Below are 72,089 nucleotides of genomic sequence, written 5' to 3'. Positions count from 1 at the left end.
TGTAAACACTGCGATAGGATTAATCAATCTGATTGATTTCATTCCGATTGAAACAAAAAGTGTCCATGTAAACGTGACTATTGACAGAGTTTGTGATGAATGATGAGGTTGTTTCTTCATGCAAAATAGATTTGAGGATTGAAATTAAATTTAGCTACTTTATTTTAGAGGTTTAGTGAAAGCAGGTCGTTTTTGACCCTTAGGACAAGGGGAGTATAAGGAATTCTAAGACCACACAAGGGTTAAAATATTCTATACCAGCAGCGACTCGTCCGGCAACCGCTCCAGCACCACACTTCCTCGGCGCCACGATCCTCCCGCAGCGGCGAGGGCTCTCCGACAGCGCGTCCTTCCTCCTTCCCGGGTTTCGGCATCAACGTAACAAATGTCAAGGACGGGCAAGGAGGAGGTGGGAACTGACTGAACTGAAACATAAACTTTAATAACTTAAACTGAACATAAAACATAAACGTAAGGCAAACATAAAACACGCGTGCATGTCTCTCTCAGCGTCTCCAGCTGCTCCTTTATCCCTCTCTCCCACTGATTAGCCAACTCAGTGCCAGACGTGCGTCCTGACAGCCTGGCCCCTCCCTCCTGCTTGTCACTGTTCCACTTTAGCACTATCCTATTCTAGTGCACTTGTACAGTGGTGATGTTGTTATGGCAGGAGGTATTACAGCTACTTTAGGTCTGTTATGTAATGTGAAGTATGAGCAGTGAGAGTTGATCTCAGATGTTAAGTGCCAAAAGACGAGGGCTCACCCACCTAAACTGTTCTTGACTCACTAGCAGCTCCTTCCATGGCAGAACGAGTGTGAAGTGAAAGCTGGGCGGATTTTTACTCCCATATGTGCTGCTATGTTTGTATTAAATCTGACTACATTTAATGTTAATCAGCTTTTACTGTTTCCGAGATTAAAAGTCACTTTTATCACTTTTATTAATGTGAATAGAAGCAGCATCAGCTAATTTATTATACAACTAGCAACTGCTTATGTCACATGTTTGTTTAAACCTACGTTCACACAAGCAAGCATTGCTTGACCTTTGTCCCTTGTGGGCATGACCTGAACAGCCACTTTTTCATTGCCTCTGATGAGAAATGACAGTAGCTATATATAGCTTCTAAATCTAACTAGCCTAACGCACAAGTTAAATAACGCACTAATCAACTAATGTGTACGTGCTCGGTGTAGTACTAGCTTCACTCAGATTAGCAAAGCAAACTAACTGTTTTAGCTACGTCCACTCACCAGGGTAACCAACGATCTCTGTTACTTCCTTCCGAGCTTTAATTTTCTTCGTAATGTCTCTATACATGTTTAATGAAAGGTCGTATATAACAGTATAAGATGAAACCATGGTTGTACGTTTTTCTTCCATTTTTGCAGGAACTAATTGCAATTAGGAAATTAGAAATTAAATTTAAGTCGTGAGCAGGGAATGGAAGAAACGTCGGACCATACGTGCCATCGGATTGGTCTGAGGAATCGTCTGGATTTGTCGCAGTACAGCTTCATAACTAATTTGAATAGAATTGAAAAAAAAATCAGTTCAAATGTTTCTTATTCCTGAAATCGTGGCTCTGCGTTACGCACAAATGTAGAAAATAAAACTGCCGCTTTGTCTCTTGTTAGTGTGAGTGTAGGGTGGAAAAAGTCCAGATCTATGGCTAAGGTGAAAATGTAGTCACAGAATAATCACAGAAAAATCTTTACCAGAAGGAATATGTTGGGGTGACGCAAAAGATTAATGTCGACTTGTTGGCCAGCGTTCAGCTACACTCCGATCATAGGTGTGTATTAATGTGCTCGTTCTAATACGTCAACATTTCCATAGTAACGACTTGTTCCAAGGTGGACTTTATAACCGAAGTCCAATAATAAACAGAATAAAAACATGTTGTGTAATTGTTGATATGGTGAATTTCTCTGTAAGGAGACGTTTATTTAACATTCAGGGAAGAAGTCTCCAGTGTCAGCGTAACTTTTGCGATACAGTCTTCAGAACGTAACAATTGTAATGGAAAAATGATATGACAGATTTTTTTCCCCCCATTTCTGTGATTGCAGTCATTGTGCGGTTGCTCGGTTACGGTCTCCACGATGGATGGGAAAACGTGCAATATGAAGATCACGGAGGTCATCAAACCGGGAATGAAGAAGATCGTAGCGGGACAGGGGCTGCCCTTCCCCAAGAACCCTGAGCAAAGAGGAGATCTCATAGTGGAGTTTGACGTGAACTTTCCAGACAGTCTGCCGTGCAACGCCAAGGACGTGCTGAAGCGCCATTTGCCCGCTTGATGAAGGGAACGCAGCAGGACTGCGGCGGCGTTAAACGGCGCGCCACACTGACGCTCGCCATCTCTCCCTATCCAACACTCGGACAAATCGCCGCTACGCCCCATAAACAATGTGCAATTTCGGGCATCCGGGAAGCTTAGACAGCTTTCTTAAAAGTTATTATAGTATTTCTTTTATTTGTTAATCATTTGTCAATTCTTTTAAAAAAATCTTTAAATTGAAAAAAGTATTTTAAAAATAGTTCTTATAGATATATATAGCTTTAGATCCTGTTTTACTGGTATCCTTATAAAAGATGTCTACTTTTTAAAGAGACAATTTTAAGAAGAAAAAGCTCTAAGACCTAATATTTGAATAACTGAATAATTGGATTATATTTATAAAATAAATTCCTGCTAAGGGGGCCATGTTTTTTTTAAATATTATTTTTTATATATTTTATTTTTATATTCATTATTATGTTATTTATATTTTTTAACAGTTAAAGGGATTCGTGGCTTGAATTATTTTGGGAACTTTTGCACAAAGGCACTGCATCAGTTGTGCTGTGAGAGAGTCAGTGCTAATGTGTTCATTTTGGAGACTAATTTATATTTAGTTTCCATTTTAGTCTCTTGACAAGAATAATAGTTTTTAGTCATTTTAGTTTCTTGGTTATTGTTGGTTTTAGTCTGGATTTTTTTTAGTAATTTCAGTCAAGTAAAAGTGAACAGTGTTGCTTGCTGTCATTTTGTTTCGAGATGGAAAAAAGGAAGTGAACATGTTTTGTCTTGTTTTTTAGCCACACACTGAGCAGTGGAGAGGGTATACAGGGCGATCTTTAGTTGTGTTACTTCCACCCTGAGAGCGCTGAGATCTACAGATGTTGAGCGTGCTGCTGTAATAGACATGTCACCTGTCCACTAGGGGACGCCACATGTTTAAAGTGCAGCATGGAACAGGTGTGTACCGATACCGAAGCTTCAGCTCACAATTATCACATAACCTGTATCATTCAATTCAATTCAATTCAATTTTATTTGTATAGCGGTTTTAACAATGGACATCGTCACAAAGCAGCTTTACAGAAATAAATGGATTCACAAAAAATATATTGTAAATATGTCAATTTATTCCTAATGAGCAAGCCAGAGGCGATGGTGGTGAGGAAAAACTCCCTGAGACAATATGAGGAGGAAACCTTGAGAGGAACCAGACTGAAACGGGAACCCATCCTCATCTGGGTGCAACGTATAGTGCGATTATAAATAAATCACCTCTATGACTGTGTACTGTATGGACAAATAGTGCAATTGTGCAACCAGTAAATTCATCACAGTTTTTGCAAGAAGTCCGGTTGGTTAAAATCTATCCACTGTCCACTGATCATGGTTTACAACATTATCATGTCTCATGAGATCATGGTTTTAAACAATTACATTACAGGTGTGTTATCGATCTTTGATTTAACGCTTATCTTGTGAACGGAATCATGGGATTGCTTTCTCTGAGACAAATTTACCCAAAATACAAACCTTTAGAGGAGAAATGGCGATATACTGATATCGCGATATATTAGTATAACGATGAGCATCGGGGGTGTCGTCATGCGTCAGTGCTTGTTTCTGTAACCGATGAGACACTGAAGTCTATTTTTATGCCAATCGAACAGTTTTTACTCATTTTCCTGGTTATATATATTTACATTTTTGTGATTTTTTTTTTTAAATGTTAAACTTACAGTTTGGATACAGGGGCGGGTTTAGTGATTTGGGGGCCCCATTCAATTGCACAAATTTACCTCGATTATCCTTGAGCTTCCTTCATCTGCTGTGATAACAGCGATATGAATCAATTCAGGGTTTTAACATCGATATTTAACTATATATTTCACTTTATGTCATTTAGCATTAATACTTAAATATATATATATTTTGCATTTTTAGGGGGCCCTTGGCTTCTGGGGGCCCAAGGCGGTTGCATACCTTTGCCTAGTGCTCAGTCCGCCCCTGTTTGGATCCTATGGCTTCACTGTTTTGTTTTTAATCTCTTCATTAATATCGAGTATCATGAGGATGATGATATATTTTGCAGTATCGCCCACCCCTATGACTACACTGGCTGTGCTGGAGATCCTGATAATGATCAGAGTAGAATGATGAGGCATGTTGAATCATTGCTGTAATTCTACTGGGTGACACAGCGTTGTTTGTTCAGATGGAGGGAATGGAAAACTCCACTTCAAACCAAAAAAAAAATCCACGTCAAATCTCTGTTTTATCTCTTGTAATTTCATACAGTGCAGTTTAAATCCCTCGTGTTGTGTTTAAGACATTAATAACTACTGACTCAGATTCATCAATCGAAAGACATTTTTAGTCCTTATTTGTTTCTATTAAAAATATCACAGTTTAAATTATTTTAAATTTACTACGGTTACTAATAATAATATATTATAATCTATATTACACATATTTATTTATTTATTTATTTTATTTAATCTTGTACTTTTAAAGTGCATATCTATCATGCTTTGTGTTCGAGACACATTACTAACTGACATGCTTAATTAGTTAATCCATTAAATAATGTTTACTTTTTTGTCTACTAATTTAGTATTTTTTCCTTTTTATTATTATTATTTTTTCCTTTTTTACTATTTATTAAATTGTCATTTATCTTTGTTTGGTTGTTTTATTAGCATTAATATGCATTTCATTTACCCAAATGCATTTGCATATATTCAGTATTAATTAATTAGTTATTTATTAGAAGTAAATTAAAAACACATTAACACATTGTATTAATGCATTAATCTCTCTCTCTCTCTCTCTCTCTCTCTCTATGTGTCTATATATATTATACACTGCTCAAAAAAATTAAAGGAACACTTTTTAATCAGAGTATAGCATCAAGTCAATTAAACTCCTGGGATATTGATCTGGTCAGTTAAGTAGCAGAGGGGGTTGTTAATCAGTTTCAGCTGCTTTGGTGTTAATGAAATTAACAGGTGCACTAGATGGGCAACAATGAGACGACCCCCATTTCCATCAAACGATGTGGCATCCTTTCGTTCCTAACACATTACCCAGTCCATATCAGTATAAATATCCAGCATGATATTTTCCCCATTGAGATCTGATGTGTTTTCAAAGTGTTCCTTTAATTTTTTTGAGCAGTGTATGTATATGTATGTATACACCGATCAGCCATAACATTATGACCACTGACAGGTGAAGTGAATAATATTGATTATCTCATTACAATAGCACCTGCCAAGGGTTGAGATATATTAGGCAGCAAGTGACCAGTCGGGTTCTCAAAGTTGATGTGTTGGAAACAGGAAAAATGGGCAAGCGTAAGGATTAGAGAGACTTTGACAATGGCCAAATTGCATTGTTTACTGGGGAAGAGATGGCATCAGGATGCACTATGGGAAGAACGCTAGCTGGCGGAGGCAGTGTGATGCTCTGGGCAATGTTCTGCTGGGAAACGTTTGGTCCAGGCATTCATGTGGATGCTATTTTGACACATACCACCTACCTAAACATTGCTGCAGACCAGGTACACCCCTTCATGGCAACAGTATTCCCTAATGGAAGTGACCTCTTTCAGCGGGATAATGCGCCCTGCCACACTGCAAAAATTGTTCAGGAATGGTTTCAGGAACATGACAAAGAGTTCAAGGTGTTGACTTGGCCTCCAAATTCCCCAGATCTCAATCCAGTTGAACATCTGTGGGGTGTGCTGGCCATCAAGTCCGATCCATGGAGGCCCCACCTCGCAACTTACAGGACTTAAAGGATCTGCTGTTAATGTCTTTGTGCCAGAAACCACAGCACACCTTCAGGGATCTAGTGGAGTCCATGCCTTGAGGGGTCAGGGCTGTTTTGGCAGCAAAAGGGGGACCAACACAATATTAGGCAGGTGGTCATAATGTTATGGCTGATCAGTGTGTGTGTGTGTGTTATTTTTTTATTTATGATTGATTTGTTTGTTTGGTGTAAATCTAAATGTTAAATGTAAGTTAGTTAGTTAGTTATTGTACGTGTTTGTTTGTTTGTATGATGTCGTTCACCTGACTCAGGTAAATGAGTTTCTGTGTGACGTAGGCGCGCCTCTGTGCGTGGCTGTGTGTGCACATGCGCACTCTGCGCTGTTGAAGCCTTGGCGTTGTTTGCGCGCTGCCGGTCAGAGTTTATGGAAAAACGAGGAAATGCGCTGTTTGTTTATTTGTCACTTTAGCGGTGAGATTTTTTCAGGATGAAGATAATCCACATAAAAATAAAAGCGTAAGCGCACAGACTTGGAGGAATACACAGCATCAGTGACTGGCACCATCAGCAAGACGATGCGATAGATGATGCGACTTCCTTCAAGACCATCACCACGCGTGCCAACCACAAACCCTGGATGACTGCTGAAGTGCGCTCACTACTTGACACTTAAAAGAGTAAGTTAAGACTAAAGAGATGAGTGTCGACTTCAGGAGGACCTGCGTAGACCACTCACCACTGCACAACTGTGGAGAGAGCCAAAAGCTCCAAGTTTCTTGGTGTGCACATGACGGAGGACCTCTGTGAAAACTGTGATGAATTTACTGGTTGCACAATTGCACTATTTGTCCATACAGTACACAGTTATAGAGGTGATTTATTTATAATCGCACTATCCGTTAGCACCCAGATGAGGATGGGTTCCCGTTTGAGTCTGGTCCCTCTCAAGGTTTCTTCCTCATATTGTCTCAGGAAGTTTTTCCTCATTTGAATGTGTTTATTTCTGTAAAGCTGCTTTGTGACAATGTCCATTGTTAAAAGTGCTATACAAATAAAATAAAATTGAATTGAATTATATATTATACTAGATATTAGTATATTCTGTTTTTATTGTGTGTGTGTGTGTATAGTTCATTGTTGGTTCATGTTGCGCTGTGGGACGAGGAACAAAGGAAAAACATTTCAGTACATTACATGTGTTTATTATATACACACTAACACCATAATTAACACAAGCATACCCACACAATAACACGCAATAGAACCCATTAACACATCAACACACACAGCTTTAAAGTTGGGGTGTCTGTCGAAGAAATTGCAGATGGGGGAGAAGATCCGGCCAAGCATTCTGCGAGCGTTCCTGAAGAACCGCCCCGAGGCCCTCGATTCTGTGTGTGAAGCTGGAAACATGAGAAGGAGGAGAGTTACAGCAAAATGACAAAAACTGCTCTTTTAGCTCATTATCAGGACACACGGTGCAGGAATGGATAAAAGCGAAAACTCTTAAACACGATCATCACGCTATTTAAAAATCATTAGCTAACGTCATAAATAAACAGGATCATTATTAGCATTTATTCTTATTTAAAGTACAGAATACAGAGTACTAATGAAGGTCAAATTATGTGTTATACACTAAAAAGACACGTAGCATAAATGTGGTGAAAAATCGCGGGTTCATTTCATTTGACTGTGCTGACTTACATTCGTGAAGATTTGTGGAGCTGGCTGGGGTCGGCTGGTCATCGCCTGTCAGAGGAGCTCTCCTCTGCTTCTTCTTGCACTTTTTGGGAAGGTGAGAATTGTGAAGATAAAAAGATACATGAGGAAGCAGAAATCGACGTCTAAGACGACTAATAACCTTAAAGAACATGATTAATACTGTAAATCGAGTGACTGATGTTAAATAAACCATTCAATCGTCAATAACTACAAATAAAATCCACACTAAACTGAACTCAGAACCACAGGAGAACATTTAGGGGAAAAAGTCCTGCATACCTTCTTGCTCACGCGCCCGTTCCTCAGATGTTCCAGAGTCTCTTCCACGTCAGCATGAGGAGATGAGCTGGAGGGAGCTGCTGATAGCTGAGGAGACTTAGAGGAAGTCCCAGCATCCTCGATTTCACGTGCGAGCACTGTAGCAAACGGACAACCGGTCGATTTGTCCACGAAGCTGCTTTCCTGTGCTTCGTTTCCTGCACTCGGCCTGGCGTTTAGCACATTCTTCAGTAAAGCCTTGATGGACTCCTCTGCAAACATGTAAACGCACTCGGAAGGTAACTGGATGGAGCGTAACACGTTGTTCTCTCTCCCTGGAACAGAATCTGATGAACACTGGCCAACATCTGCCCTATCCACGTTCCTCAGGGGGAGTTTTGGAATTACATCCTTTGTAGCACATGCTCGGTCTGGAAATGGGCGTCATCGTTCTTCACTGTAGGAGGAGCTATCAGCTCACTCCTTAACAAATCAGTGACCTCAGTAATGACGCTGTTGGTGCACAGGTCCAGGTCCACCTGCTCCTCCACCCTTTCCTCGTGTGTGGGAGAGCTCAGAGCTTTAGATGCCTTTGAGAAAAACGCCTGAAGGAGACTTCGCACTTTTCTCAAGATGTTCTGTGGCTTTTTGGGAGATTCTGCTTCTCTGACGTCAAAGAGGCAGGAAAAGGCATCGAGAGCATCAGAGCTCTTAGTCTCGTCTTTCACAGACTCATCGCATTCGTATAAAACGCTGACGAGCGAATCTGCAGTACTAACGGCACTCTGCTCATCTTCTGACGAGCATCTCGCGGAATCTGCTGTCGACAGCCTTCTGAGCAGCATTTCACTCACCATCTGAGTGGCTTTATTGAGGAACTCCTTAGACCTCAGAGGGACAGAACTGCTCACCTCAGACCTCAGACGACCGGATTTACGCGGCTGCAAGAACACAAACCGTCTGAACCAAGGTACTTTAGAAGAACGGGACTTGGCTGGCAGCTCGTCACGCAGTAATAAATCTGCGTTCTTCTCAATCAGCTCCTCAGCGCAGCTGTCAATAACAGCCTGCAGGTTTGGAGCTTCGCTGACAGACACGAGGCTCTGAGCATCAGTCACTGCTGCTGCTGCTGCGTTCTCCAGGCTCGAGCACGACGGTCTCTTTTTCTCTCCGAGTCCAGTAAGACTTCGGTGCTTTGTGATAACATCTGAGGAGGTCTCTGAGTAGGGAGCTGGATGAGCATCAGCATCACTCACCTGAGCTTCACCTACCTGAGCTTCCGATCCGTTTTCCATGTCTGTTATTCCGATCTCGAGAGCCATTCCGCTGATCACCGTATTTACGATTTCAGCAGTGACTCGATCCAGATCTACTGACGCCGTCGGTGACGACTCTGTGCTGGAACCCGAATCTTTCCCGCTGAATAAACCTGTGGAAATTTTTGAAGATAACCACTTCTCTAGGATCTGACTCGCAACCAGAATGGCTTTATCGAGGTAACGTTCAGCAGCAGCAGACTCCTGGACGTTCTCCGACCTGCCGTCGAGCTCGGCAGCAGTTTTAGGACAGACGTCCAAGAACGACTTGTTTTTTTCGGAAATCGCTTGCTTCCTCCCAGAGGTGAACTCAAACACCTGCTTGAAGATGTTCCCGTAGATCTTTCGAGCACCAGAGAGGAAGTTCTTCCTCTCATCTTCTGGTCCAGACTGGTCAGCAGCATTGCAACTGACGCCTGATGAACTTTTACACAGTGACTGTCTAAGTATAAAAACTAATTCCCACAGAATTTTTGAGGCTGTTCTCTTGACCTCCTCCATCAGGGAATTCATTTCTGTCTCACTGCGGACAGGGACGGAGGTTTGGGACGACATTGCGGCAGTGATTTTTTCCTCTGTTTTCAGAAGAACCTTTCTTACCGCTTGTGTGGCTTTGCTCAGAAACTGATCACTGAAAAGCCTCTCAGCACAATCAGGAGCCATCACTTTAGTCGTCACAGGGACCGAATCAGGGGTCGAGGATTTTAGAGTTAACTCAAAAGGGGACCTGCTGGTGGAGACAACTTCTTCCGAGCCCTTCATTATTCCCTGGACCTCCTGGTGGGACTTTAGCGACGTTCCTGAAGTTTTCTCTCCTCCGGGGCTGTTGAAATCACCAGAGTAACACAGAGCCAAGATCTTATCACAGATCTCATTCGTGCATGCGATACTGAGATCTGACTGTGAGATCTGATCTTCTGCAGGTGATGAAGCTCTCGCCGAGCAGATCGTCCTCCGTCCTGATGCCACTCTCCGGATCGCCTCCAGCATCGCAGCTGTTGTCTGAGTGATGACTCTCTGAACGAGCTGACAGATGAAATCAGACGTCTCCATAGGCGATCTTTATACAGGAAACAGAGAAGATTAACGGGAATTCATATTCTTTTTACGTCAATGCAATGAATTTAAATAAATGAATGCGAGTGAAAAACGACAATCAGCGTTAAATTTCTTTTCTCTTTCTGAATATAGTTTGCTCTGCCATCGCTCCATTCCACAGCCAACTGATCATAAAACACAGAAAACCCATCTGATAGCACTGTAAGTCGTTCCACCACAGTGCTGCTGAATCCTGGATTCTGATTGGTCAGACGGTGTTGATTAAACAGTGCAGTAAAGTTCATCATTGTGAATATTAAGAGTGAAATCTGAGCAGCAGGTTGGTAAAGTTTACCTTTGAGCTGAGGTGTCTGAGTCAGACCACTTCCTCCATTTAGACTCGGGCATTTTCTTCAGCTTGTCGTTTGCCTGGAGAATCTAATCGATCCCGAAGCTTTCCACGAGAGGCGTCAGTAAACGCCTAATGGCGGAAGACGCCGCTGACATCACGATTTTCGTGCACAGAGCCGCAAACTCCAACTTTGTGACCTTTTGAAATAAAGACAAAGAAAATCAGCTTCTTGAATATGAAATATGATCAGTGACATTACAGCGTCTTACACTAAATGAAACTACTTCATTATTGATTATTCTAACACTCTTACCTTCTTCGTCATGTCCCTGGTCACAGCCTTCCATTCCCTTTAAACACACGCACACACAGTAAATCAGAATTTATTCAAGTGTAAATTAACTGAATAAAATGTTACTGCGAGTCAGAAATCAGTAAAAATGAACATACTCCTCGCTCGGATGAAGAACGACGTCCATAATGTCCCTGAAACACTTCAGTCTCTGGTCAGATGTGGAGTCCTGAATGCACGCTCCAGCTGTTCCAGCTGTTCTTCTCTGGCTACTTCTCTTCTTCTTACTCATCTGTAGAGAGCACATGGAGTTGAAATCCTAGTAGAGTTTTTAGTAACTACATCAGCGAGCATAAATATTAGCACCCATCCTGTTTCAGTCCCAGAATCAAATGAATGCTTGTTCATGTTCAAACTGATTAACTGATTCACATGAACTCGACTCACCTTTGAATCACGTGGGTATGAATTCAGTGTTTTCTCTCGGATTGCTTTCTCTATAAAAACACAAACAGGACGTTAATTAAAGCAAAGTCCTCCAGCAAAGTGATCAGAATAAAGCCATGTTTAAACTCAGGCCTGGATTCATCTCAGCTCATCTTTCACACCAACAAGTCTGGCTTTTTAATCACCACAATTATTATTCATTCATTATTAACAACAAACAGCAACAACAAATAAGAATAATAATAATAATAATAATAATAATGATAAGAGTTAGAGGAGCTTACCTGGCATGTAATCTGTAAAATACAGTAACTGAACTAAAGCACCTGAAACTTTTTGTCCCTTCTCCTCCTGTGACGCCAAAGCCTCCTCTTGTGACGTCACAGTCCCCCATCTCTTACAGCTTTACGTTCTAAATCCGTGATGATGATGATGATGATGATGATGTTTTTTTCTCTCCTCTTCATTGAATTAAACAGAATAAACTTAAAGACTTGTTTGGATGTGTTTATTTTTCTCTCTCTAGCTGCAGCAGATGAAGCACATCATCATCATCATCATCATAGGATCATTTCATGCTTCTGTGTCAAGTGCTAATTAATTTCGCTTTAGCTAAAGCTGCATTTACTATTTATTTTAACTCGGCCATATCGGAGGCGGGTCCAGTGTGAATCATTTGGCGCGGGAACCAATAACCTTACTGCTCTGTTGCACCATCAGCCAATCACGTAGCAGCTCCACTTTGTTCTGTGAAGCTCAGTGCTGCTGAAGCGCGAGACGGTTTATTGCTGCCAAGACGCTGTTAACACCAAACTTTATATTAGCTTTCTAATCTTAAAATACAATAAACTCCAATAAAACGGGAGCAAAATCAAATAATTAGCGCGTAAATATTATTTCAGTGTTTTTGTGATATTGTGTAAATAGAACAGAATTTGTTCGTGTCCGCCATTTTGTCTCTCACACTGACCTGATTTAACAACGTAGCAGCTTAGCATGATTAGCATTTTAATATTATTTCATTATTATCATTTTTAGATATAAAAACTGGGCAGGTAAATATCAATAATAAATTATTATTAATAATAAAAAATAATAATAATAATACTAAAATGAGAGTGTCTGTAGTTTAGATTAAACTGTCATGTAATATTTTTTATTATTATTGTTTGCTTTTTTTATCCTTCTATCTCAGTTTGTCTTTTATTTAAATTGTAAACTGTAAAAGTAAAAAAATATTTTGGTTATTGTAATTGTGTCTGGTGCTTATGGTTTTTTAGAAAGCCTGTATGTGCAGCCTCGTTAACATAAACACACACTGACCACTTTATTAGGAACACCTGTACACCTGCTCATTTATGCAGTTATCCAGTCAGCCAATCATGTGGCAGCAGCGGAATCATCAAATCATGCAGACACAGGTCAAGAGCTTCAGGTAATGTTCACATCAAACATCAGAATGTGGAGAATGTGTGATCTCTGTGACTTTAACCGTGGCATGATTGTTGGTGACGGGCTGGTTTGAGTATTTCTATAACTGCTGATCTCCTGGGATTTTCAAACACAACAGTCTGTAGAGTTTACACAGAACGGTGCGAAAAACAAAAACCACTGATTGAGCGACAGTTTTGTAGGTAGAAACTCCTTGTCGATGAGAGAGATCAACGGAGACTGGCCAGACGGGTTTCAGCTGACAGAAAGGCTACAGTCAAAGTCAAGTCAAAGTCAAAGTCAGCTTTATTGTCAATTCTGCCACATGTTCAGCACATACAGAGAATTGAAATTATGTTACTCTCAGACCCTAGGTGCATACAGATAACACACACACAAAAAAAAGGATGTAAAAATACAAATGGAAATGCAAATGGATACATATAAATAGAGTATAAATGTAGACCTACAAGGCACAACACATAGAGTGCAAACAGTGCAAATGTAAAGTGAGTAGTGCAAAGAGCTTATCAGACTGTTAAAGTGACAAAGTAAACTGTCAGAAAAAGGTAGTTTACAGTCCAATGCTGTATGAGGTAGAGCATAGACTAATGCTGCACAGGTGACTGGTGCAGGTCCTGGGGAATGGGGTGGGGGGGGGGTGGGGGGGGGTTCGTGGTGTCAGAGGGTCAAAGTTTGGGAGAGAGTTGAGCTTCCTGACACCCTGGTGGATGAAGCTGTCCTTCAGTCTACTGGTCCTGGCCTGAAGACTCCGCAGTCTTCTCGCTGATGGCAGCAGTCTGAAGAAGCTGTGTGTCGGGTGGGTGGGATCACCCGCAATGCAAAGGGCTTTTCGGGTGAGACGGGTGCTGTAGATGTCTTGGAGGGAGGGGAGAGAGACACCAACAATCTTCTCAGCTGCTCTCACTATGCGTTGGAGGGTGTAGGATCTGAAGTGAACAGGCAAGGAAAGCAAAGAAGCCATAAAGCTAGGAATCCTGCTTCCAGACCCAAGTTAAGTACCACTTGTTTACTGATTGCTGGATTTCAACTGCCCTGTCAACAATCAGCAACTGATAGGACATCCCTGACCAGAGGACGAACCCTCTTAGCCAAGAGGAACCTCTGTCAAACTTGTTGATCTAGATCGCTGGCCAAGACCAGATGGCTCACCCAACACGATGCTAAAACTGATAACTACAGAAAAAGGGGGGGGGGGACTCACCCAAGGACCCCTTTGTTCTCCCCAGGAACACAAAGTTCACCACCCTTCACACATTCCACAGAACCCAGCTTTAACAGACTGCATAAGGCTACTTTACATCTCCTATAAGGACAATGACTTTTAAGATGATGCACCATAGTTTGGAAACTTGTTGCCTCTTTTAATGTCATTCCGTATGTGTGTCATGCTTATAGCCACCAGGTCATTATGATGCTTTTTGATCGTTTAACACGGACCATAGTGTTCGTGTGTGTATCAATAACACCAGGTATGTCATGTTTGGTATGTGTGTGATCACTATTGAATTTCCTAAGGGTTGGTATAATGTAAAGTTGAGTACGATGTATTACATGCATGTTACCAAATTCCTTAACAAAGTTCTAACTTAACCTTATGCAAAGTTTGCAAAGCACATAACTCAGAGACCAGAATGTTAATTAGTGTCAGAGGAGGAGAATACAGTTTACACCCTGCCCCAAGATCCTGCTGATTGGAGCAAACACTTTGGGGTCAGCCCAACTGGAAAGGGTTAAAACCCCCTGACACAAAGGAAACTCTGAGTCTCATCCTATCCATCTTTGAGAGAATCCAACACATCTTTGGAGTCTCATCCACAACACCTCTGCAAGAGTCTCATCCTATCCATCCTTGAGAGAGTCCAAAAACATCTTTGGAGTCTCATCCAACACACCTCTGCAAGAGTCTCATCCAATCCATCTTCCAAGAGTCTTATCCACTACATCTCTGCAAGAGTCTCCATCCACATCTGAAGGAAGTCTCATCAACCAAGAGCTTTAGAAGTTCATCACAAGGAGATCACGCTTGCTCCGAGACTCTGCACCCAGACTGGTTCCTGCAAAGCCTCCAACTCTTGCCTTCGCACCGCTCTGAACCATTCTTCAAAGTTTTGCAACCCGCCTATGAGACTCTGCCGGGTTCGCGCCTCACTCTGTTTATCTTCCTCATTGGTCTTTCGAGACGCTACATAAGGCCAACCAGACCGCCGACCAATCAACATCGCCGGAAACCCCTTCCAAACAACAACGCAACGAGGGAATCCCTGGCAACACAAACGCAAGTATAGTACCTCCAGATTCTCGCTGAACTGGTGCATTTAATACAAGTTTAAAGCCCTTCTAAACGAAGCGAATATTAAATTAACTGATAAGTTGATGGTTCGTTCAGGTCATGGTCTGAGAAACTGCTAGTAACTTGGAATTTCATTCACTCTCTTTTCAAAGCCATTTTCACCCCTGTTTACACGTGTGTGTGTGTGTGTTTGTGTTAGATTAGTTTCTGTGTTGTTAGAATAGTAATAAAGTCTCGTCTGATTTTATAAAGGCCAGTGTCTTGTGTCTCTGTGCTTCAAATTTATTGCCTTAAACTGCCGATCTTGTTACTGTGCTCTCAATATAGTGTTTCACTATATTTAGGATATTATTGCCAGTGGCCATGGAGGTAATATCCCATATACAATTAATAAATACACTCATTTCAACTTATCGCTGGACGAATAGTTGATCAGCTATTAAAATATTAAGTTTACAAATTTCCCCTTTTGAGCTGATCTGCTATTCTCCTACATATTTTGGTGGAGAATACAACAGCTTAACCTAAACAGCTAATTTCCTTACATATTGGTGGAGAATACATCAGCTTAATCTAATTGAGCTAAATTTTCCCTACATAATGGTGGAGAATGCGGGCAGTTTAATCTAAATTGTAAGCACTGACCAAGTCACAGGCGTGTATGTTTTCTGTTGTTGTGGATAATAGATCAGAGACAGAAAAGACGAGTCTGATGTGTTAATGTGTGATGTATGCATTCAGCCAGCTTGCTGTGTGAATAGATGGAAGGTGATAACTCAGTTTGCTCCCCTAGTGTTAACCTGCAGTAAATGTTAAATTAATGCACCCCTGTTAGGATGAAGAAATCTCCTCTCAGTGCAGTGAGGATAGAATTAAGCGTGTTCCTTAATTTCTTCCTAAAAGGCCTCATGTTGTAGCTAGACTGATCCACTGCGTGTTCCAGTGTTATTCAGGTAGCTATCTGACTCCCTGTTCCGAGCGAGGAATATCAGTCACAGTAAACTGCAGTAATTAAAGTGCCCCTGTCAGGACGAAGAAATCTCCTCACAGTACGGTAAAGATAAGAGTTGAGCGTGTTCCTCAATCTCATCTTAAAAGGCCTTGTGTTATAGCTAAGTTGATGCATTGCGTGTTCCAGTGCCATTCAGATAGCTATTTTACTCCCAGGGTTAGCAACTAGAGTAGCGAATTTCTGCTTGTCCTTTTGTGTCTGCTCGCAGAGTTAGTTTTGAACGCTATGTCTCTCAGTGTAACACTATGTCAGTGTCAGAGTGCATCTTGAATGTTAAGTTTTGTTAAGTAAAGTTAGAATAAATTTGTGTAATCAGCAGCGAAGAAACCCTGTTGTATGTGTGTGTCCAGAGAAGCTGGCATGGAAATTTAAGATCCGCCGAGATCGCAATTATTGGATTATTGTAATCGTATTAGTTGCAGTGAACCTGCCTCTTTAAGTTTTATCTCACTTTAACAAACTGAGTTTTAAGTGCCACGCCTTAAAGCGGGCTACAAGTGGTATTTATTTGCAATGCGCTGGAATGCGCTGACCTTTCATATAAAAGTGCTTAAACTGTGTGCCTCAAGCAGTGCGGTAGCGACCTACTGTTTGTGTTGGTTGTCATAGCAACAGTCGAGCCCTAGGAGAATGCTCAGTCTGACGACGCCATCTTGTAAACAAACTCTCAGGTGTAGCTAAGCTAACCCGAAGCAGTAGTGTTTACATTGAAGTCTGTGCTAAAACCATTAGCCTCAAAGGTTAGCGGTTAGCGATTAGCATGTTGTGGCTTGCAGCACTTGAATACAGCTAGTGTTTTGTTATTAAGGGATTAACCCTCATTCTTATTTCTCTCTTTTCGGTTCAATTTACTCTTCTCCTTTATTGCTATTTTCCCCTCAGTCCACTTAGAAGGAAAATACCTACCTACAACTACTTATTGTGTTAAATTTAAATTTAATCAAACTATTAAATTTTACTGAAAACACTGGAGTGTAGACACTTCCCCTTCAAGTTAAAGTCACACAATAATTATTTCACTTTTAAGGCATTTGACACTCTTGTGTCCTTGTTTTACAAGTATCACTTAGATAGGAGACACTACTATCTCTTACTACGAGTTTCAAAGTGAATGAGAGACAACTCTCTTTCACTTTAAGCTCATTTCAAGTATATAATTGTACATCAGCTATAAGCGATTCAGTACTCATAGTTAAGCACAATAGCAGCAGGGTCCATTCGTGGACTTGATCCACTTGTCAACTGAGCCAGTCTCCTTCAATTAATCAGGTTACTCAGGTCATTCCTGTCCTTTCCTGTCTTCTTCTATCTCATCCGTCCCATTTTCTAGACCAAGCCGTGGGAACCATCAACAAACTCTAAAAAAGGAAGAGAGTCCCATGAAACTCATCCCTTATTTATCCTAAATCTGTTCCTTTGATTTAGTCTCTCTTATTGAACAAGAAAAGGTTCCTCTTCCATTGAGAAATTTTGTTGTTTCTTTTCTTTCTCCTTTACTTGTTTATTCTGACTTGTGTTGCAGGAAGAAAGACTCCACCCTGCTAGTCATTCTCCCTCAGTCAGACCAAAAGTCATCAACACACTCCACTAGAGGTGCACAATCACAGTCACTGAAACAACACTTAGCTGTCCACTACACCTAGGCCCCAATACAGGGTAAAGATCTGTGTCAGTCTCGCCAACGCCAGGTTCCCCCCAACAGTGCGTCAACATGCCTCAGATCACAGATCCCATCGCCCACTGGGAAGACTTAGAGGCACGGCTGAGCAGTGCGATGAACCACCTCACACCCAAAGCTTTCGAATTGTTATTATTACTTCTAATAATTGTAATTCTCAGAAGACTCCTGACACACGATCCAAGACAGAGCTACAGCCACCAGGAGCTAGCTAAAATCACCGGCTCCCTAAGCCACATCCTTGTAGACCAACTGAAACTAAGTGACAAGTCCATCACCCACTTACAACAGGAGATGACACATACCCAAAGACGCATAGACAAGCTGGAAGAGAAAGCCCAATACCAACTGAAAAGGTCAGAAGAAAAGGAGCAAGAGGCAAAGAAGGAAATTGCAAAGCTCCAAGAAACCCTGGCAACTACCCAGAATGAAAAGGAGGAAGCGAAGGCTGCCCAGAAGGACCTAGCAGACAAACTCCAATACGCCAAGCAGCTACTGGAGAAAGCCAAGTCTGAGGTCGAAGATAAGAATGCCAAAATCAAGGCCCTGGAAGGCCACCTGGAGAAGTCTAGAGACAAAGTTGAAAGTCTGACCCTGCAGCTTGACCACACCATAGAAGAAGCTGACACAATCAAAGAGGAGCTCAAGCATGCCTACGAGCTACAACCAGAGCCAAGAACGGTGAGACAACTCATCGCATCGCCACTACCCAGCAGAGCAGAGTCCCCCATTTATGGGGTGACACAAGAAACAAGAAGTGAGGGGGCACAACCCAGAGCCTCACCGGCCCTCACAGAAGAATTCATCCCTGCCAACAGAAGAATGGGACCCATCCATGCAGACACCAAAGCGGTACATGGCCTGACCCTAAAAGACCTTGACCGTCTGGCCAGAAACATTAACAAGTTCACCCCAAATGCTGCTGGAGGCTACGACGTACAGGCCTACCTGCAAGATATTGACTTCCACCTGGAAACGAGGCCTCAGGCGACCAACCGAGACAGGCTCTTTCTACTGAGGACAACATCTAGTTCAGAGGTGCGAAGCTTCCTAGATCGACAGCCCGTTCGCACAAAATCTAACTATCAGCTACTCCGCCAGGCACTGATTAAAGAATTTGCAGACCCAGAGTCTGAACATGGACTGTTAGCTGCCCTGGAAACCAAACAGGGTTGGCAGGAGAACCCCCGAGCCTACTACAACCGGCTCCGACGAGCCTATTTTGGGGCCCATAACGAGCCTGACCTGGAAGAGGACATGAACTTCAAAACCCTCTTCATAAGAAACCTGCATCCTGGAGTAAGCCATCACCTAGGTGTCATGGCCTGCCCTCGCACAATGACGGTCCAACAGTTACGGGACTTAACCCAGAAGGCCTATATCAAACAGAAGATGGCCTCAAGAAAAGGTAACAAAACATCTATGGTCTCCATTACCCAAGATCCAACCCTGGCGCTGGAAGACTGGAAAGAATGGAGAGAACCCATAACCTGCAAGAAATGGTACCCCCATGCCAACGCCAAACCAAGAAACACTGTGGTCCAAGAGACTAGAAAAGGGGGGTAGCTGAAACCGACCGACACGGCTCAGACTGCCCATACACTACACCACATTACCATACATTTAATCCAACCACCATAGGAAACATTCACCTGTCTTCTTGATGAGTAGATCATTTAAATCAACTTGCACTAATATAGAAGCTAAACTCACATCATTGTAGGGGAAACCCCATTGTTCATCATCAAAGTTATTTTTTTTTTTTTCTTCCTCTGCGATCACTGTCATTATCGTTCCTTTCTCTTGCTTTCAACTTTTCTTTTAGTAGGCCAAATGACCTAGAGAAAAGAAAGAGACCAAAGCCCAATAATCATAGCATCACAAGTGTCCCCAAAGGTATCCCGTAGATCATCAAATAATTTAATTTCTTGCACCAGTACTTAGCCAGTAATGGAGGTACTATCTTGTTTGTATGTGTTTCTGCTTTGCCTGCCTGTTTTTGTGTTTTCCAGCGCTTGCCGATGACTTTGCCTGAATCATCGCCAAGCGAAAGGGGGGAGATGTAGGATCTGAAGTGAACAGGCAAGGAAAGCAAAGAAGCCATAAAGCTAGGAATCCTGCTTCCAGACCCAAGTTAAGTACCACTTGTTTACTGATTGCTGGATTTCAACTGCCCTGTCAACAATCAGCAACTGATAGGACATCCCTGACCAGAGGACGAACCCTCTTAGCCAAGAGGAACCTCTGTCAAACTTGTTGATCTAGATCGCTGGCCAAGACCAGATGGCTCACCCAACACGATGCTAAAACTGATAACTACAGAAAAGGGGGGGGGGGACTCACCCAAGGACCCCTTTGTTCTCCCCAGGAACACAAAGTTCACCACCCTTCACACATTCCACAGAACCCAGCTTTAACAGACTGCATAAGGCTACTTTACATCTCCTATAAGGACAATGACTTTTAAGATGATGCACCATAGTTTGGAAACTTGTTGCCTCTTTTAATGTCATTCCGTATGTGTGTCATGCTTATAGCCACCAGGTCATTATGATGCTTTTTGATCGTTTAACACGGACCATGTGTGTATCAATAACACCAGGTATGTCATGTTTGGTATGTGTGTGATCACTATTGAATTTCCTAAGGGTTGGTATAATGTAAAGTTGAGTACGATGTATTACATGCATGTTACCAAATTCCTTAACAAAGTTCTAACTTAACCTTATGCAAAGTTTGCAAAGCACATAACTCAGAGACCAGAATGTTAATTAGTGTCAGAGGAGGAGAATACAGTTTACACCCTGCCCCAAGATCCTGCTGATTGGAGCAAACACTTTGGGGTCAGCCCAACTGGAAAGGGTTAAAACCCCCTGACACAAAGGAAACTCTGAGTCTCATCCTATCCATCTTTGAGAGAATCCAACACATCTTTGGAGTCTCATCCACAACACCTCTGCAAGAGTCTCATCCTATCCATCCTTGAGAGAGTCCAAAAACATCTTTGGAGTCTCATCCAACACACCTCTGCAAGAGTCTCATCCAATCCATCTTCCAAGAGTCTTATCCACTACATCTCTGCAAGAGTCTCCATCCACATCTGAAGGAAGTCTCATCAACCAAGAGCTTTAGAAGTTCATCACAAGGAGATCACGCTTGCTCCGAGACTCTGCACCCAGACTGGTTCCTGCAAAGCCTCCAACTCTTGCCTTCGCACCGCTCTGAACCATTCTTCAAAGTTTTGCAACCCGCCTATGAGACTCTGCCGGGTTCGCGCCTCACTCTGTTTATCTTCCTCATTGGTCTTTCGAGACGCTACATAAGGCCAACCAGACCGCCGACCAATCAACATCGCCGGAAACCCCTTCCAAACAACAACGCAACGAGGGAATCCCTGGCAACACAAACGCAAGTATAGTACCTCCAGATTCTCGCTGAACTGGTGCATTTAATACAAGTTTAAAGCCCTTCTAAACGAAGCGAATATTAAATTAACTGATAAGTTGATGGTTCGTTCAGGTCATGGTCTGAGAAACTGCTAGTAACTTGGAATTTCATTCACTCTCTTTTCAAAGCCATTTTCACCCCTGTTTACACGTGTGTGTGTGTGTGTTTGTGTTAGATTAGTTTCTGTGTTGTTAGAATAGTAATAAAGTCTCGTCTGATTTTATAAAGGCCAGTGTCTTGTGTCTCTGTGCTTCAAATTTATTGCCTTAAACTGCCGATCTTGTTACTGTGCTCTCAATATAGTGTTTCACTATATTTAGGATATTATTGCCGGTGGCCATGGAGGTAATATCCCATATACAATTAATAAATACACTCATTTCAACTTATCGCTGGACGAATAGTTGATCAGCTATTAAAATATTAAGTTTACAAATTTCCCCTTTTGAGCTGATTTGCTATTCTCCTACATATTTTGGTGGAGAATACAACAGCTTAACCTAAACAGCTAATTTCCTTACATATTGGTGGAGAATACATCAGCTTAATCTAATTGAGCTAAATTTTCCCTACAAGGGTCTTTCGGCAGGATGCGTTGCAGGCGCCATACCACACAGTGATGCAGCTCGTCAGAATGCTCTCGATGGTGCCTCTGTAGAAGGTGCACATGATGGGGGCCGGGGCTCTGGCTCGCTTCAGTTTGCGCAGGAAGTAGAGACGCTGCTGTGATTTCTTGACCGGTGATGCAGTGTTGTCAGCCCAGGAGAGGTTTTCTGTGATGTGCACACCCAGGAACTTAGTGCTGCTCACTCTTTCCACAGTCACACCATTGATAGTCAGAGGAGCACGCTGACTGTGCGCTCTCCTGAAGTCCACAACAATCTCCTTTGTCTTCTCCACATTCAGAGAGAGATTGTTGTCTTTACACCACCCGGCCAGGCGGCTCACCTCGCTCCTGTAGCCTGTCTCATTTTTGTTTCTAATGAGACCCACCACAGTCGTGTCATCCGCAAACTTAATGAAGAGATTGGAGCTGTGTGATGGTGTGCAGTCATGGGTCAGCAGACTGAAGAGAAGGGGGCTCAGCACACATCCTTGAGAGGCCCGTGTTCAATGTGATGGTGCTGGATGTGTTGCCGCCGACCCGTACTGCTTGAGGTCTCCCAGTCAGGAAGTCCAACAGCCAGTTGCACAGCGAGGTGTTGAGTCCCAGCTGGACCAATTTGTGAATCAGCTGTTGAGGGATGATAGTGTTGAATGCTGAACTGAAATCTATGAACAGCATTCTAACGTATGAGTCTTTTTTGTCCAGATGTGTGAGGGCTGAGTGGAGAGCAGTGGCGATGGCGTCATCGGTTGGACCGATATGCAAACTGAAAGGGGTCAAGGGACGGGGGGGGGTTAAAGACTTGATGTGGTGCATGACTAGTCGTTCAAAGCACTTCATTAGGATAGGAGTAAGTGCAACCGGACGGTAGTCATTGAAGCAGGAGGGTAACGACTTCTTCGGGACTGGAATGATGGTGGTGGCTTTCAAGCATGTGGGAACAACAGCCTGACTAAGTGAGATGTTAAATATGTCTGTGAAGACATCAGTGAGTTCTACTGCACAGTCTCTCAGTACACGACCAGGTATGTTGTCAGGACCCGGAGGTTTGCGTGCGTTGATCCTGCTGAGGGATCTCCTCACGCTGTGCGTGGACAATGTCATCACCTGGTCGCCAGGAGGAGGTGGAGTCTTCTGTGCGGTGGTGCTGTTTTGTGCCTCAAAGTGAGCAAAGAAGGCGTTCAGCTCGTTCAGCAGGGAGATGGTGCTGTCACAGGTCTGTGGCGGGGGCTTGTAGTCCGTAATGGTCTGTATCCCTCGCCACAGGCTTGGAGTGTCTCTGCTGTCGCTAAAACGATGAACTATCCTCCTGGAGTACTGTCTCTTAGCCTCTCTGATGCCTCGCGACAGGTTGGCCCTAGCTGTCCTCAGTCCCTCCTCATCTCCAGATCTGAAGGCAGCGTTACGAGCCTTCAGGAGTCTGTAGACTTTGCCTGTCAGCCACGGCTTCTGATTGGCCCGAACAGCGATGGTCTTGGTGACCGTTTCATCTTCAATACACTTGGTGATGTAGGCAGTGACAGTCTCTCTGTACTCCTGGAGGTCAGTGGTGTTGTTGTATGTGGCAGCTTGCTTAAACATATTCCAGTCTGTGGTGCTGAAACAGTCTTGAAGAGCCTCTGAAGACCCCTCTGGCCACACCAGTATTTGTTTGCGAACTGGTTTGGCAACTTTAACAAGCGGTCTGTATGCAGGCATTAGCAGGACAGTGATGTGGTCTGAGGGACCAAGGTGGGGGAGGGGAAGAGCCTTGTAAGCTCCACTCTGGGTGGTGTAAACAAAGTCCAGTATGTTGTTTCCCCTAGTTGGAAAGTCTATGTGTTGATATATTTTAGGAAACACACTCTTTAGGTCTGCATGGTTGAAATCCCCAGCCAAGATGAGAAATGCATCAGGGTGGGCTGTCTGCTGCTCATTGATGTGCTGGTATAGGTCATTCAGTGCCTCACTCCTGTTGTTGTTACTGGAGCTGGGAGGGATGTATACAGCAACGAGCAGTATGGCTGTATATTCCCTCGGTAGATAGAACGGGCGGGACTTAATAATCATGAACTCCGCCAGGGGTGAACAGTGTCTGCAGACCACAACAGCGTCACGGCACCAAGCATCATTGATGTAAGCACAAAGCCCGCCGCCGCGGGACTTACCTCCCTCGACGAGAACTCTGTCTGCACGATAGCATGTTAGCTGGTCGAGCTGAATGGCAGAGTCCGAGACACTGTTGCTGAGCCATATTTCCGTGAATACAAAACCACAACAGTCTCTTACAATCCTCTGAGTGGAGCGCAGTAAACGGATGTAGTCCAGTTTATTTTCCAAAGAGCGTACGTTGGCCAGTACGATGGTGGGGATCGCTGGCTTGTGTGGGTTAGCCGCTAGCCTAGCCCGGATACCTCCGCGCTTACCCCTCTTCTGCTTCCTCTCACGCCGCTTGTGGCGCATCCACTGTGGGCGAGATACAGGAGTGGGGGTCGGTGATGGAATAGACCTCCGGAGCAGACCGAGGACACGCAGCTCTTCGGCGTGCGCAGAGTTTAACTCTAAAAATGAGGTTCTACCGACGTCGAGCAGAAACTCACGACTGTATACACGCTTAAAGACAGACAGATGTGACGAATACTTACAATAACACTGCGACTTACAAGATAAATAACACGAAAACACCGTACTGTCGGGAGAGAGAGAAGCCGCAGCGTGTGCACGCGCCGCCATCTTGAGAATAATACAGTAACGCACATAACCACTCTGTACAACTGTGATGAGCAGAAAAGCATCTCAGAACGCACAACACGTCGAAACCTTGAGGCAGATGGTCTACAACAGCAGAAGATCACGTAGGGTTCCTCTTCTGTCAGCCAAGAACAGAAAGCTGAGGCTGCAGTGTGCACAGGCTCACCAAAACTGGACAGATGAAGAAGACTGGAGAAACGCAGCCTGGTCTGATGAATCTGGATTTCTGCTGAGGCTCACAGATGGTAGGGTCACAATTTGGCACCAGCAGCATGAATCCATGGACGCAACCTGCCTTCAACAGTCCAGGCTGGTGGAGGTGGTGTAATGGTGTGTGGAATGTTTTCTTGCCACACTTTGAGCCCGTTAATACCAATCCATCATTGCTTGAATGCCACAGCCTATTTGAGTATTGTTGCTGACCATGTGCATCCCTTCATGGCCACAATTTACCATTTTCTAATGGCTTATTATTCCAGTATGATAATGCACCATGTCACAAAGCAAAAGTCGTCTCAAACTGGTTTCATGAACATGACAGCGACTTCAGTGTTCTTCTCCAGTGGCCTTCCTAGCCACCGGGTCTGAATCCAATAGACTTACTGGATTGAAAGTGCACCAGAAAAATCTGTGCGATCATCTCAACATGGACCAGAATCTCAAAGGAACATCTCCAAAATCTTGTGGAATCCATGCTATGAAGAATTGAGGCTGTTTGGAGAGCAAAGGGACTGAGAGCCCTACCCAGTGTTAGTGTAGTGTTCCTAATAAAGTTCTCACTGAGTGTACACCATAAGGGAACAGCTGTTGTGGCTCATGATGTCATCTGTATACTTTTGCATATGTAAATTTATAAATGATAAAACCGCAGTGCTGACAGGAGTGCTGTAAGATCTGTCGGTCTGGAGATCAGCTAATTAACGTCTTCAGCTCCTCTTTTATTGGCAAATGTAAGCAAATCAGTGAGGCTGCGTAACCTCCCCTGATTTGCGATTGTGTTTAGGAAAGAGAGGAGAAGAGAAGTGTGTGGAAAGTTATTGTCAGGATTGTGAGTTCTGTGTGCAGGTATGCTGGATATGAGGGTCAGTCCAGTCAGAGCTACAGCCAGCCGGGTTACAGAGGATACGGCCCGGGTTCGGAGTCGGACAGCAGCCCGGACCTTACGGTCAGGGATACAGCTCCAGCTACAGCTCGGGTACACCTAACCACACACTGTCTAATTATTTACATCCTCATATCACTCTGATCCTCTTTATTAAATCAGCCCACGGCTGGATATTTATATTTTTATATTAAAAGGCGTGTTTCCATATTACTGCTGTTAGCTACAGATTCTGGATTGTAAGATACACGTCAGTAACGTATTCATGGTTCATGTTGTGCCCTTTCTAGTTTTCGAACGTAGTTGTCGATGAGGTGACAGTGAGAGGGCGATGTCACAGGAAAATGTCCCTGAGGAAAAATGAGGAGGCTCATCACCTTCAGGTTTCTCAGATTCTAAACATTCTGATTAGACAGTTAAGTTTTCTTTTTGTTGTGTTGTGTTGTGTGTTGTAGATAGAATGAAATGTAAAAAATGTTGTGCAGCAAAAACACTCATTGTCATGTCTCAGTGATCAGGTTACACTCGATTCTCAAGAGTTTCCCGTGGTACTGAAGTGCATGTCATGTTCCTTCTCGGCTGGGAAAGCACTACACAATCAGATAGTGGCATTTCTGTTTCAAACTTCTCACTACAGTACCGTGGGCTTCAGGACGGGGCCATTGCCTCTGTCATGCACCAGCTCACTGCAGACCTGGGACACAGGTCACATATTAATATTTCTTACACTTGATGTTGGACTAGCAGTTTGAAATGACTTTTGTCGATTAATTGTTCTTCATCATCATTATTATATTACAGGGAATTGCACCAGAGGCTATAAAGGACATGGCGGTGTGTAACCCAGTGGCAAAGACAAGGAATAGTGTCAGGACTGGTGTGAAGAGCACACTGTACAGAGCATGTGGTGGTGAGTCTGAATGTGCCCTTACCTGTGCAAACATTTTAATACATTTCTAACAGAACAGTGATTAGTATTTAATATTTTTTATTGAGGCTTTCAGTTGATATTATTATTTTTGGAGATATTATTATGATGAATTGTTAATATCAGGGTTTGGGGCAGCTTAACATTCACTTTTAATATACAACCCCATTTCCAAAAAAGTTGGGACGCTTTGTAAAATGCGAATAAAAACAGAATGCAAAGATTTACAAATTTGGAATTTAATGCCAGCAACATGTCGTTATCAGCGTTCAGTTCAATAGCCACCTTCTCTGATGGTATGGGGATGCATTAATGCATATGGCATGGGCAGCTTGCACATCTGGAAAGGCACCATCAATGTTGAGAGATACAGGTTTTAGAGCAACATATGCTTCCATCCAGACGACGACATCTTTTTCAGGGAAGGCCTTGCATATTTCAGCCAAACCACATACCGCATGTCCTACAACAGCATGGCTTCATAGCAGAAGAATCTGGGTGCTGAACTGGTCTTCCTGCAGTCCAGAACTTTCACCAAATGACGCATCATGAACCGAAAAATACGGCAAAGTGGACCCTGGATAGTTGAGCAGCTGGAATCCTATATCAGGCAAGAATGGGACAACATTCCACTCGAAAAACTCCAGCAACTCATCTCCTCACTTCCAAAATGTATACAAGCTGTTATTAAAAGAAAAGGAGATGCTACACAGTGGTAAACATGGCATGTTGCTCGCATTAAATTCCAAATGAGCTAATATTTTTCATAAAATAGTAAAATGTCTCACTTTAAACATTTCATATGTTGTCTATGCTCTGTTACGAATAAAATGTGGGTTTATTTGATTTGTAAATCTTTGCATTCTGTTTTTATTCGCATTTTACAAAGCGTCCCAACTTTTTTGGAAATGGGGTTGTACATGTACAGGGAGGTGATAAGTGTGGTTGTCTGCTGGAATGTGAAAGGTGTGATGTTATAATGAAATCTAAATTAAATCTGACAGATCTCACTTTTATGTCAGGGCCTCTTCCAGTTCCTCACGTCATGGCCAGCGGGGAGAAACTGAAAGACGAACTTCCACAACTGGGGATATGCAAATTGCTGCATGGACATGAGGACCTTAATTTGGTGGACTCTACATTTGGCCCTGTGCCTTTTGGGTCTGTGCTCGCTTACCAGTGCCTTCCTGAAATACGTAGAGACATATGTAGAGACATTATTGAACACCCTGGTGACATTATTGAACACCCTGAGTTTCCTCAGTTGCCTGTTGACAGATACAGATTTAAATTTCCTATAGATTTTGAGCCCAGCTATAAGCAACAGTGCCACTTGGAGAGCCTAAAGGTGTCATGAAAGATCTCCGCTGCTATTGAGGCAGAAACCCGACTGCAGTCAAAATGCCAGCTGTGGACCCAGGTACGCAAACCCCGACTTACGTCACGTCACAGGTTTCCTTACTGTATCTTGTGATTTCATGTGCAGCAAACTCCCCGTTAAATGACCTGCTTTCACATGCAAGCGTTAGATGCCTGGAAACTTGTGTTTAAACATAATTTTTCTCCCCGCAGCTGTTCAATCTGAAACAGTCAATATATTCTACATAGAAACAAGTCCATATTTAAGAAAAGGCGGCTGGATAAAGGTATTATATTTATGAAGGATGTGTTGAAGGGTGACTTGTCTCGGCATAAGTACCAAGCGCATGAAGATCGGCCGCACCACACGCACCGAGGACAAGATCCTGTCCGTCGAGATCAAGCGCGGCTGGAAGGAGGGCACCAAGATCACGTTCCCACGGGAGGGCAACGAGGGGGGGGGTTAATAAAGGTTTACAGATGTTGAGCGTCAAGTTAATAGATGTTTGTTATGTCCAGATGTTGAGTGTAATGTTAAATGTTTACAGATGTTCAGGGTCATTGATAATAGATGATTACAGATGTTGAAAATCATGTTAAGAGATGTTCAGTGTTATGTTAATAGATGTTTACAGATGTTGAGGATCAGGTTAGTGGATGTTTACAGATGTTGAGGGCGGATGATGTTAAAAGATGTTTATAGATGGCGTTTATAAATTTCAGGGTCTAATAGCAGATGTGTACAGATGTTCAGGGTCCTGTTAATGCGTGTTTATCTGTTTATGGATGTTGAGGGTCATATTAACAGATGTTTTCAGATGTGGAGGATTGTATTAACACATATTTACATATCTGATTACAGATGTTGAGAGTTTAGGAATGTTTACAGATTCACGGTGGGGTCACGGTGTTAAATTTTTACAGATGTCCAGTGTCATGTTAACAGCTGTTGAGAGTCATATTTCTGCTTTCAGATGTTGAGGGTTGTATTAACAGATGTTTACCCATGTTGAAGTTTATGATTGCGTTTTTCAGCTGTTTACTGATCGGTTCAGATATTGAGGATTATGTTAGCAGATGTTTATGTATGTGTGCAGATGTAAATTGATGTTTTGAGGTACAGTTAAAGTTGTTGAGTTGTTGATTATGTGCATTTAGAAATGTTAACAGATGTTTACAGAAGCTGAGGATAGTGACAGATCATCCTATTATGTTGAGAGTCGTTTAAACAGATATTTACAGATGTTGACAGTTTTGGTGAAAAGGCCAATTCTACACAGTAGGAGTCACCTCATTATCCTGCACCTCAGCACACAATAAATATCATCCTTCATCGATCTACAGTATTAAATATAATCACCGATATATAGTAAGTAAGGAATAAAACACTTGGGGATGTGTTCTGACAGGAAAATAATCAACAACGGGGTGGTGTGATGCGGCCTGACACAAAGCAGAGTTACTGTTATGACTCTGATGATGATTATTTTCATATAACAGCACATAAGATAGAAGTTTATTCATCCCGAGGGAAATTCTTGTGCTAGAGGTTGCTCAAACAGATATATCACAACAATGTAGGAATAAAAGACAATATAGTAATAAATGAAGTAGTAAAAATAACCACATTGCGTAATGGAATAGCAACCAAAAAAAGGGGGGGGGGGGCGGGGGGGGGGGGTACTTCAGTAAAAAAAATAAGTAAGTACACAAAAAAATAAGTGGAGAAGTGGAAAAGTAGAGTTAAAGGTAGAAAGTTACATTACACACGATATTGCACTTAATATTGCACATGGTATTGCACATTGAAATGGTAGAATAGCAGAAAAATGATAATGCCCACGGTATTGCACATTATTATTCACAGATGTTTGGTGAGTGATATTGAAAAGTAATAAATAGTAACAATAGTGATATTGCACAATAATGGTATTGCACATGATAGCGATACTATTATTCTCAGTGTCCGATGTTACAGCTACAGGCCAGCGGCTCTGACATCCCACCTGATGAAGACTCTGGAGAGGCTGGTCCTTGTGCGTCTCCGTCTTCTGGTGAGCTCATCAATGGACCCACTCCAGTTTGCATGCCAGCCTGTCATTGGGGTGGATGATGCAGTCATCTTCCTCCTGCCCTCTCTCACCTGGACAAGCCTGGGAGCACTGTGAGAATCATGTTTTTTGATTTTTCCAGTCCTTTCAACGCTATACAGCCTGTACTTCTGAAAGACAAGCTGGAACACACAGGGGTGGACCTGCACCTTGCATCCTGAATCCTGGACTACCTTACCAACCGTCCACAGCATGTGAGGGCTCAGAACTGTGTGTCTGACATGGTAGTCTGCAGTACGGGGGCCCTGCAGGGAACGGTCCTGGCTCCATTCCTCTTCACACTCTATACTGCAGACTTCAGATACAACACAGCAGGCTGTCACCTGCAGAAGTTCTCTGTTGATTCTGCAATCGTTGGCCTCATCACTGGGGAGGATGATGCAGAGTACAGGGAACTGATCCAGGACGTTGTAGTCTGGTGCCAGCGGAACTGCCTCCAGATCAATGGCAGCAAGACCAAAGAGCTGGTGGTGGATTTTCGCAGACACAGACACTTACCCCCGACACCGGTGAACATCCAGGGAATGGACATTGAGATAGTGGACTCATATAAGCACCTCGGTGTTCACCTCTACAATAAAATGGACTGGACGGATAACTCCACTGCACTCTACAACAAAGCACAGAGCAGATTGTACCTGCTGAGGACACTTAGGTCTTTTGGAGTGCAGGGAGCACTTCTTAAGACTTTTTTTTTTTGACTCTGTGGTGGCATCTGCTATCTTTTATGGGGTTGTCTGTTGGGGTAGTGGCATCTCTGCTGCAGACAGGGAGAGACTGGATAAAATCATAAAGAGGGCCAGCTCTGTCATGGGATGCACTCTTGACCCAGTGCAGGTGGTGGGAGAAAGGAGGATGATGGCCAAGCTATCACGAATGCTGGAGAACGACTCCCACCCCATGCATGAGACTCTGGTGGCACTGGGCAGCTCCTTTAGTGACAGGCTGCTCCACCCCAAGTGTGTGAAGGAGCGGTATCGCAGGTCCTTCCTCCCTGCTGCTGTGAGACTGTACAACCAGCACTGCTCCCAGCAGACCCCACCACTTAACTAGACAATAAATGTCTGGTACTAACTGGAAAGTAAATCTTTGGTAACCGCCCATCTCATGGGAACAGTGCAATAATGCAGTGTCACTTTAATACTGTTGTGTGTTTGTGTTTTTGTGCATTCTCTTTTGTATTTTTTATATTTAATTTTATATTTTTTTAAATGTATATCTTTATATCTGCTGCTGTAACAATGCAAATTTCCCCACTGGAGACAAATAGGATTATCTTATCTTATCTTATCTTATCTTATCTTGTCTTGTCTTACCTTATCTTACAACTTTACTCCCTGCGGAAGGGGGAGGAGTTATAGGATTGTTTGCCATTGGTATAAAAGACCCCCTGTGGCATTCTGTGGTACACCTCGGTGGTCTTAGTCTATGGCTGAAGGTGGTCTTATGTGCCTCCAGCGTGGCGTGCAGGGTGGAACATTGTCCATTATACTGAGTAGTTTCCTCAACATCCTCCTCTCTGACACCTCCACCAAAGACTCAAGTTCCACTCCCAGGACAGAACCCGCTTTCCTGATGAGCTTATTGAGTCTATTGGCATCGGCCCCCTTAATCCTGCTGCCCGAGCACACTACAGCGTAGAAGATGACGCTGGCCACCACCCTGTGATAAAACATCTGCAGCATAGTTCTGCAGACACTGAAAGATCATAGTCTCCTGAGAAGATACAGGCGACTCAGACCTTTCTCGTACAGAGCCTCAGTGTTTTTAGTCCAGTCCATCTTATTGTCTATGTAGATGCCCAGGTACTTGTAGTCCTGAACAATATCTGTCACCTCTGTTTCCCGGATGCTGATTGGGTTCGGACGGTTCCTTTGCCTCCTGATATCCACCACCAACTCCTTGGTCTTTGTGATGTTGAGTTGCAGGTGATTTAGTTCGCACCACTCCAAAAAACAAACTGTCCACCACATTCCTGTACTCAGCCTCCTGTCCTCTGCAGATACAACCAACAATGGCAGAGTCATCAGAAAACTTCTGCAGATGGCAGGATTGTGAGTAGTATCTGAAGTCTGATGTGTAGAGTGTGAACAAACAGGGAGACAGGACTGTCCCCTGATGTGCCCCCGTGCTGCTCTCTATTGTATCTGACACATGGCTCTGCAGCCGTACATACTGTGGCCGACCTGTGAGGTAGTTGGTTATCCAGGCCACTAGTGGAGCATTCACCTACATGTCCAGCAGCTTAGTCCTGAGCAGGGCTGGTGTTAAAAGTGCTTGAGAAGTCAAAAAAAACATGACTCTCACATAATTGCCTGCCTCATCCAGGTGAGTATAAGCCTGGTAGGTGAACTGCAAAGGGTCAAGTGACGGCTGAACTAGTCAACGGAGGTGCTTCAGGACTAGCCTCTCCAGTGACTTCATGGCATCACAAAGTGTTTAATTCCTCTTATTCCACAACAGTTTGCCAATTATTGCAGTAAAGAACTTTTTATCAGTTTATAATTATGTTTAATATAGTATAGAACATTAATCAACACTTTATGACTAATCAGAGTCAGGAATTCTGCAGCGCTGTGGTATTAATAGATGGACATTTATTATAGATTATAGTATTTTGAAAACAATGTTCCTGTAACAAATGTCAAGGACATGCAAAGAGTTGGCGGGAATCGACACACAAACATAAACCGAACATAAAACTCAAATGTAAGGCAAACATAAAACACGCGTGCATCCTCAAGGCCTGCTTGTCACACTCCTCCGCGGGCAGATTCAGGTTTCCGGCCTGACGCACACACACAAAAACAACATATTATGTTGTCTTAAGGGTCAAAAATGACCTGTGACCATTTTAACAGCAGAAAAAAAACCCCTAAATGATGTTTTTTCAACTTGAAATTTGATTACTTTTCCTAAAATGACCTCAACATTAGAAAAATGAACCATTTTCTATTTTAATATTTTCATGAAGGCTTTACACAGCTAGGGTAAAAAGATTGTCTCAGGGGTCAATTTTGACCCACCAGCTATAAAACCATTTATACTACAGACACATCACAGACACACACTGGCACAAACATGCACACTCCAACACACACACACACTAAGATTGTGTGCTACTGATTGATCTCTCTCTCATCTTCCCTCCATGACCCCACGCATGACTCAAGCTCAGACAAAATAAACATGTCTTGAAAGCATTATTTACTAATAGGGAATGCTTATATATAGGTGTTGTAGATTGCAGTACTGTAGTTGTCTTTTTGCCAAAGTCATGAGTGCTCGTTTCAGTGCCCAGCAAGTTGCAGATCTGATTACTTCAGGTGTCCTGGAAGAACACGGATTTGAAAGAGGAGGAGGCATCTGAAGAAGAAGATGGGGAAGAGTACAACCCAGAGAATGATTCCTCATCTTCAGATGAAGCAGAAATCCCCCAAGCTGACAAAGAAACTTTTTTGTCAAAGAACAGCAAAATATCATGGTCTTCTTTACCATATGGCAAGCAGGGCAGGATGGCAGCAGAAAATGTCATGAAGATGACCCCAGGGCCAACAAGATATGCTGTTTCCCATGCCCAGGACATGGTCTCAACATTTTTCATGTTCATTACACCAGCCATCGAAAAAATCATCGTAGAAATGACCAATCTACATGGTTTCCAGAAATATGGAGACAAGTGGAAAATCGTGGATGAGACTGACCTGCGTGCCTACATAGGGCTGCTAATCCTAGCAGGTGTGTATAGGTCCCGAAGTGAGGCTACATCTAGTCTCTGGGATGCAGAGAGTGGAAGAGCGATTTTCCGTGCCACAATGTCACTGAAGGTCTTTCACACTTTTTCAAGAATGTTACGGTTTGATAACCGTGAGTCAGTACCTGCAAGAGGAGTGACAGACAAACTTGCTGCCATAAGAGAGGTCTGGGAGAAGTGGGTGGAGCGCCTGCCGTACCTCTACAACCCTGGGCCTGAAGTGACAGTGGATGAGCAGTTGGTTCCATTCAGAGGTAAATTTTTATGTAAATTTTTATTTTCATATCTGTAATGTAAATTATTTTCAATGTTGATTATCTTTTGTCAAAAGGTCGCTGTCCTTTCCGGCAATATATGCCCAGCAAGCCAGCAAAGTATGGCATCAAAATATGGGTGGCCTGTGATGCACAATCCAGCTATGCTTGGAAGATGCAAGTGTACACAGGGAAGCTGATCAGTGGAGGCCGAGAGAAGAATCAGGGGATGCGGGTTGTACTTGATGTGACTGAGGGGTCACAATGTCACGTGTGACAATTTTTTCACATCTTATGAACTTGGCCAGCAGCTGCTGAAGAGAAAGATCACCATGGTTGGCACAGTCAGAATGATCAAGCCTGAGTTGCCCCCTGCACTACTTGCAACAAGGGGGAGAGAGGCCTTCTCCTCTAAGTTTGCCTTCACCCCCACCACCACTCTAGTTTCGTACCTCCCAAAGAAGGACAAGAATGTGGTCCTCCTGAGCACACTGCACAAAACAGCAGAGATCAGTGATCGTGAAGACAAGAAGCCAGCTATCATTCTGGACTACAACCACAACAAAGGAGGTCTGGATAAATTGGACAAGGTGATTGGAACTTACAGCTGCAGGAGGATGACTGCGCGCTGGCCCTTGGTCATCTTCTATAACATCATTGATGTGTCCTCATACAATGCCTTTGTGATTTGGAGCCAGACCGACCCTGCCTGGATGCCTGACGTGGAACAAGAGGAGGGTGCTCCTGGAGCACCTGGGAAAGTCACTTGTAACCCCCCCAAATTCAAAGAAGAGAGCGTCTTCCTCACACAGCAGCCTCTGCAGCACTTGTGGAAGCTGTTCAGGTTGCTGAATCTTCTTGTGTTCCATGTTAGGCTGCAGCAGGGGCAGGCAAGAGGAGGAGATGCCAATTCTGTCCCCCCAAAAAGGAGTGTAAAACAACCACTATGTGCTCAACGTGTAAAAAATATATCTGCAAAGTCCATGCTCACACACTGTCCTACTGTCCCACGTGTGCTAATTAGGTCAGCTGTTGCCAAAAGGTTGGTAGATATTGTAGTTGTATTTATAGTCAGGCTGTTGTTATTATAGTTACTGTTTGCCTGCTTATTTCCCTTCAACAAAATGCATTCAGAACTCCTTTGTGCTGCTTTAACTTTTATGAATACTGTCTGGCTAAAAGCTTTTTATACCTATGTAGGTACCTTAAGCAGTAGAAAAAATGAACATGTACTTTAGTACAAAACAAGTGCCCACTGATTAAATATTTATGAAATACTGCACACTGAGGAGGGAAAACTTAGACATTAACAGAGTTTGTGATGAATGATGAGGTTGTTTCTTCATGCAAAATAGATTTGAGGATTGAAATTAAATTTAGCTGCTTTATTTTAGAGGTTTAGTTAAAGCAGGTCATTTTTGACCCTTAGGACAAGGGGAGTATACAGAATTCTAAGCCCACACAAGTGTTAAAATATTCTATACCAACAGGGACTCCTCCCCTATTAGGGCAGACGGCAGCGACTCCTCCGGCAACCGCTCCAGCACCACACTTCCTCAGCGCCACGATCCTCCCGCAGCGGCAAGGGCTCTCCGAAATGTCAAGGATGGGCAAGGAGGAGGCCGGAACTGACTGAACTGAAACGTAAACTTTAATAACTTAAACCAAACATAAAACACAAACGTAAGGCAAACATAAAACGTGTGTATGTCTGTCTTGCTCGGCATCTCCAGCTGCTCCTTTATCCCTCTCTCCCACTGATTAGCCAACTCAGTGCCAGGCGTGCGTCCTCACAGCCTGGCCCCTCCCTCCTGCTTGACACAGTTCCACTTTAGCACTATCCTGTTCTAGTGCACTTGTACAGTTGTGGTGCTGCTACGGCAGGAGGTATTACAGCTACTTTAGGTCTGTTATGTAATGTGAAGTATGAGCAGTGAGAGTTGATCTCAGATGTTAAGTGCCAAAAGACAAGGGCTCATCCACCTAAACTGTTCTTGACTCACTAGCAGCTCCTTCCATGGCAGAATGAGTGTGAAGTCAAAGCTGGGGTGATTTTTACTCCCATATGTGCTGCTATGTTTGTATTAAATCTGACTACATTTAATGTTAATCAGCTTTTCCTGTTTCCGAGATTAAAAGTCACTTTTATCACTTTTATTAATGTGGATAGAAGCAGCATCAGCTAATTTATTATATAGCTAGCAACTGCTTATGTCACGTGTGTTTAAACCTACGTTCACACAAGCAAGCATTGCTTGACCTTTGTCCCTTGTGGGCATGGCCTGAACAGCCACTTTTTACCTCTGATGAGAAATGACAGTAGCTATATATAGCTTCTAAATCTAACTAATCTAACGCACAAGTTAAATAATGCACTAATCATCTAATGTGTACGTGCTTGGTGTAGTACTAGCTTCACTCAGATTAGCAAAGCAAACTAACTGTTTTAGCTATGTCCACTCACCAGAGTCACCAACGATCTCTGTTACTTCCTTCCGAGCTTTATTTTTCTTCGTAATGTTTAATGAACATATAATGAAAGGTCGTATATGACAGGATAAGATGAAACCACAGTTGTATGTTTTTCTTCCATTTTTGCAGGAACTAATTGCAATTAGGAAATTAGAAATTAAATTTAAGTCGTGAGCAGGGAATGAAAGAAATGTCGGACCATACGTGCCATGGGATTGGTCTGAGGAATCGTCTGGATTTGTCACAGTACAGCTTCATAACTAATTTGAATAGAATTGAGAAAAAAATCAGTTCAAATGTGGCTTGTTCCTGAAATCGTGGCTCTGCGTTACGCACAAATGTAGAAAATAACACTGCCGCTTTGTCTCTTGTTAGTGTGAGTGTAGGGTGGAAAAGGGCCAAATCTATGGCTAAGGTGAAAATGTAGTCACAGAATAAACACAGAAAAATCTTTACCAGAAGGAATATGTTGGGGTGACGCAAAAGATTAATGTCGACTTGTTGGCCAGCGTTCAGCTACACTCCGATCATAGGTTTGTATTAATGTGCTCGTTCTAATACGTCAACATTTCCATAGTAACGACTCGTTCCAAGGTGGACTTTGTACAATAACCGAAGTCTAATAATAAACAGAATAAAAACTTTCCCGACAGTCTGCCGTCCAACGCCAAGGACGTGCTGAAACGCCATTTGCCCGCTTGATGAAGGGAACGCAGCAGGACTGCGGCGGCGTTAAACGGCGCACCACACTGACGCTCGCCATCTCTCCCGATCCAACACTCGGACAAATCTCCGCTATGCCCCATAAACAATGTGCAATTTCTATTTTTTATCTAGTTAGTCAGTGTTTGTGCTTTTTTAAAAAATATGTTGCATGCCCAAATAAGGTCATAAACGTGCAAGTGGAATCTTCATCTCTGAAAGTAAACGTCAGATTTGACTCCTTTACTTTTCATTCTTATTTGAATGGGTAATGTTGGAGTAAGGCGTGTACCGATAATCGATTATCATGATTATACGATATACCGCAATATTCGGGACAATATTGTTATCATGGACAGGTCAAAATATTGAAGTGCAGTTAGGAGCCTGATTCAGATTTTTTTAAAGGCTGCTTTCTAACATGGTTTATTTGGAAAAATCTGAATGCAACACTGTAGGTATCTTTGTAAAATACGGAATATGCTTACAGAGGAATCTCAAACACATTTAACCACAAGTGGCTGTATAGGAATATCTATTTAACTTCCCGTCTCATAGCTGATGTTTTATTTCTTTATTCTTAGTGAGCCATCAAACTTCATAAATTGTATATGTGAATTTCCATACACCTAATGTGGTCTCACTTGCTAAAGCAGACAGCCTTGAACCAAGGTCACATTTATAAAAAATCAGAAACGTGGACTGTACAGGTGCATTTTTATTCTCCCAAAATGCAAAAAATGTAGATGTTAATATTGAGCCTTAGCCTAACAGTTATGTAGTGAAAAAGTGCATTTTGTGCCAAAGATACAAAAAATAAATATGGCTTAAGGCCGTGCTTCTCAAAATAGCATCCGGGAAGCTTAGACAGATTTCTTAAAAGTTATTATAGTATTTCTTTTATTTGTTAATCGTTTGTCAATTCTATAAAAAAAATTGTTAAATTGAAAAAAGTATTTTAAAAAAAGCTCTAAGGCCTAATATTTGAATAACTGAATAATTGGATTATATTTATAAAATAAATTCCTGCTAAGGGGGCCATGTTTTTTTAAATATTATTTTTTATATATTTTATTTTTATATTTATTATTATATTATTTATATTTTTTAACAGTTAAAGGGATTCGTGGCTTGAATTATTTTGGGAACTTTTTTGCACAAAGGCACTGCATCAGTTGTGCTGTGAGAGAGTCAGTGCTAATGTGTTCATTTTGGAGACTAATTTATATTTAGTTTTCATTTTAGTCTCTTGACAAGAATAATAGTTTTTAGTCATATTAGTTTCTTGGTTATTGTTGGTTTTAGTCTGGATTTTTTTAGTAATTTCAGTCAAGTGAAAGTAAACAGTGTTGCTTGGTATCATTTTGTTTCGAGATGGAAAAAGGAAGTGAACATGTTTTGTCTTGTTTGAGGGTATACAGGGCGATCTTTAGTTGTGTTACTTCGACCCTGAGAGCGTTGAGATCTACAGATGTTGAGCGTGCTGCTGTAATAGACATGTCACCTGTCCACTAGGGGACGCCACATGTTTAAAGTGCAGCATGGAACAGGTGTGTACCGATACCGAAGCTTCAGCTCACAATTATCACATAACCTGTATTATGGTTTACAACATTATTATGTCTCATGAGATCATGGTTTTAAACAATTACATTACAGGTGTGTCATCGATCTTTGATTTAACGCTTATCTTGTGAACGGAATCATGGGATTGCTTTCTCTGAGACAAATTTACCCAAAATACAGACCGTTAGAGGAGAAATCGCATGATGCTGGGGGACGAGATGATATTCTGATAAAGTCCAGCAATATAACGATATACTGATATCGCGATATATTAGTATCACGATGAGCATCGGGGGTGTCGTCATGCGTCAGTGCTTGTTTCTGTAACTGATGAGACACTAATATCACTCATTTTCCTGGTTATATATATTTACATTTATGTGATTATTTTTAAATGTTAAACTTACAGTTTGGATACAGGGGCGGGTTTAGTGATTTGGGGGCCCCATTCAGTTGCACAAATTTACCTCGATTATCCTTGAGCTTCCTTCATCTTCATATGAATCAATTCAGGGTTTTAACATCGATATTTAAAATTTCACTGTATGTTATTTAGCATTAATAATTTAAAAATTATATAAATATATATATTTTGCATTTTTAGGGGGCCCTTGGCTTCTGGGGGCCCAAGGCGGTTGCATACCTTTGCCTAGTGCTCAGTCCGCCCCTGTTTGGATACTATGGCTTCACTGTTTTGTTTTTAATCTCTTCATTAATATCGAGTATCATGAGGATGATGATATATTTTGCAGTATCGCCCACCCCTATGACTACACTGGCTGTGCTGGAGATCCTGATAATGGTCATAGTAGAATAATGAGGCGTGTTGAATCATTTCTGTAATTCTACTGTGACACAGCGTTGTTTGTTCAGATGGAGGGAATGGAAAACTCCACTTCAAACCAAAAAAAAAATCCACGTCAAATCTCTGTTTTATCTCTTGTAATGTTCATACAGTGCAGCTTAAATCCCTCATGTTGTGTTTAAGACATTAATAACTACTGACTCAGATTCATCAATCGAAAGACATTTTTAGTCCTTAATTGTTTCTATTAAAAATATCACAGTTTAAATTATTATTAAATTATTATTATAAATACTACTGTTACTAATAATAATATATTATAATCTATATTATACATATTTATTTATTTATTTAGTTTAATCTTGTACTTTTAAAGTGCATATCTATCATGCTTTGTGTTCGAGACACATTACTAACTGACATGCTTAATTAGTTAATCCATTAAGTAATGTTTACTTTTTTGTCTACTAATTTAGTATTTTTTTCCTTTTTATTATCATTATTTTTTCCTTTTTTACTATTTATTTAATTATCATTTATCTTTGTTTGGTTGTTTTATTAGCATTAATATGCATTTCATTTACCCAAATGCATTTGCATATATTCAGTGTTAATTAATTAGTTATTTATTAGAAGTAAATTAAAAATACACTAATACATTGTACTAATGCATTAATCTCTCTCTCTCTCTCTCTTTCTCTCTCTCTCTCTCTCTCTCTCTCTCTCTATATATATATATATATATATATATATATATATATATATATATATATATATATATATATATATATATATACACTGCTCAAAAAAAATTAAAGGAACACTTTTTAATCAGAGTATAGCATCAAGTCAATTAAACTCCTGGGATATTGATCTGGTCAGTTAAGTAGCAGAGGGGGTTGTTAATCAGTTTCAGCTGCTTTGGTGTTAATGAAATTAACAACAGGTGCACTAGATGGGCAACAATGAGACGACCCCCATTTCCATCAAACGATGTGGCATCCTTTCGTTCCTAACACATTACCCAGTCTATATCAGTATAAATATCCAGCATGATATTTTCCCCATTGAGATCTGATGTGTTTTCAAAGTGTTCCTTTAATTTTTTTGAGCAGTGTATGTATATGTGTGTATACACCGATCAGCCATAACATTATGACCACTGACAGGTGAAGTGAATAATATTGATTATGTCATTACAATAGCACCTGTCAAGGGTTGAGATATATTAGGCAGCAAGTGACCAGTCGGTTCTCAAAGTTGATGTGTTGGAAACAGGAAAAATGGGCAAGCGTAAGGATTAGAGAGACTTTGACAACGACCAAATTGCATCGTTTACTGGGGAAGAGATGGCACCAGGATGCACTATGGGAAGAACGCTAGCCAGCGGAGGCAGTGTGATGCTCTGGGCAATGTTCTGCTGGGAAACTTTGGGTCCTGTCATTCATGTGGATGCTATTTTGACACATACCACCTACCTAAACATTGCTGCAGACCAGGTACACCCCTTCATGGTAACAGTATTCCGTAATGGAAGTGACCTCTTTCGGCAGGATAATGCACCCTGCCGCACTGTAAAAATTGTTCAGGAATGGTTTCAGGAACATGACAAAGAGTTCAAGGTGTTGATTTGGCCTCCAAATTCCCCAGATCTAAATCCAGTCGAACATCTGTGGGGTGTGCTGGCCATCAAGTCCGATCCATGGAGACCCCACCTCGCAACTTACAGGACTTAAAGGATCTGCTGTTAACGTCTTTGTGCCAGATACCACAGCACACCTTCAGGGATCTAGTGGCGTCCATGCCTCGAGGGGTCAGGGCTGTTTTGGCAGCAAAAGGAGGACCAACACAATATTAGGCAGGTGGTCATAATGTTATGGCTGATCGGTGTGTGAGTGTGTGTGTGTGTGTGTGTGTGTCTGTGTGTGTGTTATTTTTTTATTTATGATTGATTTGTTTGTTTGGTGTAAATTTAAATGTTAAATGTAAGTTAGTTAGTTAGTTATTGTACGTGTTTGTTTGTTTGTTTGATGAGCATTAATAATCATATGCATGTCGTTCACTTGACTCAGGTAAATGAGTTTCTGTGTGACGTAGGTGCGCCTCTGTGCGTGGCTGTGTGTGCCCATGCACACTCGGCGCTGTTGAAGCCTTTGCGTTGTTTGCGCGAGTTTATGAAAAAAGAGGAAACACGCTGTTTGTTTATTTGTCGCTTTAACTGTGAGATTTTTTCAGGATGAAGATAATTCACATAAAAATAAAAATGTAAGCGCACAGACTTGGAGGAATACACAGCATCAGTGACTGGCACCATCAGCAAGATGATGCGATAGATGATGCGACTTCCTTCAAGACCATCACCACGCGTGCAAACCACAAACCGTGGATGACTGCTGAAGTGCGCTCCCTGCTTGACACTTAAAAGAGTAAGTTAGATTAAGACTAAAGAGATGAGTGTCGACTTCAGGAGGACCCACGTGGACCACTCACCGCTGCACAACTGTGGAGAGAGCCAAAAGCTCCAAGTTTCTTGGTGTGCACATGATGGAGGACCTCTGTGAAAACTGTGATGAATTTACTGGTTGCACAATTCCACTATTTGTCCATACAGTACACAGTTATAGAGGTGATTTATTTATAATCACACTATCCGTTAGCACCCAGATGAGGATGGGTTCCCTTTTGAGTCTGGTCCCTTTCAAGGTTTCTTCCTCATATTGTCTCAGGAAGTTTTTCCTCACCACCATTGCCTCTGGATTGCTCATTAGGGGTAAATTCACACATTAACAATTAATTTAGATTTAATTTGATTGTGTTTATTTCTGTAAAGCTGCTTTGTGACAATGTACATTGTTAAAAGTGCTATACAAATAAAATAAAATTGAATTGAATTATATATTTTACTAGATTTTATTATATTCTGTTTTTAGTGTGTGTGTGTGTGTGTGTGTGTGTGTGTATAATTCATTGTTGGTTCATGTTGCGCTGTGGGACGAGGAACAAAGGAAAAACATTTCAGTACATTACATGTGTTTATTATGTAAACAGTAACACCGAAGTAAACACAAGCACACCCACACAAAAACACGCAATAGAACCCATTAACACACCAAAACACACAGCTTTAAAGTTGGGGTGTCTGTCGAAGAAATTGCAGATGGGGGAGAAGATCCGGCCAAGCATTCTGCGAGCGCTCCTGAAGAACCACCCCGAGGCCCTCGATTCTGTGTGTGAAGCTGGAAACATGAGAAGAAGCAGAGTTACAGCAAAATGACAAAAACTGCTCTTTTAGCTCATTATCAGGACACACGGTGCAGGAATGGATAAAAGCGAAAACTCTTAAACACGATAGTCACGCTATTTAAAAATCATCAGCTAACGTCATAAATAAACAGGATCATTATTAGCATTTATTCTTATTTAAAGTACAGAATACAGAGTACTAATGAAGGTCAAATTACGTGTTATACACTAAAAAGACACGTAGCGTAAACGTGGTCAAAAATCGCGGGTTCATTTCATTTTAAAGACTTACAGGGAGCTGCTGATAGCTGAGGAGACTTAGAGGAAGTCCCAGCATCCTCGATTTCATGTGCGAGCACTGTAGCAAACGGACAACCCGTTGATTTGTCCATGAAGCTGCTTTCCTGTGCTTCGTTTCCTGCACTCGGCCCGGCATTTAGCACATTCTTCAGTAAAGCCTTGATGGACTCCTCTGCAAACATGTAAACGCACTCGGAAGGTAACTGGATGGAGCGTAACATGTTGTTCTCTCTCCCTGGAACAGAATCCGATGAACACTGGCCAACATCTGCCCTATCCACGTCCCTTAAGGGGAGTTTTGGAACTACATCCTTTGTAGCACATGCTCGTCGATGGATCATCTCCTTTGGAGAAAGATCCTCCATCTCTGTTAGCTCATGAACCGTGCCATCCTCACTGATGTAGATGGGAGTTACACGATCCTCATCCCCGTCTGACTGCGCTGACGCATCTGTCCTTTCATCGTCAGCAACATGTTTAGAGAAGGAAGTTAAGAAAGCCTTCAGCTGATTGCGCACCACAGTGAAAAGGTGCAGAGGAGCGAATGAACTGTTCTGGACTGAAGGCCTCGACTTCCTGTCTGCATCTATAAACTGCCGCACAGTGGCGCTAACAGTTTGGGAAATCTCAGTAGAAAGGATCTGCAGATTTAAAGCTGACGACACTTTCATGAGATGTTCCTTTGGGAATTGTGAGGGCAGCAGAGGACAGGATTCCACCATTCGGAAGATTAGGTCACTCACACGCCTGGTGGATTCGGTCTGGAAATGGGCGTCATCGTTCTTCACTGTAGGAGGAGCTGTCAGCTCACTCCTTAACAAATCAGTGACCTCAGTAATGACGCTGTTGGTGCACAGGTCCAGGTCCACCTGCTCTTCCACCCTTTCCTCGTGTGTGGGAGAGCTCAGAACTTTAGATGCCTTTGAGAAAAACGCCTGAAGGAGACTTCGCACTTTTCTCAAGATGTTCTGTGGCTTTTTGGCAGATTCTGCTTCTCTGACATCAAAGAGGCAGGAAAAGGCTTCGAGAGCGTCAGAGCTCTTAGTCTCGTCTTTCACAGACTCATCGCATTCGTATAAAACGCTGACGAGCGAATCTGCAGTACTAACGGCACTCTGCTCATCTTCTGACGAGCATCTCGAGGAATCTGCTGTCGACAGCCTTCTGAGCAGCATTTCACTCACCATCTGAGTGGCTTTATTGAGGAACTCCTTAGACCTCAGAGGGACAGAACTGCTCACCTCAGACCTCAGACGACCGGATTTACGCGGCTGCAAGAACGCAAACCGTCTGAACCAAGGTACTTTAGAAGAGCGGGACTTGGCCGGCAGCTTGTCACGCAGTAATAAATCTGCGTTCTTTTCAATCAGCTCCTCAGTGCAGCTGTCAATAACAGCCTGCAGGTTTGGAGCTTCGCTGATGGACACGAGGCTCTGAGCATCAGTCACTGCTGCTGCTGCTGCTGCTGCTGCGTTCTCCAGGCTCGAGCACGACGGTCTCTTTTTCTCTCTGAATCCAGCAAGACTTCGGTGCTTTGTGATAACATCTGAGGATTTCTCCGAGTAGGGAGCTGGGCGAGCATCAGCATCACTCACCTGAGCTTCACCTACTTGAGCATCCGATCCGTTTTCCATGTCAGTTGTTCCGATCTCGAGAGCCATTCCGCTGATCACCGTATTTACGATTTCAGCAGTGACTCGATCCAGATCTACTGACGCCGTCGGTGACGACTCTGTGCTGGAACCCGAATCTTTCCCGCTGAATAAACCTGTGGAAATTTTTGAAGATAACCACTTCTCTAGGATCTCACTCGCAACCAGAATGGCTTTATCGAGGTAACGTTCAGCAGCAGCAGACTCCTGGACGTTCTCCGACCTGCCCTCGAGCTCGGCAGCAGTTTTAGGACAGACGTCCAAGAACGACTTGCTTTTTTCGGAAATGGCTTGCTTCCGCCCAGAGGTGAACTCAAACACCCGCTTGAAGATGTTCTCGTAGATCTTTCGAGCACCAGAGAGGAAGTTCTTCCTCTCAACTTCTGGTCCAGACTGGTCAGCAGCATTGCAACTGACGCCTGATGAACTTTTACACAGTGACTGTGTAAGTATAAAAACTAATTCCCACAGAATTTTTGAGGCTGTTCTCTTGACCTCCTCCGTCAGCGAATTCATTTCCGTCTCACTGCGGACAGGGACGGAGGTTTGGGACGACATTGCAGCAGCGATTTTTTCCTCTGTTTTCAGAAGAACTTTTCTGACTGCTTGTGTGGCTTTGCTCAGAAACTGATCACTGAAAAGCCTCTCAGCACAATCAGGAGCCATCACTTTAGTCGTCACAGGGACCGAATCAGGGGTCGAGGATTTTAGAGTTAACTCAAAAGGGGACCTGCTGGTGGAGACAACTTCTTCCAAGCCCTTCATTATTCCCTGGACCTCCTGGTGGGACTTTAGCGACGCTGCTGAAGTTTTCTCTCCTCCAGGGCTGTCGAAATCACCAGAGTAACACAGAGCCAAGATCTTATCACAGATCTCATTAGTGCATGCGATGCTGAGATCTGGCTGTGAGATCTGATCTTCTACAGGTGATGAAGCTCTCGCCGAGCAGATCGTCCTCCGTCCTGATGCCACTCTCCGGATCGCCTCCAGCATCGCAGCTGTTGTCTGAGTGACGACTCTCTGAACGAGCTGACAGATGAAATCAGACGTCTCCATAGGTGATCTTTATACAGGAAACAGAGAAGATTAACGGGAATTCATATTATTTTTACGTCAATGCTCACATGAATTTAAATAAATGAATGCGAGTAAAAAACGACAATCAGCGTTAAATTTCTTTTCTCTTTCTGAAAATAGTTTGTTATGCCATCGCTCCATTCCACAGCCAACTGATCATAAAACACAGAAAACCCATCTGATAGCACTGTAAGTCGTTCCACCACAGTGCTGCTGAATCCTGGATTCTGATCGGTCAGACGGTGTTGATTAAACAGTGCAGTAAAGTTCATCATTGTGAATATTAAGAGTGAAATCTGAGCAGCAGGTTGGTAAAGTTTACCTTTGAGCTGAGGTGTCTGAGTCAGACCACTTCCTCCATTTAGACTCAGGCATTTTCTTCAGCTTGTCGTTTGCCTGGAGAATCGAATCGATCCCGAAGCTTTCCATGAGAGGCTTCAGTAAACGCCGAATGGCAGAAGACGCCGCTGACATCACGATTTTCGTGCACAGAGCCACAAACTCCAACTTTGTGACCTTTTGAAATAAAGACAAAGAAAATCAGCTTCTTGAATATGAAATATGATCAGTGACATTACAGCGTCTTACACTAAATGAAACTACTTCATTATTGATTATTCTAACACTCTTACCTTCTTCGTCATGTCCCTGGTCACAGCCTTCCATTCTCTTTAAACACACACACACACGCACACACACAGTAAATCAGCATTTATTCAAGTGTAAATTAACTGAATAAAATGTTACTGCGAGTCAGAAATCAGTAAAAATGAACATACTCCTCGCTCAGATGAAGAACGACGTCCATAATGTCCCTGAAACACTTCAGTCTCTGGTCAGATGTGGAGTCCCGAGTGCACGCTCCAGCTGTTCCAGCTGTTCCAGCTGTTCTTCTCTGGCTACTTCTCTTCTTCTTACTCATCTGTAGAGAGCACATGGAGTTGAAATCCTAGTAGAGTTTTTAGTAACTACATCAGCGAGCATAAATATTAGCACCCATCCTGTTTCAGTCCCAGAATCAAATGAATGCTGTTCATGTTCAAACTGATTAACTGATTCACATGAACTCGACTCACCTTTGAATCACGTGGGTATGAATTCAGTGTTTTCTCTCGGATTGCTTTCTCTATAAAAACACAAACAGGACGTTAATTAAAGCAAAGTCCTCCAGCAAAGTGATCAGAATAAAGCCATGTTTAAACTCAGGCCTGGATTCATCTCAGCTCATCTTTCACATCTTTCACACCAACAAGTCTGGCTTTTTAATCACCACAATTATTATTCATTCATTATTAACAACAAACAGCAACAACAACAAATAATAATAATAATAATAATAATAATAATGATAAGGGTTAGAGGAGCTTACCTGGCATGTGATCTGTAAAATACAGTAACTGAACTAAAGAACCTGAAACTTTTTGTCCCTTCTCCTCCTGTGACGCCAAAGCCTCCTCTTGTGACGTCACAGTCCCCCATCTCTTACAGCTTTACGTTCTAAATCCGTGATGATGATGATGATGATGATGATGTTTTTTTCTCTCCTCTTCATTGAATTAAACAGAATAAACTTAAAGACTTGTTTGGATGTGTTTATTTTTCTCTCTCTAGCTGCCGCAGATGAAGCACATCATCATCATCATCATCATCATCATAGGATCATTTCATGCTTCTGTGTCAAGTGCTAATTAATTTCGCTTTAGCTAAAGCTGCATTTTCTATTTATTTTAACTCGGCCATATCGGAGGCGGGCCCAGTGTCAATCATTTGGCGCGGGAACCAATAACCTTACTGCTCTGTTGCACCATCAGCCAATCACGTAGCAGCTCCACTTTGTTCTGTGAAGCTCAGTGCTGCTGAAGCGCGAGACGGTTTATTGCTGCCAAGACGCTGTTAACACCAAACTTTATATTAGCTTTCTAATCTTAAAATTCAATAAACTCCAATAAAACAGGAGCAAAATCAAATAATTAGCGCGTAAATATGATTTCAGTGTTTTGGTGATATTGTGTAAATAGAACAGAATTTGTGCGTGTCCGCCATTTTGTCTCTCACACTGACCTGATTTAACAACGTAGCAGCTTAGCATGATTAGCATTTTAATATTATTTCATTATTATCATTTTTAGATATAAAAACTGGGCAGGTAAATATCAATAATAAATTATTATTAATAATAATAAATAATAATAATATTAAAATGAGAGTGTCTGTAGTTTAGATTAAACTGTCGGTCGGTAATATTATTATTATTGTTTGCTTTTTTTTATCCTTTTGTCTCAGTTTGTCTTTTATTTAAATTGTAAACTGTAAAAGTAAAAAAAATATTTTGGTTATTGTTATTGTGTCTGATGCTTATGGTTGTTTAGAAAGCCTGTATGTACAGCCTTATTAACATACACAAACTGACCACTTTATTAGGAACAACTGTACACCTGCTCATTTATGCAGTTATCCAGTCAGCCAATCATGTGGCAGCACCGGAACCATCAAATCATGCAGATACAGGTCAAGGGCTTCAGGTAATGTTCACATCAAACATCAGAATGTGGAGTAAGTGTGATCTCTGTGACTTTTACCATGGCATGATTGTTGGTGACGGGCTGGTTTGAGTATTTCTATAACTGCTGATGTCCTGCGATTTTCACACACAACAGTCTGTAGAGTTTACACAGAACGGTGCGAAAAACAAAAATCATTTATTGAGCGGCAGTTCTGTAGGTAGAAACTCCTTGTCGGTGAGAGAGATCAACGGAGAATGGCCAGATGGGTTCGAGCTGTTCGTGATGAGCAGAAAAGCATCTCAGAACGCACAACACGTCGAAACCTTGAGGCGGATGGGCTACAACAGCAGAAGACCACGTAGGGTTCCTCTTCTGTCAGCCAAGAACAGAAAGCTGAGGCTGCAGTGTGCATAGGCTCACCAAAACTGGACAGGTGAAGAAGACTGGAGAGACGCAGCCTGGCCTGATGAATCTGGATTTCTGCTGAGGCTCACAGATGGTAGGGTCAGAATTTGGCACCAGCAACATGAGTCCATGGACGCAACCTGCCTTCAACAGTCCAGGCTGGTGGAGGTGGTGTAATGGTGTGTGGAAAGTTTTCTTGGCACACTTTGAGCCCGTTAATACCAATCCATCATCGCTTGAATGCCACAGCCTATTTGAGTATTGTTGCTGACCATGTGCATCCCTTCATGGCCACAATTTACCATTTTCTAATGGCTTATTATTCCAGTATGATAATGCACCATGTCACAAAGCAAAAGTCGTCTCAAACTGGTTTCATGAACATGACAGCGACTTCAGTGTTCTTCTTCAGTGGCCTTCCCAGCCGCCGGATCTGAATCCAATAGACGTCCTGGATTGAAAGTGCACCAGAAAAATCTGTGCGATCATCTCAACATGGACCAGAATCTCAAAGGAACATCTCCAAAATCTTGTGGAATCCATGCTATGAAGAATTGAGGCTGTTTGGAGAGCAAAGGGACTGAGAGCCCTACCCAGTGTTAGTCTAGTGTTCCTAATAAAGTGCTGACTGAGTGTACACCATAAGGGAACAGCTGTTGTGGCTCATGATGTCATCTGTATACTTTTGCATATGTAAATTTATAAATGATAAAACCGCAGATTATCCACTGTGGTTCAGTGTGTTTCTCAGTCTGATGTCAGAGATTTTGTGTCACTAAACTCCAAAAGACAAGTTTGTGCATATCTTTAAAAACAGAAGTGGGCTGTTTGAGGACAAGAAAGACTGAGCTTCATGTTCAAAGCTTATACACTTGCTGTAATTACTGAGTTACTGTAATCTTTAAGTTTATATTCCATTACTCTTTGTAGATAGAATGAAATGTAAAAAACGTTGTGCAGCAAAAACACTCATTGTCATGTCTCTGTGATCAGGTTACACTCGATTCTCAAGAGTTTCCCTTGGTACTGAAGTGCATGTCATGTTCCTTCTCTGCTGGGAAAGCACCGCACAATGACATAGTGGCATTTCTGTTCCAAACGTCTCACTACAGTACCGTGGGCTTCAGGACGGTGCCATTGCCTCTGTCATGCACCAGCTCACTGCAGACCTGGGACACAGGTCACATATTAATATTTGTTACACTTGAAGTTGGACTAGCAGTTTGAAATGACTTTTGTCAATTAATTGTTTTTCATCATCATTATTATATTACAGGGAATTGCACCAGAGGCTATAAAGGACATGGCGGTGTGTAACCCAGTGGCAAAGACAAAGAATGGTGTCAGGACTGGTGTGAAGAGCACACTGTACAGAGCATGTGGTGGTGAGTCTGAATGAGCCCCCACCTGTGCAAACATTTTAATTCATTTCTAACAGAACAGTGATTAGTATTTAGTACTTTTTATAGAGGCTTTCAGTTGATATTATTATTTTTGGAGATATTATTATGATGAATTGTTAATATCAGGGTTTGGGGCAGCTTAACATTCACTTTTAATATATAACGCCATTTCCAAAAAGATTGGGACGCTTTGTAAAATGCGAATAAAAAGAGAATGCAAAGATTTACAAATCACATAAACCCACATTTTATTCGCAACAGAGCATAGACATCATATGAAATGTTTAAAGTGAGACATTTTACTATTTTATGAAAAATATTAGCTCATCCACCCCAATGCCAGGCTTGTATGCAAACTGGAGTGGGTCCATTGATGGGCTCCCCAGATCACGGAGATGCACAAGGACCAGCCTCTCCAGAGTCTTCATCAGGTGGGATGTCAGAGCCGCTGGCCTGTAGGGCTCAGGGCCCTCTCTCACCTGGACAAGCCTGGGAGCACTGTCAGAATCATGTTTTTTGATTTTTCCAGTGCTTTCAACGCTATACAGCCTGTACTTCTAAAAGACAAGCTGGAACACACAGGGGTGGACCTGCACCTTGCATCCTGGATCCTGGACTACTTTACCAACCGTCTACAGTATGTGAGGGCTCAGAACTGTGTGTCTGACATGGTAGTCTGCAGTACGGGGGCTCTCCAGGGAACGGTCCTGGCTCCATTCCTCTTCACACTCTATACTGCAGACTTCAGATACAACACAGCAGGCTGTCACCTGCAGAAGTTCTCTGTTGACTCTGCAATTGTTGGCCTCATCACTGGGGAGGATGATGCAGACTAGAGAGAACTGATCCAGGACGTTGTAGTCTGGTGCCAGCGGAACTGCCTCCGGATCAAAGAGCTGGTGGTGGATTTTTGGAGACACAGACACTTACCCCGGTAACCGGTGAACATCCAGGGAATGGACATTGAGATAGTGGACTCATATAAGTACCTCGGTGTTCACCTCAACAATAAAATGGACTGGACGGACAACTCCACTGCACTCTACAACAAAGCCCAGAGCAGACTGTACCTGCTGAGGAGACTTAGGTCTTTTGGAGTGGAGGGAGCACTTCTTAAGACTTTTTTTTGACTCTGTGGTGGCATCTGCTATCTTTTATGGGGTTGTCTGTTGGGGTAGTGGCATCTCTGCTGCAGACAGGGAGAGACTGGATAAAATCATAAAGAGGGCCAGCTCTGTCGTGGGATGCACTCTTGACCCAGTGCAGGTGGTGGGAGAAAGGAGGATGATGGCCAAGCTATCAGGTATGCTGGAGAACGACTCCCACCCCATGCATGAGACTCTGGTGGCACTGGGCAGCTCCTTTAGTGACAGGCTGCTCCACTCCAAGTGTGTGAAGGAGCGATATCGCAGGTGCTTCCTCCCTGCTGCTGTGAGACTGTACAACCAGCACTGCTCCCAGCAGACCCCACCACTTAACTAGACAATAAATGTCTGGTACTAACTGGAAAGTAAATCTTTGGTAACCCCCCATCTCATGGGAACAGTGCAATAATGCAGTGTCACTTTAATACTGTTGTGTGTTTGTGTTTTTGTGCATTCTCTATTGTATTTTTTATATTTACATAATTTTTTAAATTTTTTTATATCTTTATATCTGCTGCTGTAACAATGCAAATTTCCCAATTGGGGACGAATAAAGGATCATCTCATCTTATCTTACAACTTTACTCCCCGCGGAAGGGGGAGGAGTTATAGGATTGTTTGCCATTGGTATAAAAGACCCCCTGTGGCATTCTGTGGTACACCTCGGTGGTCTTAGTCTACGGCTGAAGGTGCTCTGATGTGCCTCCAGCGTGGCGTGCATGGTGAGACATTGTCCATTATACTGAGTAGTTTCCTCAACATCCTCCTCTCTGACACCTCCACCAAAGACTCCAGTTCCACTCCCAGGACAGAACCCACTTTCCTGATGAGCTTATTGAGTCTATTGGCATCGGCCGCCTTAATCCTGCTGCCCCAGCACACTACAGCGTAGAAGATGACGCTGGCCACCACCCTGTGATAAAACATCTGCAGCATAGTTCTGCAGACACTGAAAGATCGTAGTCTCCTGAGAAGATACAGGCGACTCAGACCTTTCTCGTATAGAGCCTCAGTGTTTTTAGTTCAGTCCATCTTATTGTCTATGTGGATGCCCAGGTACTTGTAGTCCTCAACACTGTCTGTCACCTCTGTTTCCCGGATGCTGATTGGGTTCGGACGGTTCCTTTGCCTCCTGAAATCCACCACCAACTCCTTGGTCTTTGTGATGTTGAGTTGCAGGTGATTTTGTTCGCACCACTCCAAAAAACAAACTGTCCACCACATTCCTGTACTCAGCCTCCTGTCCTCTGCAGATACAACCAACAATGGCAGAGTCATCAGAAAACTTCTGCAGATGGCAGGATTGTGAGTAGTATCTGAAGTCTGATGTGTAGAGTGTGAACAAACAGGGAGACAGGACCGTCCCCTGAGGTGCCCCCGTGCTGCTCTCTATTGTATCTGACACATGGCTCTGCAGCCGTACATACTGTGGCCGACCTGTGAGGTAGTTGATTATCCACGCCACTAGTGGAGCATTCACCTACATGTCCAGCAGCTTAGTCCTGAGCAGGGCTGGTGTTAAAAGCGCTTGAGAAGTCAGAAAACATGACTCTCACGTAATTGCCTGCCTCATCCAGGTGAGTATAAGCCTAGTAGGTGAACTGCAAAGGGTCAAGTGACGGCTCAACTAGTGAACGGAGGTGCTTCAGGACTAGCCTCTCCAGTGACTTCATGGCATCACAAAGTGTTTAATTCCTCTTATTCCACAACAATTTGCCAATTATTGCAGTAAAGAACTTTTTATCAGTTTATAATTACGTTTAATATAGTATAGAAAATTAATCAACACTTTATGACTAATCAGAGTCAGGAATTCTGCAGCGCTGTGGTATTAATAGATGGACATTTATTATAGATTATAGTATTTTGAAAACAATGTTCCTGTAACAAATGTCAAGGACATGCAAAGAGTTGGCGGGAATCGACACACAAACATAAACCGAACGTAAAACACAAATGTAAGGCAAACATAAAACACGCGTGCATCTCTCTCTCCCCCGGCATCTCCAGCCGCTCCTTTATCCCTCTCTCCCGCTGATTAGCCAACTCAGTGCCAGGTGTGCATCCTCACAGCCTGCTTGTCACACTCCTCCGCGGGCAGATTCAGGTTTCCGGCCTGACGCACACACACAAAAACAACATATTGTGTTGTCTTAAGGGTCAAAAATGACCTGTGACCATTTTAACAGCAGAAAAAAAAAACCCAAATGATGTTTTTTCAACTTGAAATTTGATGACTTTTCCTAAAATGACCTCAACATTAGAAAAATGAACCATTTTCTATTTTAATATTTTCATGAAGGCTTTACACAGCTAGGGTACAAAGATTGTCTCAGGGGTCAATTTTGACCCACCAGCTATAAAACCATTTATACTACAGACACATCACAGACACACACTGGCACAAACATGCACACTCCAACACACACACACAATAAGAAACTAAGATTGTGTGCTACTGACTGATCTCTCTCTCATCTTCCCTCCATGACCCCACGCATGACCCAAGCTCAGACAAAATAAAAAGAATTTGGGACAAAATAAACATGTCTTGAATGCATTATTTACTGATTGGGAATGCTTATATATAGGTGCTGTAGATTGCAGTACCGTAGTTGTCTTTTTGCCAAAGTCATGAGTGCTCGTTTCAGTGCCCAGCAAGTTGCAGATGTGATTACTTCAGGTGTCCTGGAAGAAGATAACACTGATTTGAAAGAGGAGGAGGTATCTGAAGAAGAAGATGGGGAAGAGTACAACCCAGAGAATGATTCCTCATCTTCAGATGAAGCACAAATCCCCCAAGCTGACAAAGAAACTTTTTTGTCAAAGAACAGCAAAATATCGTGGTCTTCTTTACCATATGGCAAGCAGGGCAGGATGGCAGCAGAAAATGTCATGAAGATGACCCCAGGGCCAACAAGATATGCTGTTTCCCATGCCCAGGACATGGTCTCAACATTTTTCATGTTCATTACACCAGCCATCGAAAAAATCATCGTAGAAATGACCAATCTACATCGTTTCCAGAAATATGGAGACAAGTGGAAAATCGTGGATGAGACTGACCTGCGTGCCTACATAGGGCTGCTAATCCTAGCAGGTGTGTGTATAGGTCCCGAGGTGAGGCTACATCTAGTCTCTGGGATGCAGAGAGTGGAAGAGCGATTTTCCGTGCCACAATGTCACTGAAGGTCTTTCACACTTTTTCAAGAATGTTACAGTTTGATAACCGTGAGTCAGTACCTGCAAGAGGAGTGACAGACAAACTTGCTGCCATAAGAGAGGTCTGGGAGAAGTGGGTGGAGCGCCTGCCGTACCTCTACAACCCTGGGACTGAAGTGACAGTGGATGAGCAGTTGGTTCCATTCAGGGGTAAATTTTTATGTAAATTTTTATTTTCATATCTGTAATGTAAATTATTTTCAATGTTGATTATCTTTTTTCAAAAGGTTGCTGTCCTTTCCGGCAATATATACCCAGCAAGCCAGCAAAGTATGGCATCGAAATATGGGTGGCCTGTGATGCACAATCCAGCTATGCTTGGAAGATGCAAGTGTACACAGGGAAGCTGATCAGTGGAGGCCCAGAGAAGAATCAGAAGATGCGGGTTGTACTTGATGTGACTGAGGGGTCACAATGTCACGTGTGACAATTTTTTCACATCTTATGAACTTGGCCAGCAGCTGCTGAAGAGAAAAATCACCATGGTTGGCACAGTCAGAAAGATCAAGCCTGCGCTGCCCCCTGCACTACTTGCAACAAGGGGGAGAGAGGCCTTCTCCTCTAAGTTTGCCTTCACCCCCACCACCACTCTAGTTTCTTACCTCCCAAAGAAGAACAAGAATGTGGTCCTCCTGAGCACACTGCACAAAACAGCAGAGATCAGTGATCGTGAAGACAAGAAGCCAGCTATCATTCTGGACTACAACCACAACAAAGGAGGTCTGGATAAATTGGACAAGGTGATTGGAACTTACAGCTGCAGGAGGATGACTGCGCGCTGGCCCTTGGTCATCTTCTATAACATCATTGATGTGTCCTCATACAATGCCTTTGTGATTTGGAGCCAGACCCACCCTGCCTGGATGCCTGACGTGGAACAAGAGGAGGGTGCTCCTGGAGCACCTGGGAAAGTCACTTGTAACCCCCCCAAATTCAAAGAAGAGAGTGTCTCCCTCACACAGCAGCCTCTGCAGCACTTGTGGAAGCTGTTCAGGGTGCTGAATCTTCTTGTGTTCCATGTTAGGCTGCAGCAGGGGCAGGCAAGAGGAGGAGATGCCAATTCTGTCCCCCCAAAAAGGAGTGTAAAACAACCACTATGTGCTCAACGTGTAAAAAATATATCTGCAAAGTCCATGCTCACACACTGTCCTACTGTCCCACGTGTGCTAATTAGGTCAGCTGTTGCCAAAAGGTTGGTAGATATTGTAGTTGTATTTATAGTCAGGCTGTTGTTATTATAGTTACTGTTTGCCTGCTTATTTCCCTTCAACAAAATGCATTCAGAACTCCTTTCTGCTGCTTTAACTTTTATGAATACTGTCTGGCTAAAAGCTTTTTACACCTATGTAGGTACCTTAAGCAGTAGAAAAAATAAACATGTACTTTAGTACAAAACAAGTGCCCACTGATTAAATATTTATGAAATACTGCACACTGAGGAGGGAAAACTTAGACATTAACAGAGTTTGTGATGAATGATGAGGTTGTTTCTTCATGCAAAATAGATTTGAGGATTGAAATTAAATTTAGCTGCTTTATTTTAGAGGTTTAGTTAAAGCAGGTCATTTTTGACCCTTAGGACAAGGGGAGTATACAGAATTCTAAGCCCACACAAGTGTTAAAATATTCTATACCAACAGGGACTCCTCCCCTATTAGGGCAGACGGCAGCGACTCCTCCGGCAACCGCTCCAGCACCACACTTCCTCAGCGCCACGATCCTCCCGCAGCGGCAAGGGCTCTCCGAAATGTCAAAGATGGGCAAGGAGGAGGCCGGAACTGACTGAACTGAAACATAAACTTTAATAACTTAAACCAAACATAAAACACAAACGTAAGGCAAACATAAAACGTGTGTATGTCTGTCTTGCTCGGCATCTCCAGCTGCTCCTTTATCCCTCTCTCCCACTGATTAGCCAACTCAGTGCCAGGCGTGCGTCCTCACAGCCTGGCCCCTCCCTCCTGCTTGTCACAGTTCCACTTTAGCACTATCCTGTTCTAGTGCACTTGTACAGTTGTGGTGCTGCTACGGCAGGAGGTATTACAGCTACTTTAGGTCTGTTATGTAATGTGAAGTATGAGCAGTGAGAGTTGAACTCAGATGTTAAGTGCCAAAAGACAAGGGCTCATCCACCTAAACTGTTCTTGACTCACTAGCAGCTCCTTCCATGGCAGAATGAGTGTGAAGTCAAAGCTGGGGTGATTTTTACTCCCATATGTGCTGCTATGTTTGTATTAAATCTGACTACATTTAATGTTAATCAGCTTTTCCTGTTTCCGAGATTAAAAGTCACTTTTATCACTTTTATTAATGTGGATAGAAGCAGCATCAGCTAATTTATTATATAGCTAGCAACTGCTTATGTCACGTGTGTTTAAACCTACGTTCACACAAGCAAGCATTGCTTGACCTTTGTCCCTTGTGGGCATGGCCTGAACAGCCACTTTTTACCTCTGATGAGAAATGACAGTAGCTATATATAGCTTCTAAATCTAACTAATCTAACGCACAAGTTAAATAATGCACTAATCATCTAATGTGTACGTGCTTGGTGTAGTACTAGCTTCACTCAGATTAGCAAAGCAAACTAACTGTTTTAGCTATGTCCACTCACCAGAGTCACCAACGATCTCTGTTACTTCCTTCCGAGCTTTATTTTTCTTCGTAATGTTTAATGAACGTATAATGAAAGGTCGTATATGACAGGATAAGATGAAACCACAGTTGTACGTTTTTCTTCCATTTTTGCAGGAACTAATTGCAATTAGGAAATTAGAAATTAAATTTAAGTCGTGAGCAGGGAATGAAAGAAATGTCGGACCATACGTGCCATGGGATTGGTCTGAGGAATCGTCTGGATTTGTCACAGTACAGCTTCATAACTAATTTAAATAGAATTGAGAAAAAAATCAGTTCAAATGTGGCTTGTTCCTGAAATCGTGGCTCTGCGTTACGCACAAATGTAGAAAATAAAACTGCCGCTTTGTCTCTTGTTAGTGTGAGTGTAGGGTGGAAAAGGGCCAAATCTATGGCTATGGTGAAAATGTAGTCACAGAATAAACACAGAAAAATCTTTACCAGAAGGAATATGTTGGGGTGACGCAAAAGATTAATGTCGACTTGTTGGCCAGCGTTCAGCTACACTCCGATCATAGGTTTGTATTAATGTGCTCGTTCTAATACGTCAACATTTCCATAGTAACGACTCGTTCCAAGGTGGACTTTGTACAATAACCGAAGTCTAATAACAAACAGAATAAAAACATGTTGTGTAATTGTTGATATGGTGAATTTCTCTGTAAGGAGACGTTTATTTAACATTCAGGGAAGAAGTCTCCAGTGTCAGCGTAACTTTTGCGATACAGGAAAAGTGTTCAGAACGTAACAATTGTAATGGAAAAATGATATGACTGATTTTTTTTCCCCCCATTTCTGTGATTGCAGTCATTGTGCGGTTGCTCGGTTACGGTCTCCACGATAGACGGGAAAACGTGCAATATGAAGATCACGGAGGTGATCAAACCGGGAATGAGGAAGATCGTAGCGGGACAGGGGCTGCCCTTCCCCAAGAACCCTGAGCAAAGAGGAGATCTCATAGTGGAGTTTGACGTGAACTTTCCCGACAGTCTGCCGTCCAACGCCAAGGACATGCTGAAACGCCATTTGCCCGCTTGATGAAGGGAACGCAGCAGGACTGCGGCGGCGTTAAACAGCGCACCACACTGACGCTCGCCATCTCTCCTGATCCAACACTCGGACAAATCGCCGCTATGCCCCATAAACAATGTGCAATTTCTATTTTTTATCTAGTTAGTCAGTGTTTGTGCTTTTTTTAAAAATATGTTGCATTCCCAAATAAGGTCATAAACGTGCAAGTGGAATCTTCATCTCTGAAAGTAAACGTCAGATTTGACTCCTTTACTTTTCATTCTTATTTGAATGGGTAATGTTGGAGTAAGGCGTGTACCGATAATCGAATATCATGATTATACGATATACCGCAATATTCAGGACAATATTGTTATCATGGACAGGTCAAAATATTGAAGTGCAGTTAGGAGCCTGATTCAGATTTTTTAAAGGCTGCTTTCTAACATGGTTTATTTGGAAAAATCTGAATGCAACACTGTAGGTATTTTTGTAAAATACGGAATATGCTTACAGAGGAATCTCAAACACATTTAACCACAAGTGGCTGTATAGGAATATCTATTTAACTTCCCGTCTCATAGCTGATGTTTTATTTCTTTATTCTTAGTGAGCCATCAAACTTCATAAATTGTATTTGTGAATTTCCATACACCTAATGTGGTCTCACTTGCTAAAGCAGACAGCCTTGAACCAAGGTCACATTTATAAAAAAATCAGAAACGTGGACTGTACAGGTGCATTTTTATTCTCCCAAAATGCAAAAAATGTAGATGTTAATATTGAGCCTTAGCCTAACAGTTATGTAGTGAAAAAGTGCATTTTGTGCCAAAGATACAAAAAATAAATATGGCTTAAGGCCGTGCTTCTCAAAATAGCATCCGGGAAGCTTAGACCGATTTCTTAAAAGTTATTATAGTATTTCTTTTATTTGTTAATCGTTTGTCAATTCTATAAAAAAAATTGTTAAATTGAAAAAAGTATTTTAAAAAAAGCTCTAAGGCCTAATATTTGAATAACTGAATAATTGGATTATATTTATAAAATAAATTCCTGCTAAGGGGGCCATGTTTTTTTAAATATTATTTTTTATATATTTTATTTTTATATTTATTATTATATTATTTATATTTTTTAACAGTTAAAGGGATTCGTGGCTTGAATTATTTTGGGAACTTTTGCACAAAGGCACTGCATCAGTTGTGCTGTGAGAGAGTCAGTGCTAATGTGTTCATTCTGGAGACTAATTTATATTTAGTTTTCATTTTAGTCTCTTGACAAGAATAATAGTTTTTAGTCATATTAGTTTCTTGGTTATTGTTGGTTTTAGTCTGGATTTTTTTAGTAATTTCAGTCAAGTGAAAGTGAACAGTGTTGCTTGGTATCATTTTGTTTCGGGATGGAAAAAGGAAGTGAACATGTTTTGTCTTGTTTGAGGGTATACAGGGCGATCTTTAGTTGTGTTACTTCGACCCTGAGAGCGTTGAGATCTACAGATGTTGAGCGTGCTGCTGTAATAGACATGTCACCTGTCCACTAGGGGACGCCACATGTTTAAAGTGCAGCATGGAACAGGTGTGTACCGATACCGAAGCTTCAGCTCACAATTATCACATAACCTGTATTATGGTTTACAACATTATTATGTCTCATGAGATCATGGTTTTAAACAATTACATTACAGGTGTGTCATCGATCTTTGATTTAATGCTTATCTTGTGAACGGAATCATGGGATTGCTTTCTCTGAGACAAATTTACCCAAAATACAGACCGTTAGAGGAGAAATCGCATGATGCTGGGGGACGAGATGATATTCTGATAAAGTCCAGCAATATAACGATATACTGATATCGCGATATATTAGTATCACGATGAGCATCGGGGGTGTCGTCATGCGTCAGTGCTTGTTTCTGTAACTGATGAGACACTAATATCACTCATTTTCCTGGTTATATATATTTACATTTATGTGATTATTTTTAAATGTTAAACTTACAGTTTGGATACAGGGGCGGGTTTAGTGATTTGGGGGCCCCATTCAGTTGCACAAATTTACCTCGATTATCCTTGAGCTTCCTTCATCTTCATATGAATCAATTCAGGGTTTTAACATCGATATTTAAAATTTCACTGTATGTTATTTAGCATTAATAATTTAAAAATTATATAAATATATATATTTTGCATTTTTAGGGGGCCCTTGGCTTCTGGGGGCCCAAGGCGGTTGCATACCTTTGCCTAGTGCTCAGTCCGCCCCTGTTTGGATACTATGGCTTCACTGTTTTGTTTTTAATCTCTTCATTAATATCGAGTATCATGAGGATGATGATATATTTTGCAGTATCGCCCACCCCTATGACTACACTGGCTGTGCTGGAGATCCTGATAATGGTCATAGTAGAATAATGAGGCGTGTTGAATCATTTCTGTAATTCTACTGTGACACAGCGTTGTTTGTTCAGATGGAGGGAATGGAAAACTCCACTTCAAACCAAAAAAAAAATCCACGTCAAATCTCTGTTTTATCTCTTGTAATGTTCATACAGTGCAGCTTAAATCCCTCATGTTGTGTTTAAGACATTAATAACTACTGACTCAGATTCATCAATCGAAAGACATTTTTAGTCCTTAATTGTTTCTATTAAAAATATCACAGTTTAAATTATTATTAAATTATTATTATAAATACTACTGTTACTAATAATAATATATTATAATCTATATTATACATATTTATTTATTTATTTAGTTTAATCTTGTACTTTTAAAGTGCATATCTATCATGCTTTGTGTTCGAGACACATTACTAACTGACATGCTTAATTAGTTAATCCATTAAGTAATGTTTACTTTTTTGTCTACTAATTTAGTATTTTTTTCCTTTTTATTATCATTATTTTTTCCTTTTTTACTATTTATTTAATTATCATTTATCTTTGTTTGGTTGTTTTATTAGCATTAATATGCATTTCATTTACCCAAATGCATTTGCATATATTCAGTGTTAATTAATTAGTTATTTATTAGAAGTAAATTAAAAATACACTAATACATTGTACTAATGCATTAATCTCTCTCTCTCTCTCTCTTTCTCTCTCTCTCTCTCTCTCTCTCTATATATATATATATATATATACACTGCTCAAAAAAAATTAAAGGAACACTTTTTAATCAGAGTATAGCATCAAGTCAATTAAACTCCTGGGATATTGATCTGGTCAGTTAAGTAGCAGAGGGGGTTGTTAATCAGTTTCAGCTGCTTTGGTGTTAATGAAATTAACAACAGGTGCACTAGATGGGCAACAATGAGACGACCCCCATTTCCATCAAACGATGTGGCATCCTTTCGTTCCTAACACATTACCCAGTCTATATCAGTATAAATATCCAGCATGATATTTTCCCCATTGAGATCTGATGTGTTTTCAAAGTGTTCCTTTAATTTTTTTGAGCAGTGTATGTATATGTGTGTATACACCGATCAGCCATAACATTATGACCACTGACAGGTGAAGTGAATAATATTGATTATGTCATTACAATAGCACCTGTCAAGGGTTGAGATATATTAGGCAGCAAGTGACCAGTCGGTTCTCAAAGTTGATGTGTTGGAAACAGGAAAAATGGGCAAGCGTAAGGATTAGAGAGACTTTGACAACGACCAAATTGCATCGTTTACTGGGGAAGAGATGGCACCAGGATGCACTATGGGAAGAACGCTAGCCGGCGGAGGCAGTGTGATGCTCTGGGCAATGTTCTGCTGGGAAACTTTGGGTCCTGTCATTCATGTGGATGCTATTTTGACACATACCACCTACCTAAACATTGCTGCAGACCAGGTACACCCCTTCATGGTAACAGTATTCCGTAATGGAAGTGACCTCTTTCGGCAGGATAATGCACCCTGCCGCACTGTAAAAATTGTTCAGGAATGGTTTCAGGAACATGACAAAGAGTTCAAGGTGTTGATTTGGCCTCCAAATTCCCCAGATCTAAATCCAGTCGAACATCTGTGGGGTGTGCTGGCCATCAAGTCCGATCCATGGAGACCCCACCTCGCAACTTACAGGACTTAAAGGATCTGCTGTTAACGTCTTTGTGCCAGATACCACAGCACACCTTCAGGGATCTAGTGGCGTCCATGCCTCGAGGGGTCAGGGCTGTTTTGGCAGCAAAAGGAGGACCAACACAATATTAGGCAGGTGGTCATAATGTTATGGCTGATCGGTGTGTGAGTGTGTGTGTGTGTGTGTGTGTGTCTGTGTGTGTGTTATTTTTTTATTTATGATTGATTTGTTTGTTTGGTGTAAATTTAAATGTTAAATGTAAGTTAGTTAGTTAGTTATTGTACGTGTTTGTTTGTTTGTTTGATGAGCATTAATAATCATATGCATGTCGTTCACCTGACTCAGGTAAATGAGTTTCTGTGTGACGTAGGTGCGCCTCTGTGCGTGGCTGTGTGTGCCCATGCACACTCGGCGCTGTTGAAGCCTTTGCGTTGTTTGCGCGAGTTTATGAAAAAAGAGGAAACACGCTGTTTGTTTATTTGTCGCTTTAACTGTGAGATTTTTTCAGGATAAAGATAATTCACATAAAAATAAAAATGTAAGCGCACAGACTTGGAGGAATACACAGCATCAGTGACTGGCACCACCAGCAAGATGATGCGATAGATGATGCGACTTCCTTCAAGACCATCACCACGCGTGCAAACCACAAACCGTGGATGACTGCTGAAGTGCGCTCCCTGCTTGACACTTAAAAGAGTAAGTTAGATTAAGACTAAAGAGATGAGTGTCGACTTCAGGAGGACCCACGTGGACCACTCACCACTGCACAACTGTGGAGAGAGCCAAAAGCTCCAAGTTTCTTGGTGTGCACATGACGGAGGACCTCTGTGAAAACTGTGATGAATTTACTGGTTGCACAATTCCACTATTTGTCCATACAGTACACAGTTATAGAGGTGATTTATTTATAATCGCACTATCCGTTAGCACCCAGATGAGGATGGGTTCCCTTTTGAGTCTGGTCCCTTTCAAGGTTTCTTCCTCATATTGTCTCAGGAAGTTTTTCCTCACCACCATTGCCTCTGGATTGCTCATTAGGGGTAAATTCACACATTAACAATTAATTTAGATTTAATTTGATTGTGTTTATTTCTGTAAAGCTGCTTTGTGACAATGTACATTGTTAAAAGTGCTATACAAATAAAATAAAATTGAATTGAATTATATATTTTACTAGATTTTATTATATTCTGTTTTTAGTGTGTGTGTGTGTGTGTGTGTGTGTGTGTATAATTCATTGTTGGTTCATGTTGCGCTGTGGGACGAGGAACAAAGGAAAAACATTTCAGTACATTACATGTGTTTATTATGTAAACAGTAACACCGAAGTAAACACAAGCACACCCACACAAAAACACGCAATAGAACCCATTAACACACCAAAACACACAGCTTTAAAGTTGGGGTGTCTGTCGAAGAAATTGCAGATGGGGGAGAAGATCCGGCCAAGCATTCTGCGAGCGCTCCTGAAGAACCGCCCCGAGGCCCTCGATTCTGTGTGTGAAGCTGGAAACATGAGAAGAAGCAGAGTTACAGCAAAATGACAAAAACTGCTCTTTTAGCTCATTATCAGGACACACGGTGCAGGAATGGATAAAAGCGAAAACTCTTAAACACGATAGTCACGCTATTTAAAAATCATCAGCTAACGTCATAAATAAACAGGATCATTATTAGCATTTATTCTTATTTAAAGTACAGAATACAGAGTACTAATGAAGGTCAAATTACGTGTTATACACTAAAAAGACACGTAGCGTAGACTTAGAGGAAGTCCCAGCATCCTCGATTTCATGTGCGAGCACTGTAGCAAACGGACAACCCGTTGATTTGTCCATGAAGCTGCTTTCCTGTGCTTCGTTTCCTGCACTCGGCCCGGCATTTAGCACATTCTTCAGTAAAGCCTTGATGGACTCCTCTGCAAACATGTAAACGCACTCGGAAGGTAACTGGATGGAGTGTAACATGTTGTTCTCTCTCCCTGGAACAGAATCCGATGAACACTGGCCAACATCTGCCCTATCCACGTCCCTTAAGGGGAGTTTTGGAACTACATCCTTTGTAGCACATGCTCGTCGATGGATCATCTCCTTTGGAGAAAGATCCTCCATCTCTGTTAGCTCATGAACCGTGCCATCCTCACTGATGTAGATGGGAGTTACACGATCCTCATCCCCGTCTGACTGCGCTGACGCATCTGTCCTTTCATCGTCAGCAACATGTTTAGAGAAGGAAGTTAAGAAAGCCTTCAGCTGATTGCGCACCACAGTGAAAAGGTGCAGAGGAGCGAATGAACTGTTCTGGACTGAAGGCCTCGACTTCCTGTCTGCATCTATAAACTGCCGCACAGTGGCGCTAACAGTTTGGGAAATCTCAGTAGAAAGGATCTGCAGATTTAAAGCTGACGACACTTTCATGAGATGTTCCTTTGGGAATTGTGAGGGCAGCAGAGGACAGGATTCCACCATTCGGAAGATTAGGTCACTCACACGCCTGGTGGATTCGGTCTGGAAATGGGCGTCATCGTTCTTCACTGTAGGAGGAGCTGTCAGCTCACTCCTTAACAAATCAGTGACCTCAGTAATGACGCTGTTGGTGCACAGGTCCAGGTCCACCTGCTCTTCCACCCTTTCCTCGTGTGTGGGAGAGCTCAGAGCTTTAGATGCCTTTGAGAAAAACGCCTGAAGGAGACTTCGCACTTTTCTCAAGATGTTCTGTGGCTTTTTGGCAGATTCTGCTTCTCTGACATCAAAGAGGCAGGAAAAGGCTTCGAGAGCGTCAGAGCTCTTAGTCTCGTCTTTCACAGACTCATCGCATTCGTATAAAACGCTGACGAGCGAATCTGCAGTACTAACGGCACTCTGCTCATCTTCTGACGAGCATCTCGAGGAATCTGCTGTCGACAGCCTTCTGAGCAGCATTTCACTCACCATCTGAGTGGCTTTATTGAGGAACTCCTTAGACCTCAGAGGGACAGAACTGCTCACCTCAGACCTCAGACGACCGGATTTACGCGGCTGCAAGAACGCAAACCGTCTGAACCAAGGTACTTTAGAAGAGCGGGACTTGGCCGGCAGCTTGTCACGCAGTAATAAATCTGCGTTCTTTTCAATCAGCTCCTCAGTGCAGCTGTCAATAACAGCCTGCAGGTTTGGAGCTTCGCTGATGGACACGAGGCTCTGAGCATCAGTCACTGCTGCTGCTGCTGCTGCTGCGTTCTCCAGGCTCGAGCACGACGGTCTCTTTTTCTCTCTGAATCCAGCAAGACTTCGGTGCTTTGTGATAACATCTGAGGATTTCTCCGAGTAGGGAGCTGGGCGAGCATCAGCATCACTCACCTGAGCTTCACCTACTTGAGCATCCGATCCGTTTTCCATGTCAGTTGTTCCGATCTCGAGAGCCATTCCGCTGATCACCGTATTTACGATTTCAGCAGTGACTCGATCCAGATCTACTGACGCCGTCGGTGACGACTCTGTGCTGGAACCCGAATCTTTCCCGCTGAATAAACCTGTGGAAATTTTTGAAGATAACCACTTCTCTAGGATCTCACTCGCAACCAGAATGGCTTTATCGAGGTAACGTTCAGCAGCAGCAGACTCCTGGACGTTCTCCGACCTGCCCTCGAGCTCGGCAGCAGTTTTAGGACAGACGTCCAAGAACGACTTGTTTTTTTCGGAAATGGCTTGCTTCCGCCCAGAGGTGAACTCAAACACCCGCTTGAAGATGTTCTCGTAGATCTTTCGAGCACCAGAGAGGAAGTTCTTCCTCTCAACTTCTGGTCCAGACTGGTCAGCAGCATTGCAACTGACGCCTGATGAACTTTTACACAGTGACTGTGTAAGTATAAAAACTAATTCCCACAGAATTTTTGAGGCTGTTCTCTTGACCTCCTCCGTCAGCGAATTCATTTCCGTCTCACTGCGGACAGGGACGGAGGTTTGGGACGACATTGCAGCAGCGATTTTTCCCTCTGTTTTCAGAAGAACTTTTCTGACTGCTTGTGTGGCTTTGCTCAGAAACTGATCACTGAAAAGCCTCTCAGCACAATCAGGAGCCATCACTTTAGTCGTCACAGGGACCGAATCAGGGGTCGAGGATTTTAGAGTTAACTCAAAAGGGGACCTGCTGGTGGAGACAACTTCTTCCAAGCCCTTCATTATTCCCTGGACCTCCTGGTGGGACTTTAGCGACGCTGCTGAAGTTTTCTCTCCTCCAGGGCTGTCGAAATCACCAGAGTAACACAGAGCCAAGATCTTATCACAGATCTCATTAGTGCATGCGATGCTGAGATCTGGCTGTGAGATCTGATCTTCTACAGGTGATGAAGCTCTCGCCGAGCAGATCGTCCTCCGTCCTGATGCCACTCTCCGGATCGCCTCCAGCATCGCAGCTGTTGTCTGAGTGACGACTCTCTGAACGAGCTGACAGATGAAATCAGACGTCTCCATAGGTGATCTTTATACAGGAAACAGAGAAGATTAACGGGAATTCATATTATTTTTACGTCAGTGCTCACATGAATTTAAATAAATGAATGCGAGTAAAAAACGACAATCAGCGTTAAATTTCTTTTCTCTTTCTGAAAATAGTTTGTTATGCCATCGCTCCATTCCACAGGCAACTGATCATAAAACACAGAAAACCCATCTGATAGCACTGTAAGTCGTTCCATCACAGTGCTGCTGAATCCTGGATTCTGATCGGTCAGACGGTGTTGATTAAACAGTGCAGTAAAGTTCATCATTGTGAATATTAAGAGTGAAATCTGAGCAGCAGGTTGGTAAAGTTTACCTTTGAGCTGAGGTGTCTGAGTCAGACCACTTCCTCCATTTAGACTCGGGCATTTTCTTCAGCTTGTCGTTTGCCTGGAGAATCGAATCGATCCCGAAGCTTTCCATGAGAGGCGTCAGTAAACGCCGAATGGCAGAAGACGCCGCTGACATCACGATTTTCGTGCACAGAGCCACAAACTCCAACTTTGTGACCTTTTGAAATAAAGACAAAGAAAATCAGCTTCTTGAATATGAAATATGATCAGTGACATTACAGCGTCTTACACTAAATGAAACTACTTCATTATTGATTATTCTAATACTCTTACCTTCTTCGTCATGTCCCTGGTCACAGCCTTCCATTCCCTTTAAACACACACACACGCACACACACAGTAAATCAGAATTTATTCAAGTATAAATTAACTGAATAAAATGTTACTGCGAGTCAGAAATCAGTAAAAATGAACATACTCCTCGCTCAGATGAAGAACGACGTCCATAATGTCCCTGAAACACTTCAGTCTCTGGTCAGATGTGGAGTCCTGAATGCACGCTCCAGCTGTTCCAGCTGTTCCAGCTGTTCTTCTCTGGCTACTTCTCTTCTTCTTACTCATCTGTAGAGAGCACATGGAGTTGAAATCCTAGTAGAGTTTTTAGTAACTACATCAGCGAGCATAAATATTAGCACCCATCCTGTTTCAGTCCCAGAATCAAATGAATGCTTGTTCATGTTCAAACTGATTAACTGATTCACATGAACTCGACTCACCTTTGAATCACGTGGGTATGAATTCAGTGTTTTCTCTCGGATTGCTTTCTCTATAAAAACACAAACAGGACGTTAATTAAAGCAAAGTCCTCCAGCAAAGTGATCAGAATAAAGCCATGTTTAAACTCAGGCCTGGATTCATCTCAGCTCATCTTTCACATCTTTCACACCAACAAGTCTGGCTTTTTAATCACCACAATTATTATTCATTCATTATTAACAACAAACAGCAACAACAAATAATAATAATAATAATAATAATAATAATGATAAGGGTTAGAGGAGCTTACCTGGCATGTGATCTGTAAAATACAGTAACTGAACTAAAGAACCTGAAACTTTTTGTCCCTTCTCCTCCTGTGACGCCAAAGCCTCCTCTTGTGACGTCACAGTCCCCCATCTCTTACAGCTTTACGTTCTAAATCCGTGATGATGATGATGATGATGATGATGTTTTTTTCTCTCCTCTTCATTGAATTAAACAGAATAAACTTAAAGACTTGTTTGGATGTGTTTATTTTTCTCTCTCTAGCTGCAGCAGATGAAGCACATCATCATCATCATCATCATAGGATCATTTCATGCTTCTGTGTCAAGTGCTAATTAATTTCGCTTTAGCTAAAGCTGCATTTACTATTTATTTTAACTCGGCCATATCGGAGGCGGGCCCAGTATCAATCATTTGGCGCGGGAACCAATAACCTTACTGCTCTGTTGCACCATCAGCCAATCACGTAGCAGCTCCACTTTGTTCTGTGAAGCTCAGTGCTGCTGAAGCGCGAGACGGTTTATTGCTGCCAAGACGCTGTTAACACCAAACTTTATATTAGCTTTCTAATCTTAAAATACAATAAACTCCAATAAAACGGGAGCAAAATCAAATAATTAGCGCGTAAATATTATTTCAGTGTTTTTGTGATATTGTGTAAATAGAACAGAATTTGTTCGTGTCCGCCATTTTGTCTCTCACACTGACCTGATTTAACAACGTAGCAACTTAGCATGATTAGCATTTTAATATTATTTCATTATTATCATTTTTAGATATAAAAACTGGGCAGGTAAATATCAATAATAAATTATTATTAATAATAAAAAAAAAAATAATAATATTAAAATGAGAGTGTCTGTAGTTTAGATTAAACTGTCATGTAATATTTATTATTATTATTGTTTGCTTTTTTTTATCCTTCTATCTCAGTTTGTCTTTTATTTAAATTGTAAACTGAAAAAGTAAAAAAAAAATTTGGTTATTGTAATTGTGTCTGGTGCTTATGGTTGTTTAGAAAGCCTGTATGTGCAGCCTCGTTAACATAAACACACACTGACCACTTTATTAGGAACACCTGTACACCTGCTCATTTATGCAGTTATCCAGTCAGCCAATCATGTGGCAGCAGCGGAATCATCAAATCATGCAGACACAATTCAATTCAATTCAATTTTATTTGTATAGCGCTTTTAACAATGGACATTGTCACAAAGCAGCTTTACAGAAATAAATGGATTCACAAAAATATATTGTAAATATTTAAATTTATCACTGATTTAACACAGGTCAAGAGCTTCAGGTAATGTTCACATCAAACATCAGAATGTGGAGAATGTGTGATCTCTGTGACTTTAACCGTGGCATGATTGTTGGTGACGGGCTAGTTTGAGTATTTCTATAACTACTGATCTCCTGGGATTTTCACACACAACAGTCTGTAGAGTTTACACAGAACGGTGCGAAAAACAAAAACCACTGATTGAGCGACAGTTTTGTAGGTAGAAACTCCTTGTCGATGAGAGAGATCAACGGAGAATGGCCAGACGGGTTTGAGCTGACAGAAAGGCTACAGTCAAAGTCAAGTCAAAGTCAAAGTCAACTTTATTGTCAATTCTGCCACATGTTCAGCACATACAGAGAATTGAAATTATGTTACTCTCAGACCGTAGGTGCATACAGATAACACACACACAAAAAAAGGATGTAAAAATACAAATGGAAATGCAAATGGATACATATAAATAGAGTATAAATGTAGATCTACAAGGCACAACAGATAGAGTGCAAACAGTGCAAATGTAAAGTGAGTAGTGCAAAGAGCTTATCAGACTGTTAAAGTGACAAAGTAAACTGTCAGAAAAAGGTAGTTTACAGTCCAATGCTGTATGAGGTAGAGCATAGACTAATGCTGCACAGGTGACTGGTGCAGGTCCTGGGGAATGGGGTGGGTGGGGGTGGGTTCGTGGTGTCAGAGGGTCAAAGTTTGGGAGAGAGTTGAGCTTCCTGACAGCCTGGTGGATGAAGCTGTCCTTCAGTCTACTGGTCCTGGCCTGAAGACTCCGCAGTCTTCTCCCTGATGGCAGCAGTCTGAAGAAGCTGTGTGTCATGTGGGTGGGATCACCGCAATGCAAAGGGCTTTTCGGGTGAGACGGGTGCTGTAGATGTCTTGGAGGGAGGGGAGAGAGACACCAACAATCTTCTCAGGTGCACATGATATGGGCCGGGGCTCTGGCTCACTTCAGTTTGCGCAGGAAGTAGAGACGCTGCTGTGATTTCTTGACCGGTGATGCAGTGTTGTCAGCCCAGGAGAGGTTTTCTGTGATGTGCACACTCAGGAACTTAGTGCTGCTCACTCTTTCCAAAGTCACACCATTGATAGTCAGAGGAGCATGCTGACTGTGCGCTCTCCTGAAGTCGACAACAATCTCCTTTGTCTTCTCCACATTCAGAGAGAGATTGTTGTCTTTACACCACCCGGCCAGGCGGCTCACCTCGCTCCTGTAGCCTGTCTCATCTTTGTTTCTAATGAGACCCACCACAGTCATGTCGTCCGCAAACTTAATGAAGAGATTGGAGCTGTGTGATGGTGTGCAGTCATGGGTCAGCAGACTCAAGAGAAGGTGGCTCAGCACACATCCTTGAGGGGCCCCTGTGTTCAATGTGGTGGTGCTGGATGTGTTGCCGCCGACCCGTACTGCTTGAGGTCTCCCAGTCAGGAAGTCCAACAGCCGGTTGCACAGCGAGGTGTTGAGTCCCAGCTGGACCAATTTGTGAATGAGCTGTTGAGGGATGATAGTGTTGAATGCTGAACTGAAATCTATGAACAGCATTCTAACGTATGAGTCTTTTTTGTCCAGATGTGTGAGGGCTGAGTGGAGAGCAGTGGCGATGGCGTCATCGGTTGAGCGGTTGGACCGATATCCAAACTGAAAGGGGTCAAGGGATGGGGGGAGTAAAGATTTGATGTGGTGCATGACTAGTCGTTCAAAGCACTTCATTAGGATAGGAGTAAGTGCAACCGGACGGTAGTCATTGAAGCAGGAGGGTCACGACTTCTTCGGGACTGGAATGATGGTGGTGGCTTTCAAGCATGTGGGAACAACAGCCTGACTAAGTGAGATGTTAAATATGTCTGTGAAGACATCAGTGAGTTCTACTGCACAGTCTCTCAGTACACGACCAGGTATGTTGTCAGGACCCGGAGCTTTGCGTGCGTTGATCCTGCTGAGGGATCTCCTCACCTGTGCGTGGACAATGTCATCACCTGGTCGCCAGGAGGAGGTGGAGTCTTCTGTGCAGTGGTGCTGTTTTGTGCCTCAAAGCGAGCAAAGAAGGCGTTCATCTCGTTCAGCAGGGAGATGGTGCTGTCACAGGTCTGCGGCGGGGGCTTGTAGTCCGTAATGGTCTGTATCCCTCGCCACAGGCTTGGAGTGTCTCTGCTGTCGCTAAAACGATGAACTATCCTCCTGGAGTACTGTCTCTTAGCCTCTCTGATGCCTCGGGACAGGTTGGCCCTAGCTGTCCTCAGTCCCTCCTCATCTCCAGATCTGAAGGCAGCGTTACGAGCCTTCAGGAGTCTGTAGACTTTGCCTGTCAGCCACGGCTTCTGATTGGCCCGAACAGCGATGGTCTTGGTGACCGTTTCATCTTCAATACACTTGGTGATGTAGGCAGTGACAGTCTCTCTGTACTCCTGGAGGTCAGTGGTGGTGTTGTATGTGGCAGCTTGCTTAAACATATTCCAGTCTGTGGTGCTGAAACAGTCTTGAAGAGCCTCTGAAGACCCCTCTGGCCACACCAGTATTTGTTTGCGAACTGGTTTGGCAACTTTAACAAGC

General features: G+C 42.4%; 1 protein-coding gene, 1 long non-coding RNA gene and 2 pseudogenes across 2 annotated transcripts; all 4 read left to right on the top strand.

Moving 5' to 3' along the window:
* The first annotated feature begins 17,957 nt into the window (after window positions 1-17,957).
* On the top strand, window positions 17,958-19,522 carry LOC113541403 (CAP-Gly domain-containing linker protein 1-like). The gene is made up of 2 exons (XM_053233673.1): window positions 17,958-18,585; window positions 18,664-19,522. Exons 1-2 carry the CDS (start codon window positions 17,958-17,960, stop codon window positions 19,488-19,490), a joined length of 1,455 nt encoding a protein of 484 aa, XP_053089648.1. The 3' UTR covers window positions 19,491-19,522.
* Window positions 19,523-26,104: 6,582 nt separating this feature from the next.
* Window positions 26,105-28,886, top strand: LOC128318205 (uncharacterized). The gene is made up of 5 exons (XR_008301675.1): window positions 26,105-26,193; window positions 26,322-26,515; window positions 26,612-26,720; window positions 27,761-28,158; window positions 28,311-28,886. It is a non-coding gene; the product is annotated as an uncharacterized LOC128318205 (long non-coding RNA).
* Window positions 28,887-31,529: 2,643 nt separating this feature from the next.
* Window positions 31,530-59,297, top strand: LOC128318204 (piggyBac transposable element-derived protein 4-like; annotated as a pseudogene).
* LOC128318164 (piggyBac transposable element-derived protein 4-like) lies at window positions 54,125-56,500 on the top strand (annotated as a pseudogene).
* Window positions 59,298-72,089: the final 12,792 nt, after the last annotated feature.

Source organism: Pangasianodon hypophthalmus, chromosome 4 (genome assembly GCF_027358585.1).
Source record: "Pangasianodon hypophthalmus isolate fPanHyp1 chromosome 4, fPanHyp1.pri, whole genome shotgun sequence".
In the NCBI taxonomy this organism is placed as follows: domain Eukaryota; kingdom Metazoa; phylum Chordata; class Actinopteri; order Siluriformes; family Pangasiidae; genus Pangasianodon; species Pangasianodon hypophthalmus.
This window is presented reverse-complemented; position numbering and strand designations above follow the sequence as displayed.

Excerpts from the sequence above, each read along its gene's own strand:
- LOC113541403 (XM_053233673.1), top strand. The coding sequence starts at position 17,958 with ATGCCTCAGATCACAGATCCCATCGCCCACTGGGAAGACTTAGAGGCA. Across the intron at positions 18,586-18,663 it reads GCTCAAGCATGCCTACGAGC|TGACACAAGAAACAAGAAGT; the intron begins TACAACCAGAGC and ends CCATTTATGGGG.